We start from the raw sequence: 55,800 nt of genomic DNA, 5'->3' as shown, positions 1-55,800 counted from the left end.
TTTTTTTTTTTTTTGAAGAGAAAATTCGTCCAACTTATTACTGTACCTAGAAAAACAAAAAATTCTCTTCCCTTTCTAGCAGACTAGCACAGAAGAGAAATCCATTTTAAAAAACACAGAAGGTCTCCTGCCCTTCAAAACTGTGGGAAACCTGCAGTCCTCTCTACAAAACACATGCAAGCACCCGAAACTGATGTGGGAACATCAGTGAGTACACTTTTTTTGTTACTAACAACGAGGAAAACGCAGTTCTTTTTCAGCAATTCCCATAAATCCTCTTCCACGTGTTCATACTTGATCACCATGATGTAAAAACATTATTGTGATAGTTTCCCCCTCACGTAGATCACTATATTCATCACAATTTCTTAAAGTGATCAACTGCAAGAGGTAGATAATCATTTTCACATGAATTTGCTACTTATTATTCACCAAATACAATTGATCATATTAAAATTATCTTTCAACTTTCAAGTTTAGTTGGTTTATCTTTGCCAATTTTGTCATTTCGGTTTAAAATTATAATTTAAAATACAGTTTTTTAAAATATCATTTTTCTAGTTAATACTTTGAAAAAGTAGAATTTTAAAAAGTTGTACATAAAAACTAAAAACTAAACAAAAAAATTAAAGCCAAAAGGATCACACCACATGTTGCAAAAACATTATTGTGATAGTTTTTACCTCACTTCTTCTAGAATCATATCATTTATCACAATTTGTTAAAGTAATTGATTGTAAGTGGTGAACAATCATTTTCATATGGATTCACCACTTATTCTCTATCAATCACATTTGATTACATTAAAATTGTGGTAAAAGTTGTAGTACAAAAGTTGTGTCCTTGAACTTTCTATTTCAGCCTTTCAACTTTCAAGTTTAGTTGGTTAATCTTTGCCAATTTTGGCAATTTAAAATGCAAGTTGGCTCATAATGAGAGTTTTTTATCATCAGGCCAAGACATCAATCAGTTTTTGGTGTAAGCAGGATTAAACCTCAGATCTCTTATTCAACACCATCAGAGACTTTATCAGTTGAGTTAACTAAAATCCACTATCATTTTTTTTTCTAGTTATAGTATGTTAAAATAGTATATTTTCAAAATTCTAAAAACATAAGTTGTACTAAACGAGTATAGTCCTTTGGCAGAATTTTTTTTTTCTTCAAGTTTTTTTCTTTTTTGGGCTTAAATCCACTTTTTATCTCACATTTTATCCCATAAGCTAACTTATTCCTTTTTTTTTTTCCTTACCTTCTAGCAAATAAGTGTTGATTTGGTATTATTATAAGAGTTAGAATTTTAATTGTAGTTAAACTTGTGGGATATAAAGCTTTAACAAAAAAAAAAAAATTATCGGAATTTGACAAATTATAGTGAATGGTACTTTAATATTTTTTATTTCGAATAATGAATTGTAGATTTTTTTTTTTTCCTTAAAAGCTCCAAATATCAATTTTAAATACCACTTAAAGAACATTTGGCAATTTTACTAAAAGAGCTTTAACACTTTTAAAGCACTTCATGTTGTATGATTTATTTTTATTAGCTTATTTTTAATTAAAAAATAACATGGACAAAAGTATAATCATGCTTCAAAAAATGTATGGTTTTAAAAAGTTGTACTTTTTTTTTCCTAGAATAAAAATAAGCTGAACCGAAAATGCAATCAATAGGGGTAAATATTAAAAGAAATGTCAAAATAGTTGAAAAAATATACTTATGCTTAAGGCTATAAATAAATCAAGCTATTTATAAATAGCTTGGGCTTAACTTGATAAGCAGTTTTTTCATATTTGTTTGTTTATAAACAAACTAAGTTTGAGCCTTAGTTTTAGGTTTGTTTAGCAAATGAGTCAAGCCCGAACAAAACAAATTGTTCATGAACAAACCCGTGAACAATAGGAATTGATTAAAATAGTCTAAGAGACTCATTTATGTACTTGGTAATAACTAATAAGTTTTGTATGAGCTTGAAAATGAACTCATATCTTATTAAATTTTTAATTAATTGGGAGTTTGAATTACTTATCCAAATCAAATGAGCTTGACAATATGCTTAAAATGGCTTGGTAATTTACTTGTATTTGATCCATAAACTTGACATTAAACTTGAATTTGAGCTCAAGTTCGGTTGAACTAATGAATCAAGTCAAGCTAAACTAGACTCGAGGTTTTGGATTTTTTTTGACAAGTTCAAGCTCAAACATCGGCTTGAATCAAATTCATGTGGAATTTGAACATTTTACTTTTAATGTCGAGCCGAGTTTAAACATTCAAATACTCGGAAAAAGCTCGACGTGTTTATCAACTCTCTACTATTACTTTTCCATCCTTGTCGTCCAAATCTACCTGATAAATTAGTTTATCTCAGCTATATAAGATCTGTGGTCCATCCATTGGTTTACATGACTGCTGGTCCAGCTTCAGCCTTAATCTTGATGAAATTGAAACGAAAAAGTTCTTTTTTCGGTAAAAGAAACTCAAAAGTTTGTAAGGTCTTTCTCAAAAAAAGAAAAAAAAAAAAAAAGTTTTTAAGGTAGTTGCCGTGCTCAAGCATCACACGTTGGATTTACCCTATGAGCCTATTTTTCTATGGAAAAAAAAAAATGATGTACGAGACAAGGAAGGCTGCAATAACATGGACCACCATGAATGGAATCGCCTAAAAGAGACCATCTTTTACAAATAATAATAATAATAATAAGGCAAATGTTACAAGCACAGCATAGGTACTTGTTAAGGTTGTACAAAAATAGTTCTATTTAATAAAAAATTAAATAAATAAATGAAAATAACATAAAACTAGTCATTTTGGTTATTTTAATATTTTTTCACTCTACAAAGTTGACCTCACACTTAAAAATATGACATAAAGTTACAAAAATAAATAAATAAATAAATAATTGTACCAAAAAAAAAAAAATCAAAAGTTTCTGTTAATGGGCACCTTACGGTGCCCATTAACATAACCCTAATAATAATCAAGGAAAAGATGATGCTAAGGCAAAGACATTTTCTCCAATGATTGGATGTTTAAAAAAATGAAGAACTTCTCTACCTTGTCGTCTTTTTTAATCATTGGTAAGGAATGACATTCATTTAGATACCATTATAATTTTGTTTATTCACCTTCCAAACCATTTCTTTATATTAATAGAAGCTTAATTGAATAGATATTTTTCCTATAAATGTTAATTTATTTAGCCGTCAAAACATGAAAGTTTGCAAAAACTCTTCAATTGGACCCAATGTTTTGGCATAGATGAAGACTTTAATTAAAGGGTGTTCGAGGGACTTTGCTTTCTCCTGTGATTTCTATACGAGGATGACTTCATTTAAAATGTTTTTATTTTCTTCTTTAATGTTGTTCAATATAGGATTAGAAAGTGATGCCAAGCATATTCTGCAGATTAACTATATTTAGAAAATAAGATAATAATGAAAATAAATAAATTATCTTTTATATTGCAGCTTGCGTTTGATTGTCATCATCAACCAAAAGGAAAGTGTTATTTATCCTTTTTCTCTCTTACTTTTTAGGATTCTTTTGGTCTTGTGGAAAGGATTGAATCCTTTACTCCACCTTTGCCAATTGGGATGGTTATACCCTGAAAAATATGAAATTATGCTAAGAGAAATTTATTCTATTGTACTTATAAAACCTAGGGTGCCCTTTTTTTTTTTAACTACATGTGCTTTTCACATGAATTTATTCAACTTTTTGCTAAGTGTTTTTTATTATTGAAAATATGTTAAAATATATTTGTATTTTGAAAAATAAGAAGAAAAAAAAAAAAGAGATTTTAAAAAACTATACTTAAAAGATAAAAGCTAAACAAATAAAAAACTCTTTTTTTTTTTTATACTACATGTGCTTTTCACATCAATTTATTTAACTTTTTGCTAAGTGTTTTTTATTATTGAAAATATGTTAAAATATATTTGTATTTTGAATAATAAGAAGAAAAAAAAAATTAAAAACTGTACTTAAAAGATAAAAGCTAAACAAATAAAGTGGAGGCAAACACACACATACTTTTGCCACTAGAGAAAAAATGATTCCAATGTTTATCATTATTAAACTGAAAAAAAGTACTATAAATTAAAGCAAAAATGTTAATGTATCACAGATATGTAAGTACAGTATTGTTACGCGGTAAGAATTATAACTTTTTGTGAATTTCTCATTTCTTGATACACATTTAATTATCCAAAATAATCTAGCAAGATACTTTTCATACTGAAATCTCATTTCATATGGGAAAGTGATTAGTGCATGATAAATCATTTCGTCATCAATTCTCTAATTTCTTTATCAAATGGAGGCTTTATAGTAGACTCTTCTTCGAGTGCGGTTACTAAACATGTTGTGTCACTTTGACTAGTACTACTAGGTGACAAGTAACTATAGACAGCATCAATAACTTAATGATAGTGGTGGAACTAGATAAATATAGCTACAGTAGCATTTCTATATATTAATAATTAATCTTTTTTTGATGTTACTAGGTAACATATACTCTAAAGAGATACCGTGATATTATTATTATTGCTATTATTGGTGGTCATTTCTTCTACTATGCAGTGATGGTAATCCATCGTCATTGTCAACAATTTATACATATACAAAAGACAATGATAAAAATAATAAGTGAAGGCACAAAAATTTTAGTAAGATAGATTTTTTTTGTAATAACGGTAGTAATAGTAAAAAGTTGACAAAATTGAGGTAGAATCTGAGCATACTAAGCCCCAAGAGTCTGTCTTTTTCAAGTACTATAGCCTTTATCATCATCTCTTTGTTTGATTTAACTAAAAACAAATATGTCGTTTGTTATTTTTCCTTTAGCTTGATGGAGTGGCTATTTAAATAATGGGGATTCCATTTCCATGCACATATTTTATTTAAGAGAATAAATTATTTATTATTTTCCAAACCTCCTGCATCAAAATCTATTGTTGGGGGGTAGGCAATGTCAATCTAGATGCTACAATCATGTGATTATTCTTTAAGCTTTATTGGACATGATAATAATAATAATAATAATAATAATAATAATAATAAATTAAAAAAAAAAAAAAAGACCATCTTCATTTGAAATAAAATAAAGAATCTATTTTATCGTCAAGATTAAATATTGTAAATCTAAGTGTTCAATATTATGTCATTTAAAATTATAAATGATATAATTCTATATAAACTGTTAGATCCAAATGATAAAGTTAGGATTTATAATTGTGAAACTGGCTCTTTCCATTTCAATGAATTGTTGACCCTAATCCCTTCCTTCCTTAGAACGGTTTTTAGAGAAGAACCTGGCCCGTGGCAACTAAAATTGTGGACAGACATTTTCTTAAGGATTTAGAGGGAGATGGGGTCGTAGTAACTTAATTGACCTATTTCTTTTAACTTTGTGGAGTAACAGTTTTGAATTTTACCCTCAATATGTTAATTTAGAGCCATACCTACAGTTCCCAGGTGGTTGCAATCTTTGTATTCTTTCAAGCATATATAGAAAACAATTCGCTTTTGTTCACAAGTGTACCTTGTCTTAAATAATTATAAGCCTTTAAAAATGTATTATTTAATAGTGATACAAAGCTATAAATAAACTAGAACGAAAACGACCTCAACTATTATATATTGCTTTCTATATTACAGTGTTATACTTGGCCATTTCTGAGCCTAAAATGAAATTGAGCTTTGCAAATGTGGCTTAGAGTCAAAGGGGCTCCATAACCCACATGGACATAACTCTTTTCACTCCGGAAGAATCACCCTTCTTCCAGTCCACCCAGCAGAGCAATGGTCAGGCAGCAATAGATATGCATAGCAACAATAGATGGTCTTTTTTTTTTTTTTTTAATTTATTATTATTATTATTATTATTATTATTATTATTATTATCATGTCCAATAAAGCTTAAAGAATAATCACATGATTGTAGCATCTAGATTGACATTGCCTACCCCCCAACAATAGATTTTGATGCAGGAGGTTTGGAAAATAATAAATAATTTATTCTCTTAAATAAAATATGTGCATGGAAATGGAATCCCCATTATTTAAATAGCCACTCCATCAAGCTAAAGGAAAAATAACAAACGACATATTTGTTTTTAGTTAAATCAAACAAAGAGATGATGATAAAGGCTATAGTACTTGAAAAAGACAGACTCTTGGGGCTTAGTATGCTCAGATTCTACCTCAATTTTGTCAACTTTTTACTATTACTACCGTTATTACAAAAAAAATCTATCTTACTAAAATTTTTGTGCCTTCACTTATTATTTTTATCATTGTCTTTTGTATATGTATAAATTGTTGACAATGACGATGGATTACCATCACTGCATAGTAGAAGAAATGACCACCAATAATAGCAATAATAATAATATCACGGTATCTCTTTAGAGTATATGTTACCTAGTAACATCAAAAAAAGATTAATTATTAATATATAGAAATGCTACTGTAGCTATATTTATCTAGTTCCACCACTATCATTAAGTTATTGATGCTGTCTATAGTTACTTGTCACCTAGTAGTACTAGTCAAAGTGACACAACATGTTTAGTAACCGCACTCGAAGAAGAGTCTACTATAAAGCCTCCATTTGATAAAGAAATTAGAGAATTGATGACGAAATGATTTATCATGCACTAATCACTTTCCCATATGAAATGAGATTTCAGTATGAAAAGTATCTTGCTAGATTATTTTGGATAATTAAATGTGTATCAAGAAATGAGAAATTCACAAAAAGTTATAATTCTTACCGCGTAACAATACTGTACTTACATATCTGTGATACATTAACATTTTTGCTTTAATTTATAGTACTTTTTTTCAGTTTAATAATGATAAACATTGGAATCATTTTTTCTCTAGTGGCAAAAGTATGTGTGTGTTTGCCTCCACTTTATTTGTTTAGCTTTTATCTTTTAAGTACAGTTTTTAATTTTTTTTTTCTTCTTATTATTCAAAATACAAATATATTTTAACATATTTTCAATAATAAAAAACACTTAGCAAAAAGTTAAATAAATTGATGTGAAAAGCACATGTAGTATAAAAAAAAAAAAGAGTTTTTTATTTGTTTAGCTTTTATCTTTTAAGTATAGTTTTTTAAAATCTCTTTTTTTTTTTCTTCTTATTTTTCAAAATACAAATATATTTTAACATATTTTCAATAATAAAAAACACTTAGCAAAAAGTTGAATAAATTCATGTGAAAAGCACATGTAGTTAAAAAAAAAAAGGGCACCCTAGGTTTTATAAGTACAATAGAATAAATTTCTCTTAGCATAATTTCATATTTTTCAGGGTATAACCATCCCAATTGGCAAAGGTGGAGTAAAGGATTCAATCCTTTCCACAAGACCAAAAGAATCCTAAAAAGTAAGAGAGAAAAAGGATAAATAACACTTTCCTTTTGGTTGATGATGACAATCAAACGCAAGCTGCAATATAAAAGATAATTTATTTATTTTCATTATTATCTTATTTTCTAAATATAGTTAATCTGCAGAATATGCTTGGCATCACTTTCTAATCCTATATTGAACAACATTAAAGAAGAAAATAAAAACATTTTAAATGAAGTCATCCTCGTATAGAAATCACAGGAGAAAGCAAAGTCCCTCGAACACCCTTTAATTAAAGTCTTCATCTATGCCAAAACATTGGGTCCAATTGAAGAGTTTTTGCAAACTTTCATGTTTTGACGGCTAAATAAATTAACATTTATAGGAAAAATATCTATTCAATTAAGCTTCTATTAATATAAAGAAATGGTTTGGAAGGTGAATAAACAAAATTATAATGGTATCTAAATGAATGTCATTCCTTACCAATGATTAAAAAAGACGACAAGGTAGAGAAGTTCTTCATTTTTTTAAACATCCAATCATTGGAGAAAATGTCTTTGCCTTAGCATCATCTTTTCCTTGATTATTATTAGGGTTATGTTAATGGGCACCGTAAGGTGCCCATTAACAGAAACTTTTGATTTTTTTTTTTTTGGTACAATTATTTATTTATTTATTTATTTTTGTAACTTTATGTCATATTTTTAAGTGTGAGGTCAACTTTGTAGAGTGAAAAAATATTAAAATAACCAAAATGACTAGTTTTATGTTATTTTCATTTATTTATTTAATTTTTTATTAAATAGAACTATTTTTGTACAACCTTAACAAGTACCTATGCTGTGCTTGTAACATTTGCCTTATTATTATTATTATTATTTGTAAAAGATGGTCTCTTTTAGGCGATTCCATTCATGGTGGTCCATGTTATTGCAGCCTTCCTTGTCTCGTACATCATTTTTTTTTTTCCATAGAAAAATAGGCTCATAGGGTAAATCCAACGTGTGATGCTTGAGCACGGCAACTACCTTAAAAACTTTTTTTTTTTTTTTCTTTTTTTGAGAAAGACCTTACAAACTTTTGAGTTTCTTTTACCGAAAAAAGAACTTTTTCGTTTCAATTTCATCAAGATTAAGGCTGAAGCTGGACCAGCAGTCATGTAAACCAATGGATGGACCACAGATCTTATATAGCTGAGATAAACTAATTTATCAGGTAGATTTGGACGACAAGGATGGAAAAGTAATAGTAGAGAGTTGATAAACACGTCGAGCTTTTTCCGAGTATTTGAATGTTTAAACTCGGCTCGACATTAAAAGTAAAATGTTCAAATTCCACATGAATTTGATTCAAGCCGATGTTTGAGCTTGAACTTGTCAAAAAAAATCCAAAACCTCGAGTCTAGTTTAGCTTGACTTGATTCATTAGTTCAACCGAACTTGAGCTCAAATTCAAGTTTAATGTCAAGTTTATGGATCAAATACAAGTAAATTACCAAGCCATTTTAAGCATATTGTCAAGCTCATTTGATTTGGATAAGTAATTCAAACTCCCAATTAATTAAAAATTTAATAAGATATGAGTTCATTTTCAAGCTCATACAAAACTTATTAGTTATTACCAAGTACATAAATGAGTCTCTTAGACTATTTTAATCAATTCCTATTGTTCACGGGTTTGTTCATGAACAATTTGTTTTGTTCGGGCTTGACTCATTTGCTAAACAAACCTAAAACTAAGGCTCAAACTTAGTTTGTTTATAAACAAACAAATATGAAAAAACTGCTTATCAAGTTAAGCCCAAGCTATTTATAAATAGCTTGATTTATTTATAGCCTTAAGCATAAGTATATTTTTTCAACTATTTTGACATTTCTTTTAATATTTACCCCTATTGATTGCATTTTCGGTTCAGCTTATTTTTATTCTAGGAAAAAAAAAGTACAACTTTTTAAAACCATACATTTTTTGAAGCATGATTATACTTTTGTCCATGTTATTTTTTAATTAAAAATAAGCTAATAAAAATAAATCATACAACATGAAGTGCTTTAAAAGTGTTAAAGCTCTTTTAGTAAAATTGCCAAATGTTCTTTAAGTGGTATTTAAAATTGATATTTGGAGCTTTTAAGGAAAAAAAAAAATCTACAATTCATTATTCGAAATAAAAAATATTAAAGTACCATTCACTATAATTTGTCAAATTCCGATAATTTTTTTTTTTTTGTTAAAGCTTTATATCCCACAAGTTTAACTACAATTAAAATTCTAACTCTTATAATAATACCAAATCAACACTTATTTGCTAGAAGGTAAGGAAAAAAAAAAAGGAATAAGTTAGCTTATGGGATAAAATGTGAGATAAAAAGTGGATTTAAGCCCAAAAAAGAAAAAAACTTGAAGAAAAAAAAAATTCTGCCAAAGGACTATACTCGTTTAGTACAACTTATGTTTTTAGAATTTTGAAAATATACTATTTTAACATACTATAACTAGAAAAAAAAATGATAGTGGATTTTAGTTAACTCAACTGATAAAGTCTCTGATGGTGTTGAATAAGAGATCTGAGGTTTAATCCTGCTTACACCAAAAACTGATTGATGTCTTGGCCTGATGATAAAAAACTCTCATTATGAGCCAACTTGCATTTTAAATTGCCAAAATTGGCAAAGATTAACCAACTAAACTTGAAAGTTGAAAGGCTGAAATAGAAAGTTCAAGGACACAACTTTTGTACTACAACTTTTACCACAATTTTAATGTAATCAAATGTGATTGATAGAGAATAAGTGGTGAATCCATATGAAAATGATTGTTCACCACTTACAATCAATTACTTTAACAAATTGTGATAAATGATATGATTCTAGAAGAAGTGAGGTAAAAACTATCACAATAATGTTTTTGCAACATGTGGTGTGATCCTTTTGGCTTTAATTTTTTTGTTTAGTTTTTAGTTTTTATGTACAACTTTTTAAAATTCTACTTTTTCAAAGTATTAACTAGAAAAATGATATTTTAAAAAACTGTATTTTAAATTATAATTTTAAACCGAAATGACAAAATTGGCAAAGATAAACCAACTAAACTTGAAAGTTGAAAGATAATTTTAATATGATCAATTGTATTTGGTGAATAATAAGTAGCAAATTCATGTGAAAATGATTATCTACCTCTTGCAGTTGATCACTTTAAGAAATTGTGATGAATATAGTGATCTACGTGAGGGGGAAACTATCACAATAATGTTTTTACATCATGGTGATCAAGTATGAACACGTGGAAGAGGATTTATGGGAATTGCTGAAAAAGAACTGCGTTTTCCTCGTTGTTAGTAACAAAAAAAGTGTACTCACTGATGTTCCCACATCAGTTTCGGGTGCTTGCATGTGTTTTGTAGAGAGGACTGCAGGTTTCCCACAGTTTTGAAGGGCAGGAGACCTTCTGTGTTTTTTAAAATGGATTTCTCTTCTGTGCTTACGGCAACTACCTTAAAAACTTTTTTTTTTTTTTTCTTTTTTTGAGAAAGACCTTACAAACTTTTGAGTTTCTTTTACCGAAAAAAGAACTTTTTCGTTTCAATTTCATCAAGATTAAGGCTGAAGCTGGACCAGCAGTCATGTAAACCAATGGATGGACCACAGATCTTATATAGCTGAGATAAACTAATTTATCAGGTAGATTTGGACGACAAGGATGGAAAAGTAATAGTAGAGAGTTGATAAACACGTCGAGCTTTTTCCGAGTATTTGAATGTTTAAACTCGGCTCGACATTAAAAGTAAAATGTTCAAATTCCACATGAATTTGATTCAAGCCGATGTTTGAGCTTGAACTTGTCAAAAAAAATCCAAAACCTCGAGTCTAGTTTAGCTTGACTTGATTCATTAGTTCAACCGAACTTGAGCTCAAATTCAAGTTTAATGTCAAGTTTATGGATCAAATACAAGTAAATTACCAAGCCATTTTAAGCATATTGTCAAGCTCATTTGATTTGGATAAGTAATTCAAACTCCCAATTAATTAAAAATTTAATAAGATATGAGTTCATTTTCAAGCTCATACAAAACTTATTAGTTATTACCAAGTACATAAATGAGTCTCTTAGACTATTTTAATCAATTCCTATTGTTCACGGGTTTGTTCATGAACAATTTGTTTTGTTCGGGCTTGACTCATTTGCTAAACAAACCTAAAACTAAGGCTCAAACTTAGTTTGTTTATAAACAAACAAATATGAAAAAACTGCTTATCAAGTTAAGCCCAAGCTATTTATAAATAGCTTGATTTATTTATAGCCTTAAGCATAAGTATATTTTTTCAACTATTTTGACATTTCTTTTAATATTTACCCCTATTGATTGCATTTTCGGTTCAGCTTATTTTTATTCTAGGAAAAAAAAAGTACAACTTTTTAAAACCATACATTTTTTGAAGCATGATTATACTTTTGTCCATGTTATTTTTTAATTAAAAATAAGCTAATAAAAATAAATCATACAACATGAAGTGCTTTAAAAGTGTTAAAGCTCTTTTAGTAAAATTGCCAAATGTTCTTTAAGTGGTATTTAAAATTGATATTTGGAGCTTTTAAGGAAAAAAAAAAATCTACAATTCATTATTCGAAATAAAAAATATTAAAGTACCATTCACTATAATTTGTCAAATTCCGATAATTTTTTTTTTTTTGTTAAAGCTTTATATCCCACAAGTTTAACTACAATTAAAATTCTAACTCTTATAATAATACCAAATCAACACTTATTTGCTAGAAGGTAAGGAAAAAAAAAAAGGAATAAGTTAGCTTATGGGATAAAATGTGAGATAAAAAGTGGATTTAAGCCCAAAAAAGAAAAAAACTTGAAGAAAAAAAAAATTCTGCCAAAGGACTATACTCGTTTAGTACAACTTATGTTTTTAGAATTTTGAAAATATACTATTTTAACATACTATAACTAGAAAAAAAAATGATAGTGGATTTTAGTTAACTCAACTGATAAAGTCTCTGATGGTGTTGAATAAGAGATCTGAGGTTTAATCCTGCTTACACCAAAAACTGATTGATGTCTTGGCCTGATGATAAAAAACTCTCATTATGAGCCAACTTGCATTTTAAATTGCCAAAATTGGCAAAGATTAACCAACTAAACTTGAAAGTTGAAAGGCTGAAATAGAAAGTTCAAGGACACAACTTTTGTACTACAACTTTTACCACAATTTTAATGTAATCAAATGTGATTGATAGAGAATAAGTGGTGAATCCATATGAAAATGATTGTTCACCACTTACAATCAATTACTTTAACAAATTGTGATAAATGATATGATTCTAGAAGAAGTGAGGTAAAAACTATCACAATAATGTTTTTGCAACATGTGGTGTGATCCTTTTGGCTTTAATTTTTTTGTTTAGTTTTTAGTTTTTATGTACAACTTTTTAAAATTCTACTTTTTCAAAGTATTAACTAGAAAAATGATATTTTAAAAAACTGTATTTTAAATTATAATTTTAAACCGAAATGACAAAATTGGCAAAGATAAACCAACTAAACTTGAAAGTTGAAAGATAATTTTAATATGATCAATTGTATTTGGTGAATAATAAGTAGCAAATTCATGTGAAAATGATTATCTACCTCTTGCAGTTGATCACTTTAAGAAATTGTGATGAATATAGTGATCTACGTGAGGGGGAAACTATCACAATAATGTTTTTACATCATGGTGATCAAGTATGAACACGTGGAAGAGGATTTATGGGAATTGCTGAAAAAGAACTGCGTTTTCCTCGTTGTTAGTAACAAAAAAAGTGTACTCACTGATGTTCCCACATCAGTTTCGGGTGCTTGCATGTGTTTTGTAGAGAGGACTGCAGGTTTCCCACAGTTTTGAAGGGCAGGAGACCTTCTGTGTTTTTTAAAATGGATTTCTCTTCTGTGCTAGTCTGCTAGAAAGGGAAGAGAATTTTTTGTTTTTCTAGGTACAGTAATAAGTTGGACGAATTTTCTCTTCAAAAAAAAAAAAAAAAGTTGGACGAATTTTTTCCAGAGAGAAAAGTACAGAGTAGTATCACTAATGAGCAAAAATCTTGGAACTATCAATGGGATGCTGTCATAACATAATAATCAAAGTATTGATAGAATTATATGTATAACTCTTATTATTGAACATGTTAATTACTGCTAATTAGAATCAATGACACACATTAATAACTTTTGAAATTTATTGTAACACATTAACACATTTTTAGTTTTTTTATTTTTTTTATATAATTTATTTATAATTTGAGATAAAAATTCTACTTTAGTTTAAATATAAGTATATGGGTGTGTAAAGTTAATTTTTAAGAGACTTGAATCCTAACATTTGCTCTCCTACTCTATAAGAACCTGTATTTGTGAAGTAACTGTCACGTCAAGAGTACATAGTAATACACATCTTTAATTAATTCACAACTGTTGTAAAATACTCCCTCTAGATCCCTAAACACCCCCCCCCCCTTTGATATTGACGTTAATTAATGTACCAGTAAAGTAACAAGATGTCCAGTCTTAGAATTATTATTATTATTATTTTCTTCTTCTTCTTTCTGTTTCAATATCCTCTTAACAAAAACTAAAACTTCATATTATTGAAGTAACACAAAATCCCTTAATATAAATTCATTTTACTATGTCCTTTTCTCGTTGGAATTATTTGATAGGAACTCATTTCAGCTAATTGGCAGGCCTTTAAAATTTGACCACTTGCCAACAAACTATATTCCATAGTCTATCTCGTTTCCTACTAGACGTGTTGGACTTTTCTCCTTTCTCTTTGCATCTTCCCTTGATAAAACCCAAGTACAAGCATCACTTCAAATTAAATAGTGAACAAGATGTATTATAGAGTTTAAAATAGGCACATAAATTATATTTTTAAGAACTAAGACCTTTGGTTCTTTATCTTTAGTGGCTAGTTTGGATTGAGAGGGAAAGAGAGGAGGAGTAGAAGGGTGTAGAGTAGAGTTAGCTGAAAATTAGTTTTAGGGGAAAGATGCCAATTTGATTTGTAACTTGTAATGGTATGAGGGATGCATGAATGTTTGATATCACATTTGAAGTGATAATTGAAGTTAGCCGGAAATTAGCCTTAGGGAAAAGATGCCAATTTGATTTATAACCTGTAATGGTACGAAGGACGCTTGGATGTTTGATATCACATTAGAAGTGATAATTAAAGTTAGTTGGAAATTAGCCTTAGGGGAAAGACGCTAGTTTGATTTGTAACCTGTAATGGTACAAAGGACGCATGGATGTTTAATATCACATTTGAAGTGATAATTGGGAGCTCAAAATTTCATTACACTTCTAACATGGAACATGGACTTTATAATTAAGAATCTCATGTGTCATTATTTAAAATTGAGGGAAACTTACACAATTGAAATAAAATAAAATAGTTAAAAATTTTACCAATTTTATTACAAGATACACACGAATTGATATGCCAATTTAGGTAATTGGCATCACATCAATAACATAATAAATAAATTTCTTAAATTTTAGTTTATTTTGCCTATAGAATTTAAGAAATCAATTTATAATTTATATTAATAAAATTTGTATCACTCATAGCATAAGCTATGACTAATTGAGATTTAAAGACTACCTAAATTACAAGAATCCATGGAAGAGGAAACTCATGTACAACTCAATTACGCCTCTAAAATAAGGAAGTTGATCATCATAAAGTAATGATTAGTGATTAGAATTGCAATACATTCAAGAAAAATGTTGATTGAAAAAGGTGGAGTCTCTATTTGTCCAGTGTCTCACAAACTCACACTAGATGGCCCAAATGGATCACCTTTTTTCTTCTTTTTGGTTTTGACAGTACCAAGTGGATTACTTCTGGGGTAGTGGTCGGCAATTATTATGTCTTAACCTTTATTTGGATTAACTTTTTGTTAAAAGTTGAGAAAAAAAAAGTTACCCAAAAGAGGTAAACTTCAAAAAGTTATACAAACAGATAAGTTGATAAATAAATAAATGCAAAAACTAACCCCAAGGCACTTTTATTGAATTCAAAAGAATTTGTGTAACACAAAGAGCCTGTTTACATTAAAATATAGTATTTTCAAAAACAGAAGAAAATTTTCTAGTTTGAAGTTTAATTATGAAATATCAATAATCAAAATTGATTAACATAGGAGCAAACTTTAAGATGCATGAGGAAGTTGGTCAAAGTTTGCTGCTGTAACTGGGATGATAGTTCACATTATTGGTGCTGTTGGGACTTGGGAGATATAAAATTAAAGTGGCACATGACATGTCCCAACCAAAAAAGGTAAGGAAAATAAAGGTACAACTTTTTCTTTGGAAAAAGGGTAAAGGGGGGTGGGCCGGTTGGTTTGATATTACAACCTTTTACTAAAGAGTAAGACTTAGATACACTACTTAAGTGCTGTTCATTAACACTATGTTTGGTTAGGTGGAATTTAGGAAGGATGGAAAATGTAAGAAAAAAATAGAGTGAAAAACTGAGTTTTTCTCTGTTTGGGAATGGGAAGAAAATAGGAGAGTGGAAAACCCAAGAGAAAATTTTCTCCCAGACCCACAAATTTTTTCCTCTCCAATTGGGAGGAAAAGCAATGAGAGAAAACTACCTCAGTGCAGTTTTACCATAATGCCCTCCCAAAATTTTTTTTTTTTCAACGTGACCTGAACGTTCTCTTCTATCTTTTTTTTTTTTTTTTTTTTTTTTTTCACAACGTGACGTTTTTTCTTTCAACCTGACCTCATCTAATTTTTACATTATAATAATAAAAATAATAATAAAAAAATATATATATGATGTGATAAATTTTATATTATGTAATGAGTACAAATAAATCCATTTCTTACATATTATGTAACAATGATATAATAGTCAATTAATATAAATTACATTTTTCATCCTTCCTTTTTTCTCTCTAACCAAACAAAAGAATTTTCCACCCTTCTACTTTTCCACCTCTCTAACCAAAATTAAATATTTTCCATCCTTTCACTTTTTCATTTCTCCATCCAAATGGACCCTAAATTTCATTTTTAAGATTCTGTCATGTGAATTTTTATCTCATGGGAATAAAGTTTATTTTTTAGTTAAGTAAGCACATGACTGAATCTTAAGAGAGGAACATAAGGAACAACACATAAGGCATTGTGCCTAAGTTTTGTCCTTTACTCAAATCATCAATTTCAGAACCAAAACCAACACCCCAAAACAAAAAGAAAGAAAAGAGGTAATCTTTTTTCTCATGTAATTTCTTGTTTCAGATTAGTTCTGCTTATTTAGAAGATCTTGTTATGTCACTAGTGAGTTTCCTGTCTAAAATTACTGCCAAAATTGTACCCAAGAAAAAAAAAAATGGAACAACATAAAACAAAACAAAGTCTTTCAGTTAGCCAAAACGATTAAGAGAAGTCTCTCACCTATAAGAAAGGCACTAAATCCCAAATGTAGTAGAATCATACAGTCTATCTAATGATGGTCATAAAAGAAAGACCAAAGAAGAAATGACCCCATTTTTTATGATAAACAAGCAAAAAATGATGGATTGTCCAAATGTAATTATGTCAAACCACGACGACATTAAAGAAATTCTATCTTTTTTTTGACAAACAAGAGTACCCAGACCTCTTCGAGTATCTAACCATTCCCTAGGATGTAAGCAGTTCCCCCGTCTTACACGCACCGGGTTATTCCAGGGAGGAATCCCATGGAGGTAGCCTCAAGATGTTGGCAAAAGGTTTTAAACTCAGGATCTCATGGATATCAAAAGGCCTTAAAAACCACTAAGCCAACACCTTGGGGTTTGAAGAAATTCTATCTTTGAATAAGGAAATGGAGAAAAAAGAAATGTCTTTAGCTAATGTATGCTATATGCATAATGCATTCAAGAATCTTAAATATAAATATAAAATATATAAAGGCAAAATCATTTGGACACAAGATAAACAACTGGCTCAATATTCATAATAGGAAATACTGATTTTGATGGCTCACTCAAATGTTGTTCAGATGCTAGCCACTGAAGCCAGGAAAATCAAATTGTTGACATAATCCTAATACAAGCAAACATATAAATGATATGGCTCTAATAATGGAATGGCCTACAAAAACACACTTTTGGAAACGGTTGTTCTAATATTACCAAGTCCTTTCACTTCATCCTAGCATACCATGATATATTGTCATGATGTTGGAAAGGTTATAGCTATTGGACACTCCAAATGGTGGAAAATCTTTGGATCCTTATTCATACACTTCAACTTAACACCCATATGGCAACTAAGTCTATGTTACATTGGTCTGAATTACCAAAGTTACTGGCCCTAGTTATCATCATCAGCATCATCAATCAAGAGCTATGAATATCCAGGGTAGGTTGCACAGCTATGAGCTTCTAATCAACTCTACACAAGTTTATATTTAAAAGATAATTTGTTCTATATTATTCGTTGGTAAGGATTGATGGTGGCTTCAACTATATATGCTTTGGTGCAAATTTCTGAGGATGCACAAACAGAGTCTTGACCTATCTATAAAAGGAGATGCCATATAGAGTGGCAGTGGTTGTGTTATGGTGTAGCGACATTATTATCATCCTGATTAATATATAAACAAACTTAGCAAAGTATTTAGAAGCCAAGTTTGTTGTTCCTAAGAATACCTCTTGACAAAATGAATAGATTTCAAATAAATTCCCCCTGAGAATGATGATAAAGATAAACAATAATTGAAAGTAGTATTTTGGTAACACTTCCAAGTTATTCTCTAGATTATGATTCCAAAGAAGTGTTAATGCAAAAAGTGGTGTGTTTGGTTCAATCTAATAAAACACTAATCCAATAAACAATGATGATGCCCAAAAGAGAAAAGGAAAACAAAAAAAGGAATCCCTTTTACTTCACAATTAGTTCTTGAGTTAAAAATGACCAAAGTGAGTCCAATTGCCTTGGTGATTTGACTTACCCAAAATATAAAAAAGACTTAGGTAGTCTGACGACCTATTTTCATTGATGCTACCAAACACTACTTACAGAATTTCAATTTACATGTCAAGAACCATCAAATATTCACTTAAAATATATTACCCCAAATTGGATTGTGTGTGTTGTGTGGGCGTGTCTTGAGTCCCACATCGAGTGTTTACTAGGTGGATCTTAGGTTTACAAGTGATTGAAAGAAGCCTCAATTGCAACTTGACTAGTCCTTTTGGGAGGTAGGTGCAAATGTGGCTAGTGCTTTCCTCGGGTTGTTAAATAAAATATCTTCACAAACCAAACACAATCTTAATACCAAGCTTTGGTCACAATCTTCTACTTTATTAAGCTTTCCATCAATGGTTTAACCTTTTTTTACTAACGTGGGTGTTGCCACCTCAAAATTAATAAGGGCAAATTAAAACTGGCATAGACAACCAAATTTCATAGCTTGCATAGACAACTAAAGGAGCTGCCAGAAGTAGTGCAGGTGATGGTGACCAAACCATGTTGAGGTGGTGGTGACAGACGTAATTTGATAAAGGCAGAGGTAGTGGTTATGAGGCATCTGTGACACTGCAGTGTCAAGGACATGATTCCACTGTGGATTTTACTAGTTATTGTATGCAGATGAAAGAGGTGATAAGTTTACAAGAGGTGTAAATCCTATGAAGAGGCATGATGTGAAGGACGGATGGTAGTGATGGCAAAGAGGTAAAAAAGTGACTACATATCAGTAGTGATTGTAGTGATAATGTGTTCAAGATGTGTTGGCCATATATACACATACCAAAATCTGATTAATGCTAGTGGCCATGCTTATCATAAAGGCTTGAAAGTACATTGGCTTGAGAGGCATGATAACAACGGTATCTAAAGTAACTCCTGTTATACTGGACCTCATATTAGAGTACATGAAAACAAGTAAGGGGATTGTTGCCAATGGAATTTAACTGCATAGAAAGTAGAGATGTGTTTTAGTGGTGTAAGGTGACTGAAGGGTACATTCTCTACAACATGGAAACAATTAAATGGAATTATAAGCAATTAAGAACACTTTTTTTAAAAGTAAATTAAGTAAGCGCACTTCCATAAGTAGATAATAATTAAGACAGTAAAAGGCCAACAGTCTTAGGACTAAATGGCACCTCCTGTCCCATTGATAAGAGGTGGAGGGTGAGGTCACGGGTTCAATCCCATACAGGCGTGTGAGTTGTATTGACCCCAAAAAATAAATATATATAAGAAAGAAGAAAGAAGACAGAAAGAGGAGACAGTGAAAGATAATGTCGTCTTTACCAGAGAAAACGGCCAAGTGATAATGACCAAGGACTGATATATGATATGCTAAAAAACAGTGGATGATATGGCATGAAGACCAATGACAGAATCCAAAATCAAATGTTAAAAAGGTGAGAGAGATAGGAAATTATATTAGTAGGATTTTTAGAGTTGACACCATGATTCATACAAGAGAGATTGCTGATTGCATCCAGGATTCTTACAATGTATTGTGAACACATCTCAGACATGAGATCCAATATTCATTATCAAAGCCAGTCACTTTCTCCCTGTCTGTAATAATGGGGGCTGACAAGAGCACAAGTGCATTGGGAAAAAGATAAGAGGTCAATTTCGTGTATTACTGTAACAAGATCTTGTCATGAGAAAAATTGAATGAGTAAAACAATTGTTTGACATACCAATCAAAATTAAGCAAATTCAGCTTCCCAAACAACATTAGTGCTTCCATCCCTTTAAGTGACCATCTTCCATGTATGGCTCTAGAAATCCAATAAACTGAAATGACAGAGAGAATCAAGGAAGCATAGCATTATTCAAATGTTTAGACAAAGACCATATAATATGCTTAAGCTTTACCTGTAGTTAGATAAAAATATCTTAGATAATCTTGAAAAATTAGTTTTGGCACCTTTTCTCCAGATGCAACCCAGATAAATTCTATGCCATTTAATTCAATGGTGCTTCCATAAATAATAATAATAATTCAATGATGCTTATATTCTATATGATAAAACCCAAAGAGAACATATAAAACACATACATAGTCTCACATGCAACATTTTTAAGCCCAAGACACACAATTCAAACTTAGGTTCAAAAAGAAGAGAAGTAATAAGGTTAATGCTTTTTTTTTTTTTTTTTTTTTTTGATAAGTAATAAGGTTAATGCTGCAGCTTTTTTTTTTTTTTTTTTTTTTTTTTGATAAGTAATAAGGTTAATGCTGCAGCTTTAATCCTCTCCAGGTGTAAGTTTGAGCCTGACCCCGCCCGCTCATTTAACTACTTCAACACCAGTTAGTTATCACCTAGGTAGCGTATGGTGAGAAGCAGACAAAGCACTCAATGCAGAGTTAGCCTTATATTCTACTGCTCTCAAATTGCCTGCCTATTCTATTAGTAATGATTGGGGAACATAGTAACCATGACTTACTAGATGAAAGACCATGATTGGTGAAAGGCTTAAAAGTGCCTTACCTAGCTCAGCCAGCTCTGAAGAATTAATGGGCTGACAGGCAGGCTCAAATCCATATCTCCTCCATCTGATCAAGAAGGAAGAAAGCCCAGGAAACTGGACTGACTCTTCTATTACAATACCATAAAGGAGAATCCATTCTTGTCCTAATCAGTCCATGTCTTATTTGTCTTATTAGCTTGTATGCTCATCAATCATGAAAGCCATTGAACTTAAGACTAGAGTAACGTATGCATATAATGTTAAATAGATACCTTGCAACCATCTTTAGACCACCGTGCCCCATATCCATCAGCAACCCTTATTTCAAAGACAGCACCATGTGGTGGGACAATATGCACATTCAACCAGCCGCAATGTTCAATTATGTGACAGACGACATCCATTGCAAGCCTATTTTTATCATAATCTGGAGACAGCACAACAAATAGGAGAAAAACAATGGTCAGTCAAGAATATTAGAAATATAAGAGAGATAATAAGCCATGTTGTTAATTATAGTTCTATGGACAAATATAATTTTTTTAATGGTAAGGTACACACGCACCTGATGGGTCAGAAACCCACGACCTCACCCTCCACCTTACTCTTACAAGAAAATGAGGTGCCATTTTAGCTCACCAATGAGCTATAGCTCAACTAGCACTTCCTCCTCCCATAATAACAGGATGGAGAGTGAGGTAGTGGATTCAAGACCCATTAGGTGCATGTGTAACTTACCAAAAAATTTAAAAAGCTAGAACTCATTGCCTTCTATGAACAAAATTAGTTGCACTCATTTTCAAAGAATCCTACAACTATAATAACTTGTAAGACATTTAACTCAGCAATTTTGACTAATCAATTACTATAAACATTTTTTTGCAAGATGGATTACAAAATAAATTGCTAATCAAATCAGGTATCATTTTTTGAATGATCTTAGATTTTCCTCTCTCACTTGTATTGATATCTAAGAAAGATGCATGGATCTTCTGATCTACAAACCAGAATGTAAAACTAAAGATCCTAAATCGCCTGATACCCTCCATCCACTCATCATAAAAAATACAATCACAAACTACACAAAATCCTATTCAGAATATAAACCAGATGTCTTCTCGGTAATGGCAACCTTCCCTATCTACAAATCATCAAATACACTCTAGGCAATGAGAATATGTTAGCCTACCTAAAATGTGGATTGACATCTGGTAGGCACAAGCTGCAAACAAATATGTTTTTCCTTTTAAATTACACATGCACCCAATGGATCTTGAACCCACAACCTCAAGCTCGACAACATTCATAAGGGGGGAGAAAGAAACATTTGAGCCAGAGCTCAATGGCATCTGCAGCATAAATATGTTATTACATGACCAAAATAGTGCCTATAACCATAAACATAGATTGGCAGAGAACACCTTACGACTCTTAACATGAGTTGTCCTTCATTCATAGGTTTGAAACCAGTCTAAGATTACCTATCATAAGACGAGGACCTCAGATGTGAAATTCTGTAGAACTCACTATTTTTAGATATGTTGGTACAAATAATTTCAAGGAGTGATTTGTAATAGAGAAATATGGTGACTAAGTTGAAGTCTCTGAAGCCTGTACTTGTTGATGATGAAAAGTGATAGAAAGTGGATATGTAGCATCAGGCAACCTTTTGGTGGCAAAATGGTCAGTGGAGGCAGTGATTTTGTGGTTTATGGTAGCAAGGTGGTAACAGAGATTCTTGTGGCCACTTATTTGTCACTTTGTCTTTAAAGAGCAGGGATAGCTACTGGATACATACGTGATCATAGTTGATAAATCATCATAGTCCTAGTGTTTTTTAAGGGTAGGCCATCAAAGGAGGTGGAGAGTGGATGGTGAGTGCTAATTTGACAATATCATGATGAAGTGGCAGTTAGTGATTTTCTTTGTTCTTTTTTTTTTTCCTTTTATCCTTAGGGTTGTCACTTTTTACTGCATATCATAATGGCAACAGTGAGTTCATAAATGATTATGGAAGGTCTTGACTGCAGAAAAGCAGCAGTAACAAATTTGTAGTGATGGTGGTGAGGCCTTGCACTAGTAATAACAACAGGTGGGTGGCTGTGGTGACATTGTCATGGTACAAAGCTGCTGGTGATGATGACTTTAGTAGATATGATGGTGCCAGAAGCAGCTTACTACTGATGGTGATGGCTGTTCCTCATAATGCTAATGTGATAGTGATGATGCCCTTAAATCAGACTTATTTATCCATTCTCGAATTCTTATCTACATTAGTTGTAGTCTTGTATATAAGAAAATTTTAGTTGCTCCCCATAACAATGTCAAAATCATGAAATTTTAGTATACAATAAGCAAATAATGGAGATCCACCATTCCAACCTCAAATCAGCTGGGGCCAAGCCAAAAGGCTCAAAACAGATAGTGAAAGAAAAATTTGTTTGTGCGTGTGTACGTCGTGTTCACACATACAGATTTCTACATGTGTGTATTCATTTATTTATTTATATTTATGTCTATTCTCTAGAAGAATGATGCAAATATTAGAAGAATTAAAACCATAAGAATATCCCTCCTAATTTTTTGATAAATAATGAACTTTTTTGTGATAAAAAAATAGAGTCACCCAAGTATATATGGTGTATACAACTGGGGACTATGCAGTAAAGCATGCAAATTACAAAGATCTATCACATAAAAAAAAGAACATAGAGAATAGGTACGCACTACTGACATCTAATCCAACAAAGTTTGAAAGAAAAAAAGTTTAAGATCCAACAAGTTCTCTCAGAACCTTCAAAGCTCCAATTATTCCTATACACTTAATAAATTCTTAAACTATTTGACATAGGACAAAACCAAAACAATGCAACAATAAATGTGAAAAATAGAAAACTAAGGTAAAGATAACCTAGAACTTAGCACCTAAGTTTGCTTGGAGTCAACACCAAGAAAAAGAGAACAAAACTTTGACAAGTTAACACCTAGGGATGGCTAGAGTTAGCCCTAGATCATTGGAAAAATTACAAGAGAAACTTTATTATTTAATCAAACTGTAATTTGTCTTCATAGGAATATAATTCCGTGCTCATATAGACTACTAAAACTAAACCTAATTCTAGTCAACTTAGGAAACCCTAATTCTAATTGTGTTGGGAAATCCCAATTATTGAATTAAAAAAATAAACTTGACTCTAGGAAATTAATAAAATACTAATACACATAATCAGCTAATATGACACCAAAAATACAATTGACTTCCATTTAAAAAATAAATTAAAATAAATATTTCTTTGTGCTTGCCACAACAAACTATTTTGAGGAAAAAAAAACACACTATATTAAGTTTCTCAAGGTGACATTTTCTTGGAGACATTAGTATGTAGACCTGGCAATAGTTCATAAAATAATAAAACATTCCTAAGAGTAGGCAGTCTGCCTACACTTTTGGAGAAAATATCCAATGTTCTCCAATAAGCCTTTACCTTTATTTAATGTCAAATTCTAACACAAAGGCTTCTAGCTTGGACATAGGCCATCATACTTTTTCTTGTTAGCATAAAATGTCCAAAAGAAAATTGACCATATATTAAAGCTCTTTTTCTTTTCTTTTTCGTTTCTTTTTTTGGGTAAGAAATTAAGTACTGGAGTGCATATCCACTATTTTTTTTTCTTTATTTTTATCTCTTCATTTCTTTCTTTCCCAGTTTGGCAAGTATGCAGCCACATGTCTTGTAAAAAATTTTGCAATACCATTCATTAAAGGAAGATGGTGTGAAGTATCTCCAATATCCATTAATCTGGGGCAAGCTTTCTATTGTAATAAAATCTAGCTCTAATGTCTATAAAAATTTCATTCCCTTTCCCCTGATTATGCTACAGATCTGTTGTCCTTGATAGATAGCTTCTCTATCTTTTAAATCCATAGTATGCTTGCTGTATACTGTGAATTAGTTTTCATTTTATTAATGAAAATTTAACTTTCTAACTGATCATATATATATATATATATATAAAGTTCTCTGATTCCTTTCATCCCAATATATGCAATCTTTTTCCAATGGCACAGAGGCAGACTCTCTAAAGCAGAATTTTGGACTAGCTAAACATTAAATCAGAACAAAGAATTTTTATTATTGGTAAGTTACACATGCACCTGGTGGGTCTTGAACCCATGACCTCACCCTCCATCTTGCAGTTACAAGGGGAGAAAGTGTCAATTGAGCCAGATTTCATTGGCTTAAGTCAGAACATGACTGACTTAAGCCACATTCCAAGAAAATACTAATGATTAATAGTCTGAACAATGTTTCCAAAGGCCTGACAGAAAAGTTATATTTGATAATTCCTATTCTACTAGATGCATGAGGAACCAAAAGACACAATTCAAATGTGAGCAAATCTCTATGCCTTAAAGTGAGATAGATACATTTGACAGCATTTAAAATTTCTGTATACAAACTTGTGCAAACAAAAAACCACAGTAAGTGGGAAAAAAAAAAAGAAAAAGAAATCAATCTCCAAAGCTCAAATTCAAATAGGTCCTCACCGCTTCCTTCCAAAGTACCCCAATATTTACTTGTACTCCTATTAGCATGTTTTGCCAGCACCCTCGCTCCATGAGTCAAGGTACAACCTTCAACCTCAAGCCAATGAGAAAATTTACAATTCAGCCATATATAATTTTCATAAAGTAATCTGTCAAGCCTCTCAGAATAAAGATGAGCAAGAAATAAAACTATGAGGTTGTGAAAATATACGTGTTCTCAACCATTTGATAAACAAAGCATGTGTACTCAAGTTACATACCCTGGGGCGGGGGGGAGATAGAGATTTCAGGGTTGTGGGATCCCACCCATTAATGGGTCTTGTTTAAGAACTAGATCACCAATGCTTATAATTTTCAATTTAAACTTATTTTGTTATGATTTTTCAAAATGAAACCTATAAATGATTGACCCTAGCTCCACAGCTTGGGTGCCATGTGTGTGGTGCAGACAGGGCAAAGATTCTTATCGTCCCTTACAGATAAGATTGGTCCTCTTTAATAGCTTAACTGCATAGCTGCAGAGAGGTGGCTTCTTCACCCAAAAAAAAAAAATCTGAACTTTTCTTCATTTGACTTGATGGTTTAGATGTTAAAAGGTTAGGCTAAGCAGTTCCAAAATGTCTAACAGAGAAAGTGATTTCTAACAAGGCATAAATTATTCTTCTGCATACAGTGCAAAAGACAAGCAGTTAATTAAAAGTCATCATCTTACATTTGACTTATATGGAAGGGTAAATGATGATAACAAAGTTGATCTTCGTGGGGGAAGTGCATTTGGAATAGTCCCTGTGGTATGTGTCAGACCAAGAAGGCGTTGAACACCCCCATAACTCAATACCTGGACAAATCATATAACAGTCAGGTTCACATAAAATTGCAAACTTTATGTGACATAAGGCATGCAGCAATCATTGAAAAAACTAGTACCTATATCGAGACATTGGAGCACTAAGTGAAGATGCGCTCCAGAAAAAAAGGCATAATATGGACGCGCATATGCATGTATTTAACTGTGCACACGGGTGAACAGGTACTTGGGAGTTATTGATTACAAGAAGTGAATGACATGCAAGGAGCAATCAAGAGTGCTGAATTACAACCACTAGAACATGCATCCTTAGGACATATACATATAAAGAAGGCAATAAAAAAAGTGAAAAGCTAGTGAAACCATCTTAACCAAGAAAATGGTTGCCATATACATATCACTAAATCAGTAAATTTAATACACAGCATAATTGTTTTGTTTGTGAAATTTAATTCCATTAACCAAAAAGGAGCCAAATGATAGTAATGTGACCTCAATGTTAGAAAAGTTTTTATAACTAAGAGCCACCTGCATGGTCACAAACCTTTTCACTGTGCTATTCAAAAAATTCAATCCATGGCAAGCAACAAAAAGTAAATTAATGTCTTAATAATGCATCATGATTACAGATTTCAACACAATTGCTGAAACGCCTTGCACTTATGTAAGAATTGTGTATTTGCAAGGGTGGTTTGGAATCCTGTGGAGTTGCGGGATTGGCACATTGGGAGCAGATACAATTGGGGAATTTGTTAAGTTGTCAATAGCACTCCAGGGAGATGTGGGTGGGATGAAGTGTGTAAGAAGGAATGGTTTGTGATGGCTGCTGTAACTCTTGGGGCTTTCTGGAAAACAAGGAGTGACATGGTTTAATTAGAAAATTGCAGATCCCATTGAAATTGTTAAATATGAGATATCTAGGATTAACAGCTGTAGTACGCAGGAGTCTGAGTAAAACTCTCCATATAAAACTCTCCATATAGAGAGGAAAACTTATGAGTGGATTCCACTTCAAAAACACTGGCTAAAATTGAATGTTGAAGCTGTGTTGGGATATTGTAAAGCCTTTGCTGCAGCTGTGCTGGGGAATAAGGAGTGTATTTTGCTGCAGCACGGTCCTTTAAAGTGAACTATAGTTCACCAATGCTTTCTGAGGCATTGGCAATCAGGAATGCAATTCATATTAGTAAAAGAACAGGAGCTGATAGAGTAACAATTGAAAGCAATGCCTGAGTGGTAGTGCAAGATGCTGAGAAGCAATCCTCAGAGGTAGCTTGTGAGATCAGTTTGGTAATTCAAGACATAAGGGATTTGGTTACAGCATTAAGTGGGAAGAATTGTTTTGTTTGATTGGGTGGCAAGGGAGTGTAATTCTATAGGTCACGGGTTCAATAATTGGGCATTGGAAAATAACTTTCATGGGCTTATACCCCCTTTTTGTTTGTCTGGGATGTAGAAGTCTATTGTTTGTTGTTTCTGATTGACAAATACATTCCAATGACAGTTCTAGTTTGTCCATTGGAATGGTATATTTTGGTACCGGTACCATTTCAAGGTTACCACTAATTTTATAATATATATATATATATATATAGAGCAATATATATTTCTAACCAGAACCAGATATATATCTGGTTGGGTTCTGGTGGGTCATCAAGCCTGGTAGGAATTTTCCATGATTGTGTTTGAGACTTGATATGGTTTTATGTATTTAGTTGGGTTTCTTCATTTAATAGCTTAAGGTTTAGGGTTACTCATCAAAAAAATAAAAAATAAAAAAGCTTAAGGTTTAGAGTTGGATGCTCCAAGATGAAGGTTACAAAATTCATGATTACAGAGACTACAAAAGAAATTAATAATTACAGAAATTACAAATTTTAACTGTAATTTCTCCACTGCAACACCATTAGCATATAGCATGACTTACACTCTTCGTGTCCCAAAAAAAGTGTCTTGGCTCTAAAGACATGATTATTAATGAAAAGTAAAAAGTTCAAGTCTTTATAAAATGCCATTCACCCTATATTAGAGATAAGTATAAGTTTTTATGAGAATCTTGTTTGCTTCTTAGAAAGAGGTGAGAATAGTAATCAAAGTATTTCTAGTTTGAAAAGTGGATACTTATTTTGGCTCCTTCCAATAAAGAAACTAAGACATATATCTTAGGACAGCGGAGTATATGTTTAACCTAAAAAAATATGAGCTATACTTTCTATCCTATTATTCATTACATCCTTTATCTCTGGCTGACATATCAAACGTTCCAACAGCATAATGAAAGCTAGGTCACAATCATACCTAAGAAATTAGGAGAACGTTCTCTGTAAAAAGATATGAAGTCATTCTATTCATGCAATTGGATATGCAAATCATAACAGAGCAGCAACTAAGCTCTTACAGAGAGTAGGGTTGCCAGACAAGCATAAGGCTGAACATCCACTTTCAAAACATGGATTGCAAGAACGCCATTTGCCTTTTCTTTCTCTTCTGTGTAGAAATTCCTGTAGATTTGTATACCTGGAAAACTGCATGCCTATATTACTCATAAACTAGTACAGGTAGAAATTACTTTAAAGTCAGAAATCAAATTCAGAGATAAATTTTATTAGGTGAACCTCTCAATTGAGTACGTCAAAGCAATTACAAGGCAGAAAAAATACTTAACACAAAGCAGAAAACAAATAATTTTAAGTTTTTATGACATTACTATCTAAATCTCCCTAAAACCTAGTAGTCCTTTCATATGGTTACTATAACCCTTCCCATGATATTATAGCAGATTGTTCCAGAGGTAATGTAGAGTTCATTGGAAGGCAAAGTTGAATGAATGCAGCCCCTATTTCTCATTATCAGCTTTAAGAGATAACTTTCTCATGAGTTGCTTTATTCCCACAGCGTCTGTTATTGTTATTATTACTCTAATAAGTTTTGGCCAACAGGAGGGGGAGGAGATTCTAACTAGTGACCTCTGCTTCCATTGGGTCTACTATTATTGTAACTTCTATTATTATTCTTGTCACTGTTCCTATTACTATTATGCATAACAAAGTTTTGATTCTTAAAATTGATACCAGAATATTTTCTGCTGCAAGCACAAAATTATTTCCAGCTATTTACCAGAGCAAGTTTTGATCTCATTATCAGCTAGATGGATAAACTTTATCACCATACAGGAAGTGAAACTCAATAAAACTAGCAGTTCTTAGTTTCTTACCTTCTTCAATGGTTTCAACTCCAGGAAGAACCTTGGCAAGACTCTCTGCCCCCAACATTGCAGAGAATGAAGCATACCAGTGGGCATCCTGCAAATTTATGAAGTTACAAAGAGCAGAGCTAAGTGGAAATAAGGAAGTACAAATTAATTGAAAAAACAGGATCGGCACCTGAACTTCAAACACCACACATTTGTTGAAACGAATCAAAGTTCCTGAACCAATTCTGTAACCATAAAAGGTAAAATTAAATGCAAATTAATCAAAAAAGAAACAGTGAAGTAAAATTGAACTAGAAAAGATTATCAGGATCCCAGAAGAATTTAATATATTTATAATTCAAACTTATTTTGGATAATCAAACTATATGATAAGCCAGCTTATTTGCTTAAACTCAATTTTTGTCTCACCTACAAATAAGCTGGCCAAACACATACTTTAATGGGTATATTCTGTCTACTTTGGGGGTGAGAAATTAGCTCAAGTGACCTTGTCTTATACTCTTATGCTCTTATGCGTGCATAAGTTACATATTACGTTTTAAGCAAAAGTTGATCAAATTTGATTAAATGGAAATGAGAATAGGATCCTCTATATCTCAAATGAATCGATTTCATGGTTCAGATTTTAAACATAACAAATCTAAAGATGTCTTCTAGTGCCATCATACATACCATTTAGATACAACAAATAAAATATGAACAATGAAATGGACTATCTTCATTCCACTTAAAATTGAGAAGAACCTTGTCCGTTCAAATGAAAATGTTCTAAGGGAAATTTCATAGGCTGAGTAGTATAGCATGGCTCCAATTATATGTTTTTGACACTCTAACCTCTTGATTAATTTAGAATCAATGACAAAACCAACAAAACAAAATTACACCTCCTACATACATAACATTGCATTTTGGTGCTGGCATCTAGTATCCATAGTAGGCACAAAAACCCATTCATACTTGTTCTCATTAAAAAGTATGAAAATAAAGAATTATATGTCAAACAAAAAGAGAGAGAGAGAGAGAGAGAGAGAGAGAGAGAGAGAGAAAGTACATCAAAAAGCATTTACCAACTGATTCCTACTGATTTGTGCATAAAAATGGATTTCTTCATACCTATTGTAGTCACCAATGGCACACCTTCCTTCAATTCTTTTCTTGCCATCTAGAGACAATGTCAAATTACCAGATAGGATTCACTTCAAACAAGATTGGCAATAACTAATCAAGAGATTTAGAGTAAAAAGTTCTGAGATTCATATTTTATTTTTCTTTTTTATTGGTAAGATACACATGCATCTAGTGGGTCTTGAACCCACAACCTCACCGTCCACCTTGCTCTTACAAAGGGAGGAGGTGCTTTTTGAGCTAGAGCTCAATGGCAATGATGAGATTCATAGTTATGACAAGGAATTGGTTAAATTCTCTAGTTATGAGAAAGAAATCTGATCCAGTTATGTCCAGACAATAAACATGGAGATTCATAGCAGAAACGCACTGATACCTTTTAGCTGCGAAAAGAAAGGCTCCTGAACATGAAGTTCATGGACAACAGACTTCAAAATCTGATGAAAGAAAACATCTGTTAGATTAATATTACACAAGGACAATTTGGCATTGAATGACGCCTCAGTTAAAAATGTAAAACTTACATTCACAATTTCCGATCCCTTATCCAAAACCAGCTTCTGCCATTCATTTTCTTCCTGCTTCGAGGAGCTTCCTTCAGGGATAAAGTTCAAATTGCTATATTTCCTACGAAAGGATTTAGAATTGATTGATTCTAATAAAGCTGATGCCAGACGCTTGTATAAGGGATATGGAGGGACTCCTTCAAAAGATTCTGCATAAGGAGTTTGAACCATAAAGAGTTAACATCTTCCTTGAATGCAATAAAACAGACATCTAAAATTCCAGCGCAAATTGCACTTTGCCCATTAATTATGGTGTAGTTTGCAATATCCTCTAAACTTTAAAACTCAGCAATGACAAGGAACTATAGTTCAACTATTACTTCCTTCTCCCATAATAATAGGATAGAGGGTGGGGTCATGGTTCAAGACCCACTAGGTGCATCTATAACTTACAACAACAGCAGCAATCAATCCTTAGTCGCAAGAATTTGTGATCAATTATAAATCCTCAACAAACTAGCCAAGGTCAGCACAGCTTAAGGTGTATATGTAGAAATCGATTCATCTATGATAAAGTGACTAAATTTTATGTTGTTTGTCAATTTACTGCAACCCTCCTCCCTTTTCCAGGCTAAGTACAGATAAAGGTGAAGCCTAGGTGCGTGTATAACTTGCCCCAAAAAAAAAAATTCAAAGCCGAGCAATATCGCTTTATTTATTGGTAATAAACACTTTGCCTATATTGTTAAGATTAAAATTCAAATTTTTTTTAATTGAAAAATGTGTCTAAAAATATTTTAAATTTTATGTTAAATTGCCATACCTAAGGAGGTATAATTATAACGTAATGAACATGTTAATTTCTAAGATAAAAGAACAAGAATTAACTTAATTCGAGAAAGTCACCCTCTAAGAAGAAGAAATCGAGAAAGAGAAAGTTTTAAGAAGAATGTGAGAAAAATTGTATCTTATTTCTTCAATTTTGGAATGCTGTGGACTACAAGTATTAATCTTGCAAATCTTTTATTTATTTATTAATAAATACAAGTTGTTAGCAAATCTTATTAGCCAAAAAACCAACTAACAACCTATGAAGCATAGACACAAGTTCACAAATACTGACAGGGACACAGTGACACGTAAATTATTGAAAGATTAGGACACGACACGGTGCAGAAGTGTCCCAGCGTGTCTTGGCCTAATAAGTCTTGCAATCTTTACAACTAACCAATTAACAAACTTGACTCTCTTCTTGAACATGTTTGGATTCACAATTTGCCCAAAATTCTAATACGCAAGACAACGAACCGTGTATTAAAGAAGAGGAAGATGAAGTTATCAAATAGTTACCGGACGTGGTGGCGGTGGTGGTGTTGGGATCGTTGGGATCGAGTTTGAGGAGGTCGGAGCAGAAGGATTTGGAGAGGCCTAGATCGAATTCTAGGGTTTCGTTTATGTGAGACTCCAAAGTGTACTTCACCACCTCTTCCATACAGTCTTTCAGATTAACTGGAGACATCGTCGTTGTTGCACTGTGGTGCTAATCGTAACCTTTTGAAAAAAAAAAAAAAAAAATTTATTTGAGGACACTTTTTGAAAATTTTTGGTAAGTTATTATTAATTTTAACCCGCGTAATATCAGAGTCTGACGATGAAGCCGAAATGTTGCTGATATCCGAGCTTTCCGCCCATATTCTATACAACAATTGATATTTCTTTTCTTTTTTCATTCGTCAAACATTTTTGGAGATTTTTTGTTACAATACTGTGAGAGATACATGAACGAAATGCATTAGCAGTAACTTTGTAACTTGATTAATTACATAAATTATGAATTCGTTCGTTTAAAAAAAAAAAAGTGTCAATATAATGTAATTTTTATACCATACATTACTATGTCTGTATTAACAAAACAAATATACTTAAGTCTTAAAAAATGATTCTCAAAAAAAAAAAAAATAATATAATATAAATATTTAATCCAGCCCATTGGGGCGTGGTGTGGTGCCAAATATACTTTAGTCTTGATATAATATAAATAGTTAATCCAATCCCTTGGGGCGTGGTGCATTAGTAGGATTTTTGAACTAGATCACATCTATGGGTCCAAAAATTGCCTAGTTCAAGTTGTACGCTTCACAAAAATGCTATGTCATGACGTTGATAGCCTTAATGCACCCAAGAGTGTCCTACGCCGTGAGTTCTACAAGTTCAAGTGGGCTAGATCAATTATCACAAGCGTGAAGCTCCTCTTTATATATATGTATATATATATATACACACACACACACATATAGGGTCTAGTTAATGTGTGTCCTAAGGGCACACATTAAGCTATCTATTTTTATAAATATTTTTTCTGAAATTGAAAAAGTTGTCAATACTTTTTCAATTCTCGATAAAAAAATTTTCGAGAATGAAAATTATTGTGTACCCACACATTAGCAAAATCCATATATATATATATATAATCCAAAAAAGTTCAGCTAAAGCTGCTCACCAAAATCCATAGGTAGTTGTAGAGCTTCGGATGCAAAGGAAACAATGAGTTTCGAGGAATGAGAGGGGGAAAGTGAAAAACAAATATTGAAATGGGTATATTGGTTGGTATGGGTCGAGGAGGGTTCAGCGTGTGGAGTAAAGGAGATGGTAATGAGAAGGAAGAAACGGGGAAAGAGAATCGTTGGGAGGGTGTGAGCTGTTCTGACTTGATGGAGACATAACATAACCGCAGGTCCAGTGCAGATATTTATAACAATACCACAATATCTCAAGTTTTAAGTAATGAGTTATAAAAATTGATAACAAAAATTGAACCAAACAATGAGTTTTGAGGTGGGGCATGTATTTTGAGAATTTAATGATGAAAGCTGAGTTTTGAGTTAGATTCTTAGCTCAACCAAACACCCTCTTAGTTTCTCAACCCAAAATATATAAAATATTTGCTATGGTATGTGTTACGGATCCCATTTAATAAAGAAAACCCTTTTATTTCAAAAAAAAGAAAGAAAAGGAAACTAATAGTAGAAGAATCTCAAAAGTTTATTAATGGATAAAAACATTTATTTTCTTGAATTAATTGATAGGTAGTTTAATAACTATCTATGTAAAAAAAAAATTAATTAAAACACCTATAAATGATTAATTTTTCTAAAATTTATATAAGAAATAATTGGTTTGGAAATGTAAAATTATGACTCACGTTGAGTTGCTTTCATAACAATTAAAACAAAATCCAATAAAATGAAAAGGAAAGTTAATCACATGCAATAAGAAAAATACAAAAATAATAATTATTATTATGCGTTTAAATTAGTGGAGTTGAAACATTTGTCATTTCACTCAAGCAATACGTTTATAATTTTAATTATATTAATCTTAAAAGATTACATTTTGTTCTCTTTTTAATGACATCATGACATGTAAATTAGCTGAAACTAATTTCCTAAATATTATAACACTTAATATGTATTATATTTCTTACAAAATATTTTCAAATGAACTTATACCATATCTATATATCACATAGGATATCGACTAATATTTATCAATAATGCATACATTTGTTCATTATCAGAGTCTTATGGACATACTCATACCTTAATTTTTTTAGCAAACACGAGACTCGACGAAGAACATAGTTGTTAGTAGTACGAACCCAAAGGCAACAACAGTAGATCCAATCCATCCAAGAATTTTTGCAACCCGCGGTTTCTTATAGGTTAACAAGATAGCAATCATGCAACAAAGGTAACCCACTAAATCATTGACCAAAATACAATCTAGGAAGATCCTAGAATGTTGGCCACAGGAACGGGAGCCAATGCTAGCAGCTGTTGTTTGGACTGTGACCATGATGGACATCTTTATTAGTTTGGATATTGGCGAGCTGATCCAATTCATATCTCCACCTCCACTTTCTATAATATCTAAGCCTTCTTCTCCATCTCCCCCATCTCCCCCATCATCTCCACCTCAGCCACTGCCTTCGTCTCTGCCTCTACCTCTGCCTTCTCCATCACCTTCGCCTACGCTTACATCTACATCTCTGCCTCTGCCTTCAACACTATTGCCAAGCTCAACAACTCTTAAGTGCTGCACATTAGGACTTGATTCGGGACACTGCAATGTGTCATTGTCGTTGAAGCTCACTCGATATGAACTCATGGATGACCATGGATTACGAATTGGTACTAGCATTAGCAAAATCAACACACTTAGCAGGCTCCCTATATAGTCCAATAGCACCCATGCATCACGTCCCTGTCACCAAATGTTACTCAAAACTTGTTATTTTCCTAGTGCTAAAAGAATTCTATCAACATGTTCTTGGATTTTTTATATATACGAACTAAATCTTATGTACAATTACTTAGCTATTGTATTTTAAGGTCTTTAATTAAATTTAATCATTTGATTGTATTGATCATTAAACTACATTTGAATTTAATTAATTATCTTTAAAAAATATAATATAGTTTTTGTTGTATTTGTTAATACATACAACCATATTTTGAATTCAATTAGAGAACATAAAAAAGATGCATCAACTTAGGAAATGTACATCAGTTTGCCCACATATATATATATATGTGTGTGTGTGTATTTAGTAACGTACTAGCAATTTCCTTCTATCATTCTAGAATCACTATTTTGTACATCAACTTCATAATTTAAATTAAATATTACAAATGTAAAGGTGTATGCAATTTCACTTTATTTAGAATATTTAAATTTATACTCAAAAAAAAAAATAGAATAGTCAAATTTAAAAAATATAATTCCAATCATTCTTAATTTCAAGTAATATAGAGAAAATCATATTCCGAGCTTAAAGGGACACTTACATGTTCTAAATCTCGTTATGTATTGAGGTATTAGGGGGTGGATACTAGATAGGCTACGAAAGTGCATCATAGTTTTTGCCTACTTCCAAAGGAGGTTATGAATATGACATTCTAAATTTACTGGTTTGTAACCCAAGCAATGCACTATGAAGTTTAATATAATATAATCTTCTTTTTTTTATTTTTTATCTTTTTTATATTTTTGTCTAAATATAAAATTTGAAAATCATGGTAGTTATTAGTAGAAAATTAGTGTTTTTATATGGAGCTATATATTTTACCATTTAAAGAAATTATAATATAAGTAGATTCTATGGGTTTAAATAAATAATATAGTTTAAATCAGTATATACTAGTGTTATGCCCCTGTGATGCACTATTTAATTAAGAATCATATGTAACTTAAACAAAATATGACAACAACTAAATTTTTGTATTTAACTAAAAAATTGATTAGAGATTTATAGAAAATTGATAAGAATAATTATAATTTTGTGTCTATCCATGAGGTGTTTTAAAAAAATAAAAAAAATAAATTAAATGTAGATATTAGTAGTTGTATACGTGTACTATGATTTTTTTTAATTATATAAAATTAACGTTGATATGAACATTTAGCCAGTGTGAAACCAAAACTCTAATCCCCTAGAATGCTAGAATTCATAACTCATTAATGAGTAGTAGATTTCCAATTGCTAATTGAACAAATCACTTAGAAATTATAGATAAATTAATAATAAAAGGATTAGGTGAAGAATTTGGATTGTAATCAAATTAAAATTTTTATCAACATAAAAATTATAGGAGAAGAAGATAAGAACAAAAAAAAAATTATATATATTTTAAAATCTTTTTTTTTTTTTTTGCAATTTAGTGAAGGCATTTGGCACAATCCGTAGGTATAGTATTCACGTCAATCAAGAAAAACTAGGCTTTGGCTAAAAAAACATGGTTAAACCCACACATTGTGAGGCGACTTTGACCTCTAAAAAACATGGTTAAACCCACACATTGTGGGGCGACTTTGACCTCTAACTCTACTGCTTAACCATTGAGGGTTTTTTTTTTTTTTTTTTTTTTTGTGCCTGATAAGAAAAAAAATCTTTTGTTTAAAACTTTTTAAAGGGTCAAGTTTTTGTTTTGGGTAAAATAGGTTGATTGGCCATAATTTATTTTTACTTTACTATTTTTTTTTTTTTTTTTTGTGGGTATTTGGCTTACTATATTTTTTTAGATATAATCTATTAATTTTTTATGGCCTTTAAAAGGTGGAAAATGCTAAAACTACATAAATTAAAAAATTACTATTACCTATTAAAAAAAAAAAAATTACTATTATGGTGAGTGGTTATTGGTAAGTAAAAGTGATGTTGAGAATTTTTTGGCTATAACATTACTCTTAAAAAAATCGATGACATTGTTGGGAGGGACTGAGGGGGGAAGGGGGCANCTAGCATAATTAGCCCTATGATCACCATCATCACATTAATCACTGTCTACCATTCATGAAAGGAGGTGTTTACACTTAACTAACAAAAGGAAAGAGACAGGAGAGTACTACAATTTTGATTTACATGGGCACTGCTGAAGGTGACAACTAGTCAGAACCATCTAGTATGGTGAACCCATAATTATGCATGATAATTTGTTTTTGTGAGGATATAGAACTGACCCAAATGCATAAAATTTGCACATGAAACAATGTATAAAGAAATGGAAAAATAATAGAGACAGTGTAAAATCATTCTATTATGTATTATGATTAGGGCATCTATTTTTGGAATTTAATGCAACAAAAGATGTCTCAAAATAAGGAAGAAATAACATATAGAAAAAAGGACATAAAACATGTCATGTCTTGAAATAGTCCTCATTTCCTATATATATATATATATATATATCCCTTAGTAACTATTTGTGTGACCGTATATTTTGTAATATTCAGACATCACAGAAACGTTGGTCTATAAAGTCTACAAATGAAGAATTCAGTGGTTGGTAGGCATGGAAATTGCATCACTGCCTTAAAAAATGACATTTGTGACAAGTAAACAATTTTAGGCTCTCTCACCCAAAGCATTTGATTTATCAGGATGAAAGAAGATGTATAAAATGAACTTCACTACATTCAAAAGTGGATAAACCTACCAGAGGCATTTCCGATTTGGTATTGGCTTTTGAAGGCAGTTGTCACCGTAATGCAAAGAATCATGAGGATCCAATTAATATCTGGAATATATATCTGGTTGGGATGCTTCTTTGATGTATGTATAACTTTGACTCTTGGAAAACAGCCAAGTGCCACTGCTTGCTTGATTAATGAAAAAGTTGCACATATGGTGGCCTGACTTGCAACAATAGCAGCTAAAGTTGCAACAACATATACTGGAAAATATATACTATCTGCAGAATAGTGAATAATCATCATTAGAAAGACAAACCTAGCCATGGAGAATGGGGCATCTACCACTTGACAAACTGATAAAATTATTTAGAAAGACATACAATAACAAAAGTTGAGTTTTTTGATATCAGTGAGGCAAAAATCTTTGATCTCCATCAAATATGATGTGCTAGGAACCACTTCATATAGATATAAAATTCCTTCACATTAACAACTGAATCCTACAAATCCTTGATTTCTTAAAATCTTCCCAGAATGTATAGGAAAAAACAAAAGTTTCCATGAGACCAAATCTATTGATGAGTGTTTTAAAATATTAAAAATACTCAGGAAAGAAGTTATTATAAATCATTTCTGAGAGCCATAAAAGTCTTTGGCTTCTAAGTGCGAGTTTAAAATCCCAATGCTTGAGAGTGGCTTATCATTCACTCCCTCAAACGCAAGGCAGCATTAAGTCATTTCCTCTCTAGACTATAGATTGGCTAACTGACACTAGGTAATGGCCTTTTCTCTCTGCTTGGATCATGTATAGCGCTTTATTTTTCCTCAACCAGTCCCTAGCCAGCAAAAATGAGGATTGTTAGGCTGATGGCCAGTTTTAAACCATATTCAAATTTTATGTCTCTTCTTTACAAGTGTTATAATGTTATGATCCTAGTGTCCACATGGATTAAGTGTAAGCTTAAACATGTGTTTATAAGCTCTTGGGCACCCTCCCCTTGCAAGTTGGTTTTCAAGGTTGAGTCTACCCATAGGTTTGTATCATATAATGTTCCAATGAAGTTAGGCTAACCTATTTACAAAGGTGAGTTTTTCGCATGTAACTTGGCACACTATAAGTAAGTAGTTAGGCCTCATTAAGTTAATGATTTGTATCCATTATGGCACACTATATAAACAATTTTCCAAATCTCTGAACACTTTTACAAAAATATGAGACCATGGAATGGATTAAGACATGAGATTTTAATCACCCTATAAATTTTTAATACTCCCCAAGTTATTCTTTTTTTTTTTTTTTTTTTTTTTGGATTAGAACAAACCTGGAATAGAATGATAAAATGCACCAACCACTTGATCTGAGTTTTGCACAAGGTATGCAGCTTGTCCAACATAGGCCAAAAGAAGGCAAGGAAACACAACTACTGTGAAAGCAATCTGTATAGCTGGAACTGGAAAAAGAGATAGGTCGGCAAAAAGTGCCTCTGTGCCTGTAATAGTTCATAAGTAGTCATCTAATCTGAAATCACAGATTTTTTTTTTGGTTATACCTTAAAAATGTGAAAAAGAAGGATTAACTCAGACAACAAGAAACTTACCGGTTAAACTAAGCATAACACCTCCCAGGGATGTCCAACTATCTTTCCCTCCCCGTTTAAAATACCTATATATATAGACAGGAGAAAAAGCTTTCAAGACACTGGTTTCGTATTTGCAAATGTTGTATATGCCAATACCTCCAATTAAGAGGAACCAAACGAACACAATGGGTGAAAACAGCCAGCCAACTTTATCCGTACCATAATGTTGCATACTAAACAAAATTATTATTAGGGCAACGGCAATCATCAAAACCATATCTGTAATACAGAGAAAAGGTAAATGTTAATTAACTAATGATGAAAAACTGGAATATGATAATTATTATTAGGGCAACGGCAATCATCAAAACTATATCTGTAATACAGAAAAAAGGTAAATGTTAATATAATGATGAAAAACTGGAATATGGTTGCACACTCTCTTTGATTGGAGTGTGGTCTTTTCTCATTTTTCTTGTTCTTCCCTTCCTGTTTTTCTTGATCGTTGTAATTTTGGTTCCTGATTTGTGCCCCATAGTACATCCCTAATGTACTCGGTTTGGCAATTTTATTAATAATATTTTTACGTTATCTATAAAAAAAAAAAATTGCAAAAAAGAAAATCTATGATTCAGCAGCATTGAGATACCTTTACTCAACTTGGGGTGAGTTATGTTGATCCCATTAACAGCCGATAAAACTGTAAAATATTGTATAAGAGTTATGAAAGAATAATTTCACTTCATAAGTACTAAACAGGTCAATAATATTAACAAGCATGGTAAATCTTACAATTGCAGCCTTAGACATAAAGAGTATGGAGAGCATATGTTGGATGTGAGAGAAGCATTAAAAGACAACTCATCTAGGTTGCTTGTAGAGCTTTATGATTTTTATTGGTAGGGTTGTGGTATTTCCCTTTTTATATCAATGACACTGACTGATTCGCATGAAGTTCTTGCTTTCTGATTATTTCTACTAACTTAAAAGCCCCAATTGGTGTTCTTCTTGTATTATATGGAAGTGTCCTTTTGGATCAATTACAAGATCTCTATTATTAATCCTATTTGTAGCTTGGCATTTACCAAAAATAAAATAATTTTTTTCTCAATCCTCTTCTTATGTAAATACAAATAAATGGTATTAACAGCTTATATATGGTTAATCTTTTGAACATGTTTCAAGCCAGAATGAGTAAACAACCATTCTTGGGGTAAACAGTTTCTTCTTCTTATATTTATTATGATCTAATCACTAAGAGAAATTAAATTTGCTTATGTTCATGTCTCATCCAACACAAGGCACATTGCTGAACAGTGGTTAATCTGTTTGTTTCATATGCTGCTTGCTTGTCTCATTTAGTGGTTAATCTATTATACCATGCAGGCATCAATTATATCTAAGCACCTGATTTTCTAGACAGAAAACTCAAGAATATTTCCAAGTACATAAAAAGGCCCCAAGGACTCATCTAGAATTGTACCTGATATAGCTGGAGTGAGGATCCCATCCCCAATCACCATGCAAGAGCCAACAAGACAAGAACAAGAAGTGCAGTTTTCCTATATGCATATTTCTCCAACCATCTCTTGGTTTTTGCAGCAAGGGATTTTTCATGGTATGAACAATAATTATATGTTGTTAACTTCTCATCACTCTGGTCATAATTAGGAATAATCTTTATTTTTGCATGTCGACAAAGTAATGAATAAAGAGCAAATGTTCCACCTGCGGCATAAGGATATGAGTATGGAGAAACCTACTGGTGCTTTGATAGCATTAAACAGGTGTATATGCTTCAACAAAAGTTTTGCTTGGAAGGATGCATAAATTTATGATTAATTTTTGAGAGTTTTGTATGTAAAACTGCATCTTTCTGGTCATTGATCTTGTTTAGTGGCTAAAATGTATAATAGTTTACTTTTTTACTTTAATTATCCCAATTTTTTAAGATGATACATTCTTTGTAGAAGGGAAGAAAAAAAGGAATCAAGTGGTGGAATTTTCTAACCATAAAAAATAAATCCATAACTCTACTAGTCTATAATCTATAATTTATAATATATATAAAATCAAAATCATTAACTTTTAATTGGCCTCATAATTATGCCACATAAGCTATTAAAGTTTCATAATTTACACATCACTATTCTAATATATGAAATATATGATATCATATCATATACTATATATTATATAATAAAAGTTGGACTTAAAAACCGTGGTTACGCCAAATGGATTCACTAAATTGTAGAAATTTTTTTAGAAGTCATATATGTTATAAAAGGCTTTGATATGATACGCACGTGGTGTGGGGACAGAATGTATCTCTGGATGCACCCAGCCACCCAGTCATGACTCAAAACTTGCACATACTCATAGACCAAGCAGGATACAAATCATTGTGTGAACTCTTTGAGGCAGCCAAGGCTTGTAGAAAGAGAATACTTCAAACACAATAATAGCTGGCAGAATCTAATGGTAGAGAGAATTGATGAGGTAATAGAAAAATAGGGAGTCATTATATTGAAGGCAAAAACTTGTTTTACGGAGTTTGTTTTACACCAATGCAATTTATAATCAAAAACGTAATTTAAAGTCATGAAGTTATAGAAATGCAATGTATACATGTAAAATACACTGTAAAACAAACACTGATCTTATGTTTATCTTGCACTTCTGCTGAATAGAAGAAGAAGAAGAAGAAGAACACCAAATAGCTAGATCTACCATATGCTTGGCGTCAAAACAAAATTTGGGGTCAAAGAAGTGTCAATTTGTGCGGAAAATTTTTTGTAACAATAAATCACAAATTTTGACCTAATAATACAAGATGTCAGACAAAGAAAAAAATGCAACATCCAAAAAAAAGTAGGGAACTCTTGTGCATATTCTAGCTTTTGACAGTTTGGTCTTCGGTTGTTGGTCTACATACTACATATAGTAATCTAGGTTTGAGATAATTAAGAACAAAAGTTAGGTACAATATTTAGGCGTTATTTCTTAGGGTTTTCACTTAAAATTTAACTATATGGCTCTTTTGTCATAGATAAATGTATATTTTTAATTAAGCACAATCATATAGCTGAATCTTAATAAGAGAATCTAAGAAATAATACCTAAATACTGTATCTAAGTTTTACAATTAAAATAAATTATACTAAACCAAAGGACAATGATTTTCTTAAAACCAAATAATAATAATAATAATAATAAAAAGTAATTTTCTTAAAACTACTCTTGGTATGAGTAAAATATAATATTAATTTTATTAAAAATGAAGTTAAAAAATACTTTTATAAGTGAAAATTTAATTTTTAGGTTAATTTTTCAATTTTTAAACTTCAATTTCATCCTTAATTAAAATAATAATAATAATAAGCGCATCAATTTCATTATTATTTCCATTTTCTGTTAAAGAATATTCATGAGAATCACCACAAACAAAATATTGACAGTTGACACGGCATGCTTCAAAAAATTAAAAGTTTAGCTCCATATATTCATTATATTCATGTTCACAATTAATGAGAACATTTTTTTTTTTTTTTGAAATAATGGATGAGAGATAATACCGGGACCCATGACTTGTCATTCTCTACACTCCCATAGTTCAGGTGGTGAGTTCTGAGGCTGATTCTCCTGTAGGATTCAAGAGCAGTGAAATTCATGAAATGTCAATAATTTATAGCTAAATCTTAAGATAAGCCAGAGATATGCCCCACCAAACTCCCCATCCATGGTAATTAAGGAAGTGAGGCCAATAGGCTACTGACTAAGGAGCGAATGAAAAAATGCCCCAAACTTTTTACCAATAGAGGTATCCATGTAAAATTAGAAGTATTAATTAAGTTTTAATTATTCACCAATAAATAAAATTTAGTTTTTTTCAATCAAAGAAAAACTAGTTAAAGAAAAATATTTTCATTAGATGTGGCAAACAACCACTTATTTTTCTCAGTTTTAGACTATAGAACTCATTAATCTCTCACACATGAATGCAAAAGAACTCATTGATATCTCACTAATAAATAAATTTATGCTCAAATTTTATTTAAAGATATCAAATATATAATTTTGTTACAATTGTCGATCATACTTTTTTAGTACTTGATTGCTTCACTCAATGAAATAATGTTTATTTTACTTCAATATTAATTCTTCTAACTGTTCTCTTCTTTTACTTGGTTAATAAAGTATTTTTTCAGGAAAAAAAAAAAAGTAATACAATGAATTGGTTTTAATTTGTACCTTTGCATCTAAAAAAATAAATTCTAAATAAAAAACAAATATCAAAAGTTAAATAAATCTTTTATTAATATTTAAAATATTAGAATATGTCCCACTTAACGTAGTCACCCTAACCAGAATTCACAAGTACAAGATTACCAGTCATGTCCAAGAGCAAATATAACCCAGAACATGGTCCCGTGAGCAGCCCAGTAGAGTGGCCAAAAAGACCTAGTATTGAAGTAGATTGCAGCTGCTGCCAAGGCGACGACAACAAAGCTTCCATGGCCACTGTTCAATCGAAAACCAAACACAGTATAACTGTATGTGAAAATCAATAATAACACGGTTTTAGATGTTAGAAGGCAAAGAATATATAAGCATGAGATTACCAATCATGTCCAAGAACAACTATAACCCAGAACATGGTCCTCTGAGCAGCCCAGTAGAGTGGCCAAAAAGGCCAACTATTAATGAAGTAGATTGTAGCTGTTGCCAATACAAAGACCACAAATTCATCTCTGGCAAAATGAATTAGCAGCAGAGACCACGGATTCGTGACCCAGCAATTCTTGGGAATGGCAGCTCGGGTCGCTGCTATCTTAAATGGAGGCTGAGCACTTGGGTTGAAGTCATATTTTTCGCTAACCCCATTAACACCATTAGTATGCTCAACTTGTCTCTGCATTTCTTCAACAACTGGTTCTTTAATTGGAGGACTTTGTTCTGGTGGTAATAATACATATTGTTTTTTTTGTTGTTGGAAATGTAGTGGGGAATAAGAGTTTAAATTCTAGCTAGCTATTGATTAGACCGAGAGTAATGTTATATTTATAATATTTTCACAACAAATTTTAAAGATATGTTTGATACGCTGTAATAGTTCTTATAATGAAATAGTTATTCATGTGTAATATCAATTCGGTCATTTAGTTACATCTTTATTACATGGATTAGTTATTACATTTGAATAACTATTCTTTAAATTGAAGAATAGTTATTCCTCTTTAAAATTGATGTAATAGCTATTGCTTACTGCATATAATAAGTTTTAAAATTAATATATTTCCAAAAATATAAAGTTTCCTTATACATCATCTTTTACAAGCTTCCCATATGTAACAACCAAACTTATAAATAGTAATAGTTATTCCATTACAATGTTTTCTATTTCTAGTAATAAAGATTATTATTCTTAATGTAATTTACATTCAGTTTACCAAACGTACCTTAAATAACAGATTATTATTTGCTATTTTTAGTGAGTAAAAGATAATAATTTCGCTGATAGATTCAAATTAAAAATTTGCAACAAACTATCATTTTGAATACTACAAACAAGGTTTTTTTTTCCATATGTAACAACCAAACTTATAAATAGTAATAATTATTCCATTATAATATTTTCTATTTCTAGTAATAAAGATTATTATTCTTAATATAATTTACATTCAGTTTATCAAACGTACCTTAAATAACAGATTATTATTTGCTATTACTAGTGAGTAAAAAATAATAATTTCACTGGTAGATTCAAATTAAAAATTTGCAATCCATTAAAAAAAAAAAAAAAATTTGCAACAAACTATTATCTTGAATACTACAAACAAGGTATTTGCACTTTCTGATCAGAAAACACCATATCTTTCTCTTTCATTTTAATATTGAAAGAGAGAGATGTAAAAAAATTTGAAAATTTTCTTACAAAACTAGTTCGGAGACTTTGACTGGCATACCTTTCTATCAGATATCAATACGCTATAAAAGTTAACGGGCGCGTGTTATGCGCTATAACTCAATTATAAGATACTACTATAAGAAGCCATGGGTACACACGTGAAAGTGCGTGTCTGTCGTGTTCTATTCATGCAGGTTTCCTATCCACGTCATGCTCCACGAACCATTTTATGACACGTCTCATTCAATCTCTTTATTGCTGCTAACAGTACTAAGCATTTAAGTCCAGTGCTACTTAGAGATCCCAAGGCTGCTTGGACTGGAAGTTTTGACAGGACTATCGGCTTCACTCATTTCATGGCGGCAGCGCTATGGGGCCTTAGAGATGGTTCCCCCTCAATCATTGCGCATATATTTTGGTTAAAGAAGGAACATAAAATCTAAATTCTCTTATTTTGCATTCTAGTCCTCTTTCTTATATTTTGTACTAATTTTTAGCTGTCGCTTGGGGTGTTATTTATTCTAAATTTTGTACTATTTAGGGTTTTTTTTTTTTTTTCAAATGAAATATCCGGTTTACCAAAAAACAAAAAGTCCAATGCTTCACATACAAAAATTCCAATCTAGAAATTTATTTGGGTAAATTGCAAAATAAATCCTAAAGTTTAAGATTATTTTAATTTTATACTTTGAAATTTGAGAGATTAGATTTATGCTCTAAACTTTGATTTTGTTAGTAAAGCTCTGCCATCCATTAGTTTTGGTTGTTAAGTAATATGTTGGTGTGCTGATGTGTGTGTGTGTGTTGTTTTTTTGGGTCAAATCAGCCTCCCAAAATTATTAAAAATTATACTTTACTTCACATCCAAACTCATTTATTTGTTTTAAATTAAATAACGTCATTTTGAGAGGTTGATTTGCAAAAACAAATACACATTATTATGCTAGCGTGTCACTTAATAGCCAAAACTAACAAAGGGTGGAGTTACTAACAAAGAGTGGAGTTTTGCTAATGCCTAATGGAACCAAACTTTAGAGTGTAAAATCTAAATAATCTCAAATTTTAAAGGGTGTACTTTGCAATTTACCCAATTTATTTTTACTATTTTATATACTTACTTTTCAAAACACCTAACATCAAATTATCTATTTTACATTATATTTTATTAAAATATCAAATTTTCTTATTTTTTTTAATTGTTTTTCTTTCTCTACACACAACAACCATCATCAATTCTCTTTTTTCATCATTGGGATATATAAAGAAAGAATAAAAAATTAAGTACAAAATAAATAGTACCAATATAAATTTACACGATTACTATAACAACTATATATTTTCACACAATTTTGCATATTCTGATGTAGTTGAATTTTAAATTTGGTTGGCTAAAATGTGATACTTCTTAATTTATTTATTATGCAAATACCAATGCAAGTGTTCTTAATTCTGTCTGAATGTTTGATCATAAACATCATTTTTCACAACCCTTTTGCCTTTTACTTTTTACCCTTCACTGACACTGTTGTTATAGCTCCAGCCCCATTGTTCTTTGCATGGTTTTCAAACCAGGACTGTTCAAAGAATCATAAAAGAAAGATGTTCAAGGTTTTTGAGGTTCGACTGAGGTCGGACCGTCGTGATGTCATAATTAATTAATTAAATTAATTAATATGAAAATAAATAAAATAAAAGTGAAAATTTTAACAAATTCAAACAAAAATAGTATTCAAAGAAGTTAAAAGTATATTTTGCTTCAAGATTAGATGATATTTCTCATAATTTACTACAAAAATTAAATAAATATCCTCTAATTATTTAAAATATTATGTTAAATTTGTAATATACTAATATAATTAGCCAAAACTACACGTATTATATACATTCAAAGACCTTAAAAAAGAAGAAGTTTATTTCATAAAAACAAAGATACATTAAAGTTTGAACATGTAGCAAGTATTCATCTAAAAAAACAGGTGAAAGTCATGTGATAAAAAATAGGTGTGTGGCTATGGAATTTTTTTGTTTAAAAAATATAAAATATCTCATGCTCTAATCTCTTCCCCAAATATATAACACAAACACACCATAGCTCTCTTTAGTCTTTTTAGTTCATTTCTCTCCCTGCCTCTTTGTCTCTTTTTTGTTTTTCCTTTATGAGAATCTTACTTCTCAATCTCTCTTACAAAAGATAGATATGAGTAATTGTCCCCTCCCCTTTTGATCTAGCAATGGCAAATCTAACATCTAAGGCTTGAGCTTTTAGCGGTGCAGGCTTGAGCCTCTGATGGTGACAAATGAGCCCAATTATTGGCCTTTTTAGTGAAACTTTTTGTGGGTGGGAGGAACTGTGAGAACCGCGGTTCAAATAGTTCTCTCACTTTTGTGTATAGAACAGTTCTTGGGGGAGGGGGGGGGGGTTAAAAGAACCGTGATGGGAAGGGATTTGAGGTTAATTGGGTAGGACCGTATGGTCTGGTCCTGGTTTGAAAATCTTGGTTCTTTGGTGGTGAATCTGGAAGATTTTAATAATTTCATTCTTGGTGGGTGATTTTAACAAATCTTCATTCATGGTTAATTAATTGTTGTTTTTTAACAAATTGTTATTGATATTGATTTTGGGGAAATTGTGTTTTGGTAGACCTTTTTAACCTTTGAAGAATCGGGTAAACTTATATTTGATTTAAATATAAATGCTTAATCCCTAATTAAGAAAAAGTAGTAAGTTGTTTTTCTCTGTTAGATTAACAAAGGAGGAAATGGGATTTTTTTTCATATGAACTTGGGAAATAGAGGTTTCCAACATTCTTTTGTAAATGATGTTTTTTTAGAAAATGAATCATTTAAAAAAAAAATTATAAAATTATCTCATTTTCTTATATTTGGTAACAATTTTAAATGAGTTAAAAAATAATCTCCTAATTTGTCTTTAAAAATAAATGGAAAATAATCTTTAAGAGTAAGTTATACTTTTTATGTAAATTAAAGATATATATATATATATATATTAACAATACACTCATCTCTCCCTAGCGTGGTGCCCTCTCTCTTGTGCTTTCATGAGTTTTCTTCCTCCTTTGGCTTTGTGCGAAGGGTATTGTTTTCTGTTTTTTCTTTTACCATGGCTAATGAGATGGCTGATAGTATGAATAAACTAAGGTCAACATTTGACAAGGAAGAGATCATAGCCATATCTGATGAAGGTAGCTTAGAAGTATTGGAGAGTTGTAATCTGAGTTTAATCGAAAATTCTTAATTTGCAAGCCCTTTAACAAGATGGCTGCTAAGAACATGATACAGAGGGCTTGGGGTGTTGATGATGCGATGCAGATTTTAGAAGTAGGCCCAAATTTATTTCAGTTTAAATTTCGTTCAGAATTTGAGATGGATTGGATTTTGAGAGGTGGTCCTTGGTCTTTCGACAATCAGCTTCCTATGCTACAAAGATGGAAAAAAGGCATGATTGTGGGGAATATAAAGATGGAGAATTCGTCGCTTTGGGTTCAAATCTGGGGAGCGCCGTTAGATATGATTTCTTCCCAAGTTGCTAAACAAATTGGAGGCCACTTGGGTGAAGTGGAAGAGGTTGAATGGAAAAAGAAGAGGGATGATGTTAACTTTTTCATGCATGTTAGGGTGGCCTTACCAATCTCGAAGCCTCTTTGGAGAGGAGGGTTTATTGCTGGGACAGATGGAAAGCATTATTGGGTGGATTATAAATACGAGAGATTACCTATTTTCTGCCATTATTGTGGGGTGTTGGGGCATGACTTCAAGAACTATGCTGCTCATTATGCAGCAGAGAAGAATGGTGGAATTAGGGAGTACCAATATGGAGAGTCTCTTAAAGCAATAGGGGGATGTTCAAGGGGCTCGGCTAGTCAGTCTACTGGTGCTAAATCCAGTTTAGTAGAGGGTGCAGGTCGTGATTACATGAAGTCGTTTGATTTGAGGGGTCAGGGTATGAGGGAAACGGCGATGGTACAGGTTGCTGGTCCAGGAAACCCTAATGGGATTAATAAGGAAATTTCTGAGAATTTAGGTAACGTGGCAAAAATTTCAGATAATGAAGAAGCTGGCCATGTAAACGTAACAGATGTGGATTCTGGGCACAAATGGGTTAGTCCGAGTGTTTTGCCACTTGTACAGAATATTAATGACTCATACACAGGTTTTGAGAAGGATTTAGTTGTCTCTAATTTGGAGGGAGTACAGGCCGATTATCAAGTTGATGGGCTGGTTTTGGAGAAAGCTAATCTAATGGACACAAATGGGCCATCCGTTTCTAGGCCTAAAACCACACGGACTCATATCAATAGGATGGATTTTAGGCTTGGTGGTCTAACAAAGGCACTCACGTTACCATCACCTGAGAAGAGAGACACACATACAAACAACAGTGACCAGGATGAAGATCATCAGACAAAGAAAGGAAGAGTTGAAGTTAGGGGTAGTGTGGAAGGTAGTGATGCGGAGATATCGGCGGGGGTGGATAGCCACCCTTGCTGGAAGCAATAAGGTTGTTAAGCTGGAACTGCTAAGGGCTTGGGAACCCTTGGACAGGTTGAAACCTTCACAAAATTGTGAGGGAACAAGCTCCCACAATCTGTTTTCTGATGGAGACTAGACTAGATAAGAATGGTTTTGAGAATCTTTACAGTAATTTGTCATTTCAAAATAAAATTATTGTTAAGCATCCTAATGCTGGTGGGGGGTTAGCTTTTTTGTGGAAGAACACTATTAAGTTGGAGGTTATTAATTATATTGCAAACCATGTCTAAGCAATGGTAACAGAGGAAGATGGGTTTAGGTGGTTCCTGACTTGTTTCTACGGGTGGCCGGAGGCTCAGTAGAAAGAGAAATCGTGGAGATTATTAGAATATTTGAGGACTTTTGTGGAGGGACCATGGATTGTTATAGGGGATTTTAATGCCTTTTTACATGCTTCAGAAAAGAAAAGCAAAAGGCCGCCACAATCTTCACACGTTGATGCTTTTAGGGAAGCTTTGGAGCCTTACCATCTTTAAGATCTTGGGTTTAAGGGTTATCCTTTTACATGGAACAATAAGAGACAGGGGGAAGCAAATACAAAAATTAGGTTGGATAGAGGTGTGGCTAATGAAGCTTGGATAGGGAAGTTTCCATTGAGCAAAATTACACATTTATCTACCCATGCATAGGATCATTTACCACTGTTGTTGCAGGTACAATCTTTTGATCACCAAAGGTAGAGAAGGGAGAAAAGATTTTTGAGGAGTCTTGGCTGCTGCAAGATGATTGTGAGGAGACGGTGAAGGAGACTTGGGGTAGAGATCTTACTGATACACACGACCTTGAATTTATTAAGTAGAAAATTCAAACATGTGGAGCAAAATTGATGAAGTGGGGATCAGCCAAGACTGATCCGGATGCTGAAGCAATTAAAGTAATTCAAAAACAGTTGGACTGGTTGAATGAAGAAGAAGTATCTGATACTAGTAAGGCTGAGTATTTAGAGTAGAGGAAAAAGTTGGATGAGCTTCTTCAGAAACAAGAAATTTATTGGGCCCAGCGGTCTAGAGTTTCATGGTTAAAGCACGGTGATAAAAAAAAAAAAAAAAAAAAAAAAATTCACTCCAAAGCTACTCAAAGGAGAAGTGAAACAAGAAATTTATTGGGCCCAGCGGTCTAGAGTTTCATGGTTAAAGCACGGTGATAAAAAAAAAAAAAAAAAAAAAAAAATTCACTCCAAAGCTACTCAAAGGAGAAGGAAGAACCACATCAAGGGCATTAAAAATGCTCAAGGGCAGTGGGTGGAGGAAATAGAAGATGTGGTGGCAGTAGCTTCAGATTATTTTCACACTCTTTTTCATGTAGGTGCTGGTGATCAAATGGAGGAGTGCTTGGATGCTGTTCCAAGTAGGGTGATTGAAGATATGCTGATGGTCTTATCTAATGAATTCATTGTTGAAGAAGTCAAAGTGGCCTTATTCCAAATGGGACCTACCAAGGCTCTAGGACTCGATGGTATGAATGCCATTTTCTATCAAAAATTTTGGCACATAATGGGTGATGATGTGGTTTTTGCTGTGTTAGATTTTTTAAATAATGGTAATATGTTACTTGAAATCAAACATACCAATATTGTTCTTATTCCTAAAGTGAAAGATCCAGAGAAAATGTATGATTTTAGGCCAATCAGTTTATGTAATGTAATTTACAAGATTATTTCCAAAGTATTGGCCAACAAGTTGAAACAAGTTCTACCACATATTATCTCACCTATATAGAGTGATTTCCTTCTGGGGAGATTGATTACAAACAATGTGTTGGTGGCCTATGAGACATTACATACAATGCATGCCAGGCAGAAAGGCAAGAAAGGTTCTCTAGTATTGAAGTTAGATATCAGCAAGACCTATAATCGTGTGGAATGGTAGTTGCTTCAAAAGATCATGGAGAAAATGGGCTTTCTAGCAATGTGGATAGAGAGAGTGATGAGTTGTGTTACCACTCCATCCTTTTCTATTCCAGTGAATGGCAAACCCTATGGCATGGTACATCCTTCACGTGGAATCAGGCAAGGTGATCCACTGTCTCCATATCTTTTTCTGTTATGTGTAGAAGGATTCACAGCTTTGTTGGCAAAAGCAGAATTGGAAGGGAGGAGAAAAATATTTGGGTGGCGGGCATGTAATGACATTTTACCAACAAAGTGTAATCTGGTGAAGAGGAAAATTATCATTGATGACAAGTGCCATATCTGCACTAGGGAGGTGGAGTCAGTAACTCACGCTTTATGGGGCTATGCAGCGGTGCAAGATGTGTGGGCAGGGAGCATTCTAAAGTTGCAGAAGGGTGTCTTGGCCTTCAATGATTTCATGTAGATCATGGAGCACTTGGTGATTTGGCTTTCAACTGATGAGATGGAGTTGTTTTGGGTTCAATGTTGGCTGATATGGAATTAGCGCAATTGCGTCTTGTATGGGGGTTAGTTGAAGCATCCAAACAGCCTTAATAAAAGGGCAGAGGAGTTCCTAGAGGAATTTAAACAAGCACAAGTGGCTCTGGATAGCAGTCCGAGGGAGCAAACAATGGGTGATACATGGCAGCCGCCTCCGTCTATGGAATATAAGTTAAATTTTGATGTAGCAATTTTTTTATGGGCTGGAGAAATCAGGTATAAGCGCTATCATTAGGAATGATAAGGGTGAGGTCATGGTTGGTATGTCTGCTATTGGGCCGAAGGTGGATACAAGTGAAGAGGCTGAGCTTCTTGTGTGTAGGCGATCAATTGAGTTTGCTGAGGAAGCTGGTTTTACTCGACTAGTGATAGAGGGAGATAATTCCAAGGCTTTGCAAGCAATTTATTCGGATGCGGCTAACTATTTCTTTCTTGGCAATGTGGTGAATGATATTCGCCATTTGATATTGGGATTACAGTGGGTTTCAACTAGTAAGATTAGGAGGGGAGGCAATAAAGTTGCACATGTTTTAGCTCAACATGCTAGGCACTTAGATTATGATTTGTATTGGTTGGAGAATTCTCCCCCACCAGTTTTGGAAGCCTTGTATCAAGATTTGATTTTATTATGATTGAATGAATGACGTTCCTTTCTAAAAAAAAAAAGAAAAAAATTTTTTTTGATTAATTTTTCTAATGTTACCAAATATTAAAAAATAGGAAAAACTATTTTTACATAATATTTTTCATGGAACAAACAGAACACCAAACATAAACTGTATAAGAAAAAGAAAAGAAAGCAACATTGTACTAAGTGCTAACGGACAAAATTGGAAAAAAAATATTTAATGAAACGCGTGTTATGGCTTCAAAAAAAAAAAAAAAAAATGAGACGCGTGTTATTAATGGATGGTTGAGCAAAATGTGGGACATATAGTCAGGGGCCTACAGAGTCTACAGACCTACTTGCGTTCGCTACAAGTCAACAATAAGCTATAAAAGTCAGGGGTACACATGTGAGATATGACCAATGACTCATAATGGCACATTGTCCGACAGTAATTCTCCCACAACTTTTGTTCACAAAATTTAAGATTTTTCAAAAAGAGTTATAGCTAGCAACGAAAAAGAACAAAGAAAACAACATATTTTTTTGGTACAAAAAGAAAATTAATAAAACAATAATAACCTAATCAACTAATAAAATCTAAAAATACAATCGACTTCCAAATTTTTTATATAAAAAAACAACTTAATTAACCATAAATATCTTTCTGTGCTTGTTGCATTAAACTATTTTATGAAAAAAAAAATTACTATTTTAAGTTTCTTAAGATTATCTGTGACATATTTCTAGAGACATTAGTACAGAGAGTCATAAACCCTGGTAATAGTCCATAAAATCCTAGGAGTCGTCTGCCTATGCTTTTGGAGAAAAGATCCAGTGTTCTACAAAGCATTAGTATCGGATCATGTTTAAAATATCTTACGTTAATACAATAAATAGTTGTTTTTTTCTATTTTAACATAATGTTTAACATTGAACCCTGTATTTTATTTTCTATTATTTTATACAACATATTAAAATAATACATATTAAAATAACATTAACTCAAAACAAAAGCTATTTGTACCTCTTTTGTGATATGTTAAATATTAACATTGATACGTTATGTTGAATATGCTAAGCGGAAACGAAAACATAGTGTAGAACACAATAACACACGAATATTACATGATTCAGCCTAATGGCCTACATCTACAGAAAAAACCATAAATGGCTATATCAATAATATATTAGAGTGTAGTACAAATCATGTGTTACAATGAACTATAACATATATATATATATATATATATAATAGACTAAACCATGGACTAATAGAGTTCTAGTACAAGTAGGAGACTTGGTTTGCACACAAAGATAAATTAGGCTTGGGCTTATAATAATAGGCTAATATATCTCTAACACCCCATCTCAAACTCAAGATGGAAGCTTGATGAAACCTTGAGATTTGATAAGGTTGAGAAGAACCTTTGAATGAAGTTTGGCTTTGTGTAATATTGATGCGACTTCTAACAGTGGCACGACTATACTAGAGAGTTTTGACAGCAGCAGTGGGAAGCCAAAGAATATAAACACAGCATAGAAACATCGAGGAAGACAAAGATTGCTCTTAATACATCATAAGGACAGAAAACCATAGCCATAAGAAGGTGGTTTTGATACCATGTTAAATATTAGCATTGATACACCATGTTGAATATGCTAGTATAGATGTGGAAGCGAAAACATAAAGTGTAGAACACAATAACACACGAGAGTTACGTGGTTCAGCTTAACGGCTTACATTCATGGAGGAAATCCTAAATAGCTACATCAACAAACTTTTAGAGTATAGTATAAATCCTGTGTTATAATGAACTATAATATGTGTATATATAGTAGATTAAACCTTAGATTAATAGATTTCTAGTACAAGTAAGGGACTTGGTTTGCACACAAAGTTAAATTAGGCTTGGGCTTATACTAATGAGCTAATATATCTCTAACATGATACATTGGCATGCATGTGGGTTCTTTCTTGTGAAGGCGAGGTACGCGGTACTTAATCTCCCTAAAAAGCGGTTTTAGACTCATTGCCAATATGAGCTTAATTGGAAGTATGCGGAGTCTCTTAAAAAGGGGCAATGGAGTCACCACCTACTTATAGGACTATGAACCAAAACATAACTTTATGAAGGTCTTTCTACCATACTAGGTCTGGAGTTAGGTATAGGATGGGAAAATGTTAGACACCCTAAGCTTGCCTAGCCATAGCTAGCATTCATATATCGTTGCACAAATGGATAGAGAGTATGCTTATCCTAAAGGCTTAAAAGGTGTGTGGTTGTATCTAAAACTTAGGTGTAGGTCTATGTGTCATGTGAGATAGTTATGGAAAGCGGAGTAGATATGTGACCACGAAAGTATAGGCATGCAAAAGATCAAGCAACAACATCAGCATCTGAGCATGGTAGAGATCAAGACATTGACATCAGCATCTAAGCATGTAAATATGCAAGTATGTAAGGATACAAACATGTGAGCATACAAGTGTGTGTGCATGGTTATATTCAATCATGCATGTGCACAGGCACACACATGTGGATATCAAATAGGATTGTGCAATCAATGTTTAAGTCTTATGATGCCAAGTCTCAAATAATTTGGCATGGACCTACAGTTTCTTTCTAAAAATGAGACGGTATGGTAATATATGCAAAAATATTTTCCTTATATTTTATTCATCTCTCTCTTTCTACTAACTCTCTCTCTCTCTCTCTCTCTCTCTCTC

The 55,800-nt window shown here is 32.1% G+C and overlaps 2 protein-coding genes across 5 annotated transcripts; both read right to left on the bottom strand.

Annotated features, from left to right (window-relative positions):
- Window positions 1–19,778: 19,778 nt before the first annotated feature.
- LOC112039832 (uncharacterized) lies at window positions 19,779–32,840 on the bottom strand. Of its 4 annotated transcripts, XM_024072742.2 has the most exons (13): window positions 32,410–32,836; window positions 31,078–31,268; window positions 30,930–30,990; window positions 30,542–30,590; window positions 29,598–29,652; window positions 29,429–29,516; window positions 28,613–28,731; window positions 26,119–26,244; window positions 25,407–25,500; window positions 21,130–21,284; window positions 20,878–20,971; window positions 20,083–20,179; window positions 19,779–19,969 (listed from the first exon to the last, which is right to left on the bottom strand). In XM_024072742.2, the coding sequence occupies exons 1-13, from the start codon at window positions 32,576–32,578 to the stop codon at window positions 19,930–19,932; spliced, it is 1,338 nt and encodes a 445-aa protein (XP_023928510.2). In that variant the 5' UTR covers window positions 32,579–32,836; the 3' UTR covers window positions 19,779–19,929. The 4 variants fall into 4 exon arrangements, 2 of the variants coding, with proteins under 2 accessions (XP_023928510.2, XP_065625382.1); XM_065769310.1 differs by lacking the exon at window positions 20,878–20,971 and having other exon boundaries at window positions 32,410–32,826; XR_010627339.1 differs by lacking the exon at window positions 19,779–19,969 and having other exon boundaries at window positions 20,878–20,985.
- A 5,179-nt stretch (window positions 32,841–38,019) lies between these two features.
- Window positions 38,020–44,529, bottom strand: LOC112004156 (potassium transporter 11). Its single transcript, XM_065769311.1, is given in 9 exon segments — window positions 38,020–38,309; window positions 39,354–39,521; window positions 39,630–39,890; window positions 40,261–40,311; window positions 41,095–41,145; window positions 41,148–41,370; window positions 43,187–43,253; window positions 44,001–44,132; window positions 44,234–44,529. Coding segments are annotated over 9 exon segments (1,524 nt in total). The 3' UTR covers window positions 38,020–38,034.
- Between the last annotated feature and the right edge of the window lie 11,271 nt (window positions 44,530–55,800).

Source organism: Quercus suber, unplaced genomic scaffold (genome assembly GCF_002906115.3).
Source record: "Quercus suber isolate HL8 unplaced genomic scaffold, Cork oak 2.0 scaffold_1111, whole genome shotgun sequence".
In the NCBI taxonomy this organism is placed as follows: Eukaryota; Viridiplantae; Streptophyta; class Magnoliopsida; order Fagales; family Fagaceae; genus Quercus; species Quercus suber.
The sequence above is the reverse complement of the archived record's forward strand: the minus strand, read 5'-3'. Positions and strand labels throughout refer to the sequence as shown.

Coding starts and splice junctions, on each gene's coding strand:
- LOC112039832 (XM_024072742.2), bottom strand. CDS start 32,578: ATGTCTCCAGTTAATCTGAAAGACTGTATGGAAGAGGTGGTGAAGTAC. Junction 21,285..25,406: donor GGGTACTTTGGAAGGAAGCG/GTGAGGACCTAT, acceptor TGCTGTCTCCAG/ATTATGATAAAAATAGGCTT. Junction 19,970..20,082: donor AATTTGCTTAATTTTGATTG/GTATGTCAAACA, acceptor TGCTCTTGTCAG/CCCCCATTATTACAGACAGG.